This window comes from Phasianus colchicus, chromosome Z, assembly GCF_987193195.1.
Source record: "Phasianus colchicus chromosome Z, bPhaCol1.hap1.1, whole genome shotgun sequence".
Taxonomy (NCBI): domain Eukaryota; kingdom Metazoa; phylum Chordata; class Aves; order Galliformes; family Phasianidae; genus Phasianus; species Phasianus colchicus.
Window position 1 is genome coordinate 80,802,051 of NC_143476.1, and position 72,089 is coordinate 80,874,139.

Genomic DNA, 72,089 nt, shown 5'->3' on the forward strand with positions numbered 1-72,089 from the left:
ATGCAGGAATGGCATTGACACGCTGGGGCAAGTCCAGTAGAGAACGATGAAGATGGTCATGGTACAGCAGAGTGTGTTCTGTGAGGAGAAGAGAAGAAAAACTGGGAGGAACTTATTGCTGTCTTCAAATATCTAATGGGAAAGTGTGGAGAAAATGAATAGAGATTCTTCTCAGAGATGCACAGTGGAAGGAGAAGAGAGCAATTGGAATTAAGATTCATCTTATTACAATTTTATACATATATATATGTATATATATATATATAAAACAAAATACATATATATATATATTAATTTGAACTTGATCAGATTTTGACATAGAAGACCACAGAGGCTGTGGACTCTTTCTAAGTGGAGACATTCAGAACCCAAGTGGACAAGACCCTGAGTAGCAAGACCCTAATCATACAATTCTCTGTAATTTAGGCAGCGGTATAGTATAGTCAAAGATCATAAACCAGCTCAAAAGAGTCAGAGACCAAAATTTTCTTATGTTAATGATCTTACTTATATTTTTCAGGAGTAGATTGCAATAGTGTTTACACTTGACCTGAGATGTGCATCATGAAAAAATACAAACAATCTTCTTTGTGAATATAAATGATGCTTTAACAAGATATAATTATTGTTATGCTGAGTCAGTATGACAAAAATGCAGCCTTCAGTTGTTAGTAACACCATCCCAAAATTTAGATTTCTAAATATAATAATAGAAATCATATATTTATATCACAGTAGACTATACTCTGATAGTAGCTGCTAGTTTTAACTCTAGTCCAAGATCACAGACACCTAAATAAAACAGATTTCTCGGAACAGATGGGATCTTAAGCAAAATTCAGGAGCAAAGAAAAATTCTAGCAAAGAAAATTCTAGACATTTAAGAATGCATGAGAATAGAAATTGTTTTTTCTTTAGGCATGTCCATTTCTTACTGCTCATAGTTCTCTGTCACCCAAAAAGTCAAGAATTTTTTCCTCATTTTCATATGAATCTTCCTCATTCTTGGCACAATTGGAAAGAGCCTGGCCACATCCACTTGATTTCTGCCCTTTAGATATTTAGAAGAGTTGATCAGATTCCCTTTCAGTCTTCTCCAAGCTGAATAATCCCAGATCTCTCAGACTTTCTCAGATGCTCCAGGACCCTCATCAGTTTTGTGGGCCTCTGGTGGACTGTCTCAATCAGTTCCCTGTATGCCTTGAACTGAGGAGCCCAGAACCGGGCACAGTATTTCAGATGCAGCCCCACTAGGGTATAATAGAGGAGAAGGAGAACTTCTCTTGACCTACTGGTAGCGATCCTTTAAATGCACCCCAGGATAACATTGACCTTTTTGACTGCAAGGACACACTGCTGGCTCATGGCCAATCTGCTGTCCACCAGAACACCCTTCTGCACAGAGACCCTTCTTTAGCAAATCATCTCCTTACCTGTATTAATGCATGCAGTTATTCCTCCTCAGGTGTAGGACTCTATACTTGCCCTTGTTGAATCTCATAATATTCCTCTCCACCTAACTCTCCAGCCTGTCTATGTCTTGCTGGATGGTGGCACAGCCTTCTGGTGTGTCAGTCACTCCGGTCAGATTTGTATCACTAGCAAGCTTGCTGAGGGTGCATTCTATTCCTTCATCCAAGTCACTGATGAAGATGTTGAACGAGTGTGACCCTTGGGAGTACTGCTAGCTGCAGGCCTCCAACTAGACTCTATGCCACCATAGACTCAAGGACAACCCTCTGAGCTCTGCCAGTCAGCCAGTTCTCAATCCACCTATTTGTCCACTCATCCTCACTTCCCAAGCTTACCCACAAGTTTGTGGTAGAAGACAGTGTCAAAAACTTTGCTGAAGTCAAGGTACACAACATTCACTGATTTCCTCTCATTTAAGCATCCAGACATGACTTAATAGAAGGTTGCCAGATTTGTCAAATATGATTTCCCCTTGGTGAATTCATATTGACTGCTACTGATAACCTTTTTTTTCTTCCACTTGCATAGAGTTAACATCCAGAGTTAGTTGGTCCATCACCTACCAAGGAACAGAGGAGAAGATGAATAGCCTGTAGTTTCCCGTGTCTTCTTCCTTGCCATTTTTGAAGACTGGGGTGACACTGGTTTTCTTCAGCCTTTAGGAACCTCTCTCATTCTCTGGCACCTTTCAAAGATAATAGAGAATCATTCATCAATCACATTTGCCGCATGGATTTGTGTGCATCAGGTTTGCATAGATGATCTCTGACCAGATCCTCCTTGACCATGGAGAAATCTTCTTTTCCCCAGACTCTTTCTCTTTTCTGCAGAGTCCGGGATTCCCCAGGGGCAGTCTCAGCAATAATGACTGAAATAAAGAAGGTGCTCAGTAACTCTGCCTTCTCAGTGTCTTCTGTTACCAGGGCACCCACCTCATTCAACAGCAGGCCCACATTTTCTCTAGTCTTCCTCTTGCTATTGACATAGCAGACAGAAGCCTTTGTTGTAGTCCTTGATCTTTCTCACCAGAATTAATTCCAAGTGGGCCTTAGTCTTCCTTTTAGTTTATTATTTGGAGCTTTATACACTTGGAACAAGCACAAGGCAGTAACACCGGGTGAGTATAAGGGGAAGTAGCTGCATGCTTGCTTGGTTCTTAGATGTTTGTTTTGTTTCTTTACTAAGGATTGCCTAAGGATACTCTCTGTGACCACTGCTGGCAGTAAAATACTGGAACAGAGAGATCCTCAATCTGATGCAGTGCAACCACTGTCACACTCTAACAATGAATTAGAAGGCACTATTCTTTTTGTTGTTGAATTTTTGTGTTTTTGTTGTTGTTGTTGTTTTTTGTTGTTTTCTTTTCTTAGCTGTCTTGTTAAAGACAGAAAAAAATTGTAATAAATGAAACATCCATATACGATTCTGTGTCTCTGTTTCCATACCACTTTTGAGCAATTTGATAGCTTTGGGAAAATGTCCATTCAAGAAGACTTCACCCTGTGCTTCAGGTGTCTTATCATAACTATAAAATGCAAATGGCTTCTTTGGATTATTGGCAACTTCTTTCACTGTGTTAGGTGCATAGCTCCTTTCCAGCCATTTGTGCACGTGGGTTTGGAGTAATACATACAATGTATGACCATCTGAATGTAACCTGCATAATAAGTAATAAAATAAAAATAAAAATCAATGTTAAAAATCTATAGAGAGACAACTCAACAAAATTAATCTTCTGCACAAGTCAAGTTTCATCAGGACTGAATTAGAAAGCTTTTGCCACCATATTTTGCTAAAAGTTTTTGAAGAACACTGGTTTTCAGGAGATAGAAATAGAGAGTATTCTCTTTTGTCTTTTATCATGGTTCATATCAGGAAAAGTCTGAACTTGTGAGTGAAAGACTCAGGGAAACAAATCACATCAGTTAAAGGAACAGTTTAGTGCTCAGATACCCTAACTCACTGATATAGAAGAAACTCACATTACTGGGCCAAATTTAGAGAAGATAAGAAAGAGATAATTTATACCATCTTCTGTAGTGCATAAGCCTTCAGGATATATCCTTCCATTCACTCTGAGTTTCAAGCTTTTTCTTTCCACTGCATAGCACAACATCTTTTTCTAAGTATTGTCCCTAGTTTAACTGCCTCAGCATTCTCTTCCTGAAATTTTCTGCATAGTAACCACTGACTTACGATCATGTCCCATTGGGTTCACTGTCGAAACTGGTGCCAGGTCAGTTTCCAGTTTCTCCATTCTGCTTCCCCAAGTTCTCTACTCTCTGAATTTCTTACACGACTTGTCTTGTGCAGCCATTAGTAATAGAGCAAAATTCAATGAGTTGAACTCACAATTATCAAAAGTATGTTTGGAATTCTTTTTTTCTATTCTCATCCTTCTTTTTTTTTTTTTTTAAGGGCATGGGTACAGGGACATTTGCCTTTGGTTTCCAGTTGAATTCAGGTGTGAGTTGGAAAGTTGACAGTGCATCTGGAAGACAGAGTACGTCTAGTTTAGACAGGTAAAGAACTTTGGCTCAAAATGTTTGATGCTCAGATGTGCTTTTCACAGCCACAAGCTTTTAATTCTGCAGAAATTACAACTTCAGTAGATAATTTTTCCTTATGACCTTGCTGAAAATGAAGACTAAGAAGTGAAGAGGTTTCAATACGTTTGATTAGTCCTCACCAATATTAGTAAGACTGGAGGTTTTTTCCTATAACCACATTTAGAGTCACAAGAGAGGCAAAGAGGTATGCAAATATTTGATTAATATTTGAAACATTCCAAATCTGCTTTTTCTAAAGGGGGAAAATGAGGAACTATAGAAAATGTGACTTTGGTATCCATGTAACATGCTTAAAGAATTTGCAGTAACTACGTACTATAACTTTACTTACATATAAATTGTTTCAGCTGAGGGACGCATGTGAAAATGCAGGAAATACCATGACTAGAACTCAATTACCTGAAATCACGTTCTCAATGGAGTTTAGAAAATCTTGAACAAATATTTCTTTTTCTGCTTTTCCTTTGGTTTGAAGTTTTCCTTTGGCAACGTGAAAAACAGGTTATTTTATTTCGCATTTGTTAGCACTTGGATGTCTATAAAGACTTCTAACAATAAGAATGCAGTGGGCTGAATGCCATAAAACCTGGAGAAACGTTTTTAAGGGCTAACTAATGTTGCATATTAAGTTGCAAAACTGAGGGAAAGTGAAGAAAGGGACACTATTTTGTACTCACTATTCAGGGATTAGGGTATCCAAAATAAAGCAAGAGCCCAAAGAACAGGAAGATAAGGTCATAGCTGCACTGAATGAAGTGGATGGAATCCAACAAAAATCTGTTTAAATTTATCTGTTCTTCTATTGGGACAGAATGTACTTCTCGATAGAATAAACATTAAAACATAGAAAGTGCAACACAATGTGAATTTATTTTATAGAGAAGGATTTGATTTTTACAAGATTAACTGATACACATTTTAAAAAATCTTATTTCTGATTCTCACAGGATTCTGTAGTTGTCTCATTTACATTTACAACAGAACATTTTACACAAATATTTTTATTGACTCTAAAATGTACAAAAATAAATATTTCATGTTTCACATTTGTCTTTCAAATGTGAGATAAGACCAAAATAAAATTAAAAAGTGATCACTGAAAATCTCACAGAGGGTGATTCAACACAGCCTACTATGATCTCATGATTTGGAAAATGTTCCAAACACTGGAGTACCATGGCAAAAGTAAAACTGTAGGTCTCCAGTTACTCTTCTACGTTTGTAAGAGAAAACAGTGATCTGCATGCCAGTACTCAAATGCATGACTTTGCTTTCTGATGCTCAGAGATGCAAGTAATATCTGGAAGTAACATCTGGATCATATAGTTCCAGGCATTCCAGCAGTTAGTCTGGCCTTTTCTTCTCTTGCTTCCATATGTTCAACACTCATCTCTCAGTTGCCCATTGCACTCCTCAGTATTTTTCTCTCCATAATGCTAGTTTTAATCCAGACTTCCTTTCTGACTCAGATCACTGATGTGTCAAATCAGCCCCACTGTTAGAGCAAGGAAGGGGTAGGCACAGTCCAGCAGGGACCATGGGAAGTACACAGCTGCTAGATGCACTCAACCAGTACACTACATCCTTAAGCTGCAGTTTCTTGATTTCTCTGAGCCATTGCTCAAGCTGCTGCCAGAAATCTCAGTTGCCAGTATGAACTTCAGCCAAGCTAAACAGTTGGACAGTTTGAAGGACTGATCTGGCTTAGAAATTGACTTTGTGGCATCAACAAGAAAATTACAAGTTTTCAGCTCAGTCACTTCCCTGACTTGGAAGTGGTGTCTCGGGCAAATGTGTAAGTGCCAGAAGTAACGTGTGCCCAAGGACACCCAGCTCTTAACTCCAGTTGCACAAAGGTGACTGCTTGCAGCTTTCAGGCAAGCAAGGGAAGTGCTCCAGATCAATTTTTTCCTTTCATTTGATATCACCTGGATTAGATATTGTCTCCACCTCACACTGTGTGCTTCTCAAGAGGTAGCTCTCTCCTACTCACTATAAGGGGAACTTTCCTGCACCCTAGATTTTAATTTTTAGGCAGTGAAGCAATAAGCATCTCAATCTCAAATTCATTTTGTTTTTGGCTGTTGCCCAATGACTGAAAGAAGAAGACAAATCAGGAAAGATCACAGAATGTATTCCAGAGCTTTGTTAACTTGTTATAGTAAAGGGAATGGAATACCTCTGTGCTACTACTTCTCTCTGTACAGAATTTTAGGTAATTTGTGCCAAGCCAGTTCAGGCTTAATTATAATTTAAAGATATTTTCAGAGAATAATTCTTGAGGAAGGCCTACAGTTTGCAGCAGTGCTAATATCCTGTGGCAATATATAGAGATCAGATAATGTTTATGAATATTTTTACAAAATGCAGCATATACTATATGCTTTTAGAATAAGTGAATTATCTGCATTTTATAAATAAACACTGAATTCAGAGTTCAGCCTCCTATTTACAGAGATAAGAATACAGAACTTACCATCTTAATGACAATGCTTTAATTTTTTTTTGGCAAATTTTATACAACTGTCATGGTTTTGTTGTTAGACAACAACTAATTAATTTACACATGCGTTTCATTGAAATTAAATATGTTGAAAACCTAGATACAAAAAGCTGAGTTTTCCATCTCATATAAATACCTGGACTTCCCCCTTGGAAAGATCTCTTCCTGATGTACAGATAAAAGTTTGCTGATGTATTTGGCACTGATAGTCGCTGATACAGAATGATACAGGTTTAACAACCTTTCAGAGACAGACATTCTCAGTTTGCCTCACACACTCTCTGGGAATGAATTCTGCCAAACAAATACCTTACCACTTCCTGTAACTTCTTTACCCTCTGATGTACTTTCTTCCTATAGTTAAAGTATTACCTTAAAGCTTGCACTCCTGTTTTACCTCAAGCACCCTCAGTAAGATTGGAGACAACACCAACCTGAGTGGTGCAGTTGATATAATAGAAAGAAGGGAAGACATCCAGAGGGACTTAGATAGGTTTGAAAAGTGATTCCCAATAACACAATGAAATTCGACAAGGCCAAGTGCAAGGTCTGGGGCAATCCCAGACTGGAAGAGGAGCTCATTGAGAGCAACCCAGTGCAGAAGGACTTGGGATTCTGAGGGACAAAAAGCTGGACATGAGCCGACAGTGTGCTTGCAGCCTAGAAGGCTAACAGTGTCCTGAGCTGCATCAACAGAAGAGTGGAAGCAGGGAGAGGGAGGGGATTGTGAATGGCACAATGTCCAGGTGGAGGCTGGTGACAAGCAGTGTTCTCAGAGGTCTGTCTTGAGAATGGCTCTCTTCAGTATCCTCGTCAGTGACATCAATGTTGGGCTCAAGTGCATCCTCAACAAGTTTGCCAATGACATCAAGCTGAGTGGTTTGCTTGATGTTAGAAATAAGGGATGCTGTGCAGAGGGACGTTGACAAACATGAAAGGTGGGCCTGTGTGAACCTAATGAGATTCAACATAGGAAAGTGCAAGGTTTTGCACTTGTGTCATAGTAATTCCAGATATGTATACAGACTGGGAGAAGAACTTCTTGAGAGTAGCCCTGCAGGGAAGGACTTGGAGATCCTGGTGGATGTAAAACTGAACATAAGCCAGCAGTGTGCTCTTGTAGCTCTGAAGGCCAATGGTATACCAGGCTCAGTCAGAAGAGGGCGGTCAGCATGGACAAGGAGGTGATTGTTTCTCTTTTCTTTGCCCTCATGAGGTCTCATCTGGAGTACTGTGTCAAGGTATGGTGCCCCAGTAAAGGAGGGATGTGGAGCTGTTGAAGTGGGTCCAGAGGAGGGCCACAGAGAGGCTGAAGCACCTTCCCTATGAAGGCAGGCTGAGGGAGCTAGGCTTGTTCAGCTGGAGAAGAGAAGGCTACAAGGAGACCTCATTGCAGCCTTCCAGTATTTAAAATGGGATTGTAAACAAGAGGAGAATCAACTTTTTACAAGGGTAGACAGTAATAGAACAAGGGAAAATGGTTTTAAGCTCAAGGAGGGAGGGTTTAGATTGGATATCAGGGGGATGATCTTTAAAGAGAGAGTCATAAGGTGCTGGAACAGGCTGCCCAGAGAGGCTGTGGATGCTCTGTTCCTGGAGGCGTTCAAGGCCAGGCTGGATGGTGCCCTGGGCAACCTGGTCTAGTACCAGATCTGAAGGTTGGTGGCCCTGCCTGTGACATTGGGGGTTGGAATTTGATGATCCTTGGGTTCCTTCCAACCCAAGCCATTCTATGATTCTATGTCCTCCTCTGTTCTGCCTTTGTGAGGACCCACTTGGAGTACTGTGCTATCCGAGGATAGACAGAAGACTCAAAGCGGATAGGTGTCTCCCACTCCGCTTGAGGTCATTGGCAAACTTGCTGAGGATGCTCTTGAGCCCATCATTGAAGGTGTCTGTGCCCCAAACACCTTCATGCTGGTTCCATAAAAAATCCCCCACTTTTATGACTTTAGAAATTCTCTAGAAGATGGAAAGAGATTATGTAGATTTCATTTATTGCTCTCTTTAGCTTGATCTTTTACAGCAGCTTTCTTATATATACTGAGCAGGCAGGTGGAAGGATTTATCTCAACTTACTTCATATTTTGTTTCAGATATTTTTGAATGTTTTCTGCAAGAGACTGTAACTATAGCAAAATTACTCTCAGGAAGATTTTTCACTGTGTTATCCTTTTATCTCCACGAAATAATGTATCTCCTTCACAGTTCTGTGCCTTAGAACTATTCTATATCTGCCATTCAGCAATACTTAGCAATCTTACATTAGGGCATAGATTTCATCTCTGCTCCCACAATAACTTCTTAATTCTTCTGTTAATCTTGTCTAACAGGAGCTCACTAGCTTCTGAGCATTAAGTAGGTACTAGAGACAACAAAAGTGTTTCATGTTCACACAGGTTCTGATTTACATTATGTCTAATGATAAGCTACATTCATGAAGAGGTGATGGGGAATTCAGAGGGATCACTCAGACAATTCCGTGACCCCTTATTTTGTAATTCCTTTACTGACTGCTAGTTCCAGAAGTGAGTTGCAGAATTGCATTCCTTCTTTTGTCTCTAATTGTATCTTCTTTCCAAGACTGATGACTCAAACCCACCAAAAAATACTCTAACAAAGAAGGTATTATTAACAGATGCATAGAATGATTCTAGAAGTAGCTTTGTGTGATGCTCCTGTGTTGTTGTTTCTCCAAGCCAGTGGAAAGATATCTTGAAAATGTTTATGAGAAGAAAAGAAGTTGCCCAAGGAAGCTGTGGGTGTACCATCCCTGGAAGTGTTCAAGGCTGAGTTGCATGGGGCCCAGGGAGTTGGACCTGCATGATCTTTGTGGTTCCTTCAAACACAATCTATTCTATGATTCCATGATTTCTTGCTTTTCTATTGGGTAGATTAAAAAAAACCAACAAAGCAAAACAGTGTTTCTGCATACAAGAGAGATGGCAAATTGCACACTCTAAGGAACATTTGAAGTTTAAATGCTTTTTCCACTCCAGGCTGATGTCAAAGGACTATAATCTGCTCACCTAAAAATCTTTTTTTCACGTACCGTAGCCTTCATAACTGCCTATGCAAGCAGCTGAAGTTCATCCTGAGATTTTCACTGAGATGCTGAGTGCACTCAGAATGGCCCAGCCTTTCACTTTTCAAAGGCCATAGACTCTGGTACCCTGGCCTCACACTGCTTTCTTACCCAGATTTAATCATCATCTTCCTCTTCATCTATTAGGATTTCTGTGAACATAACAAGGATACTGAATTTTTTTTGGAGGGTTTATCACTTCTACCTAATTTCTTAAAACCTGTAACCATTCAAGATTATTTATGTCAAAGTCTTCTGTTCAAGCAACAGTCTGTCTGCTATCAATTTTTTAATTAGGAAAGCAGTCTTTTCTGCCTTATGTTTTGGAGTTGAATTGAACACTTAAAGTTTAAATTCCAACTTAGGAATTTGATAAATATAGTTAAACTTCTAAGTGACTATTAGATGATAAAAAATAATATACACAGCTTATTTTAAGGCTCCTGAGGATAAATATAGTAGTTACAAAGCTTCCCTGTAATAGATTTTAGTTCCATGATTTTTAATTTAGGCTTTAATTTAGACAGCATGATATCTCCTGTACATTTCAGAAGTATGAGGAAATGCATTTAATTCATGTCTGCCTTTCTAAGGGCGTGCATGAAGAGATACTGTGCTGCTTCTGTTAATTGCAGTTCATTACATTTCACAGTCAGCCACGAGTCTACTGTTTTACTTTTCTGCATCTGAATCTCTTCCAAAAAATGCTTGCTCCGCTCACTGAAGTGTTTCACAAGAAATCTTCTGAAACCAACACTCTAAAAATTGCCTGGTGCATATGTACTCCTATGACTCATGCAACTTATGAAACATTAATAGTGGCTGACTTTTAAATGAGGTCTAGTAAGAGAAGTTTAATTCAACTTAAGCTTGTGAGGTAATTTTTGATTCTCTTTGCTATTTTTTTCACCTTGATTTGCATCTCCACTTACTGTTTGAGTAACGGGCATGGAATCTGGCTCTACAAAGAGCGAGCTGGTGATTAAAATGTTTTATCTTTTTGCAGCTTGGTGCAAAATGTGTTTTCTTTGATTTCTTTCTCTTTTCTTTTCTTTTCTGAACTAGTGGCAGTTTATTAATAGTTACCATAGCAGTCATCGTTGCCATAGCAATTGTAAACAAATGAAGGATGTGACCAAAAGTTGGAATTGGTAGAGCACACAAACAGCAGCCCTGTGGGCAGTTCCTGTCCCCACAGGAGAGCAAAGGAAGCTTTTTTAAAATAAGTGACTACTCACCATCATTAAGTGGAACTTAAAAATGAATGGAGATCTCCTTGGGCATTACAAGTGATTACTTACAGGTGATGACTCTAACTTTAGTACAGTATACCTAAAACTGCCTAAATACCTAAAACCTAAAAAACGGTTATACACACACACAAAAACATAACAACACAATTTCTGCTGCTGTGTTTTCCTAAGGATTGTTTGCAGTATACCAATGCACAGTAAAATAATAGTGATGAGGATCTCCTCTGACATTTTGTTCTTCATCTTCTCTGAGTGACCAAGGAGCACAGACCTATGTATTTCCATGAATGATTCTTCCATTTTTTTGCTTGTCCTAGGGGTTCTCAAGTTTGCATTCAGAAGCTGTAGTTTTTATCAATATAAAAACCAACTAAAAAGGTATTCTAGAATTTTCTTGATAATGTAACTACATGTCATGCTCAAGTTTTTATTATAACGAAGATGTGTGGTATAATAGTATGAAATGATCAGTATTCAGTTGGATCTGAAACAAACAAAAGAATCATTTCCTAGGGATCACAGCTGCATCTGAAGAGATTCAGACACCTCAGCTTCCTCATTTGTTGGGGCAGGAAGTCAGTTGCATAGGTGGTTGGTTCGGATAGCCAACACAGAACTTATGATATTTGTAATCCAGGCACCTATGCACTTCGTATAACTTAGTGTTCCCTTCACCAGTAAAATGTAGACAACTGCTCTGCACAGAAGTGCATTTTAAATGGAAGAACAAGCAACTATATTATGTCAAGAACAAAAACTGCCACTCGCAGAATTAACTCCACCAAAAAAAGGGGACGCTTACCTCACATGTTCCACTAATCTAAATAACGATATGAATATCCCAGGATTTTTTCCTGCTTTTGAGATTAGAATCTTATGTAGAAAATTATTAAAGAAATCAATCACAAGACTGACACTGCATGGAGCTCTACAGAATACTGCAATGAAATTACAATTGAAGAAGTCAGAGCACAAACAGGGGATGTGCTCTAACTTGCCAGTAGTAATGGCTCTATAAAGAGAAATCTGGAAGATTCAAACAAGGCAAAAACTTTCCACAAGTCTTCTTTAATCTGAGAGGTTGTTGGAAACTTAAAGAATCTAATTTTGGAGCAAACACCTCAGAAAAAGATCAGTTATTTTAAAGGGAAACTGCAATGGAAGTACCATCAGATTTTTAAGGTGAAACAGATACAGTTCCATAAAAAATCATTCAGAATAAGTAACCACAAAGTAACAAAGACTGAAACTTGTCTGCTTTTTTCAATTTTATTTTTTGGTCTAATGACAACCATTTTCCTCTTCCTGGAAACCTTGCTTCTTCATTTCTGCTTCTACTTGTGTCCATACTTCCACGGTTTTTACAAGAATATTAAATTCTGTTAAGTTTTTCCATCAGAGAGGTGTTCAAACTCTATGTCTGACTTTTAATGAACATAATGATTAAAAATATAGTCTCTAACAATTTGAATAACTAATCAGTTATAATTAGTTATCTGTGCTGCTGGAGGATAAGAATTCTGCTGTAATTTCTGTCACTATCGCTCCTTTCCTAAAACACAAATGGAGCAAAGTTTATTGGAGGCCATCTCCACCCTTCTGTTGGTATGTATTGCACCTCAGCACAGAAAGAAGTTACATACCAGACTCATTTTCTTCTTTAATTATGCCCACGTTTTATGGGTTTTCAGTCATGTTTAGAAGCTGCAGGCAACCAAACGTCACTGGCTAAATTCCTACAGTAGCTTTGAGTAATGTGCTGGTCTGCCACAGGGAAACTCAGTGCGTTGCTGTGCTGTATTTAATAGGTTTGTTTCCATCCTTCAATAGAACAATATATTAGACAAATATACGGTAGGGAAGTGCTATCTTTCTAACATGCAAATATAATAAAACATGTAGTAGATGATATATTGATGGCAGTTTTTGGCAACTGTCTCAAACTATTTCTTACTTGAATGTATACATTAAATACATTTTTGCTTTGTTCATCAGAAAAATTCTGAAAAAAGACTGTAATAAGAATATTAATGCCAGTTTGGTTTTTCCCAGGTATATGTACCACAATTTCATGAATCATGCTAGAGTCAATTCTTCAGAACAAGCATTCATCCAGAAATGATGCATGATCCTGTGTACCAATCAGTAATAAAAATTGTTCGTAAAGAAATGAAAAAAATACACAGAAAATCACTGTTGAAATCTGTTTTTTTAAACACTTTGGGAATAATTGAGAAGTCAATGTCAGAAAAAAAACAAACAAACAGATCTGCTAAGATCGTCCACAGATAATTCTTAGTAGGAAATGCCTTAAATAACTTCCTGTGTTTTTTGCTGTAAGTTGTAGCTAGTCAGAAAGAAATACCCCCTTCTCAAATGAAATAATATATTTGTAATCTTTAAAAAGAACCATGCGTGAACTGTTATTTTAATCAATGATGAATTAAATCTAAATTGAATTACAATCCCAAGCTGTAATTAAGTTTGTATCTTGGAGGAGGTGTACCTTATAGGTCCTTACTGAATTTAGAGAGAAGAGTATATGTGTGTGTATTCAGGAAAGGTGTGTTCAGTGAAGTTGTAGAATGGTAGAAAAATGCTTAAGGCAAGGATAGTGGTTTGACATCTTAAAAGAAAATAGAGCTTAAAAGAAATAGAGCACACCTAGTAATCTAATTAAAATATTCTGATTTGTATTTTGTTTTTGAGTGCGATCTTGAAGCAGCATACCTGCATAGTAGCTTTTGACAATGTCACAGCTGAATCTTCACAAAATTTATAGCTTCCAAGAAAGGGTATGGATTGATTTCTATTTTATTCACTAACTCATTGATAGGCTGTGTTTATATGTGCCCTGTTTATGGTTCTGGTGGAGAGAACTGGGCAAGGGAATGGACTGTAAATTACTTACAACCAAATATGTAAAAACACTATATCAAAGAAAAAGAAAAAAAAAAAGAAAAAAAGAAAAAAAAAAAAAAAACCAACATCAAAAGTACTAAGAAAATATATTACACAAGACATTCTCAGCTTCAAGATCAAGTCCAACCATCAGCCTGACCTACTAAGTCCAACCAATACAACGTGCCTGCTAGGACCCTTTTTCTCTTAAATACCAGCTGGAGAGGGGACTCCACAATTTCCCTGGGAAGTCTGTTCCAATTCTGTACCACTCTTTCCATGAAGAAGTTGTTCCTGATATTCACTACAAACCTCCATGTCACAGCCTGAAGCCATTTCTTCACATCCTATTTGCACTGCAACCTCCATTGAGGTACTTATAGAGAGCTTTATACTTATAGTGAGGTCTCCCCTGACCTTCTTTTGCAGACTAAACAACCCCAGTTGCTTCAGTCATTCCTCATATACTTCGTTTTCCAGCCCCCTCCATCAGCTTCCTTCTTGTTCTCTGCAAAACCTCGAGTAACTCAATGTGTTTGTGGCGAGGCCCCAGACAGAGCACAGAGCAGGGTGTCTAACTTAGCAAAACTGCATGTAAGCTATTCTCCAGAATGTAAATTTTCCTCAATATTACTAGCATTAGCCATCATAAAAATGAATACCAGGTTTTCATTCAGTGTTTCCCATCTGCAGATTTGAAAATACGTATAGTATTCAGTGTATCTTACTCATTTTACAGATGGAAAAGTTGCCGTGAAGGGAAAAGAAAGGTCTTAGAGATGATTCTTGCACAGCATTTCTTCATGTTATTTAGCATTTGTGGCTTGACTTAGTTTATGTCACATGGATTGCTTTTGTTGCATAAGCTGAAGAACAAGTTTCAACTTAGCAAATTCTGTATCACACAATGTATTTACACTGAAGGAAGAATCAAAGAAATAAGGGATTCCCCTTTTAAAATGCTGACTTCAGTAAACAGAAAGTAACAGGGAATTCAAACTTACAATGCTGGTAAACTCACTTTGGTGCTAAATAAAGCAAAAAGTTGGACGTACAGATAAGTTTGAGAATGGACAAGACTGACATTCGAGATTTCCAGAGGGCTTATCTTTCTTTTTGCTTCCTTGTGAACTATGCACATAAAGAGATTCAACATGCCCAAGCGCTGCACTTAGATTGGGGCAATCCTAGATATGTGTACAAACTGGGAGGAGAACTCACTGAGGGCAGCCCTGCACAGAAGGACGTGGGGGTTCTGGTCCTCTAACTCTTTAATCTAAGCAGATCTCTCAAACTGTTAAGGCAAATTCAATATTTGTATGTAGTAGTTTGAAAAAAGTACTGGTGCTGTTGTTACCGGGTCTGCAACTACTCAGTGAGTGAGTTGGTTCAAAGAAATTACAGAGACCTTTGGTAGTATTTCAGTTTTGGAAGTTAAAAAACTGAGTATGCTTGAACTTACATATTCTTTTTATCACATATTAAAACACATCACAGATTTCAAGATGAGTTTAATGCTTTTATGAATTCCACGAAAACATTATTCTAAATATTTTGAAACAAATTTAGAACTTTACAAGTTACATTTGCAACAAAGATTTCATTTTCACAATGTGAGCCTGAGATACAATTTGGCATTAATTTTTTCCTTCTTTTTTTCTTTAATTTTATGTTTTCATGCTCTCTTTTTTTTTTTTTTTTTTCTTTTTCCTAATTTCATCTGCTTTAAACTGCCTCAGAGCATCAGAGGCCATTCCACATATGGCAGCATGAAGAAATCAGGACTATGGGACTACATTTCACTGGTTGGAAACACAACTCTTTGATGTTTGTCCTGAGAAGAAAAGTACTCAAGCCTCCTTAGCACTGCTGAATCCAGAGCACACCAGGTAACTACTCACACATGAACAAGAGTTGACTACATGTCTGCCATAGTTCATGAGAGTTTCTTTGACATTGTAGTCCTGTAATACAAGAAATTATACATTCATTATGGGCAATTCAATGAACCCAGAAAAACACAAAAACTCCATCTACTCAGCCTGGACAGTATTTTAAACAGGAAAAATGAAACAAGACCATGGAAGTTCAGGCACTTAGTCTATCAATCTGCAGAGTGTATCTTGTTTCTGCAATTTTGTGAAGATCAAGATCACCTGTGAAAATGATCTCTTTTACTGGAAAACAGTGGTCGAGTTTCTAGCTCAGGACAGTGATGAAGAGTTGAGAGTCTGTCTCCAGCTTTGCAAGAGGTTCCAAAGGTAACTCAGGATAAGTCATTTACAATCTTTAAACCTGAGGTTTATTTCTACTACTAAAACAGGCTTAAAAGAGATAACCCCTACTGGATTATTAGATCAGTTAAATCTTTTGAGCTCATTGGAGACAACCTATTTATTACATGACAGTCACATGGTGACTTTCAGCAAGGCAGATCCCTAAACATTTGTCAAGACCTGTATTTTAAATCCATGTCATCAAAGTAACAATTACTTTTTCATACAATCATAGAATGTCTTGTGCTGGAAAGAATGTTAAAGATCATCTACCTCTGACTCTCTGGCCTTGGGTTTGTTGCCCCCCACCAGACAAGGCTGCCCAGGACCCCATCCAAACCAGGCCTGAGTGCCTCCAGGGATGGGATGCCCACAGCTCTGTAGGCAGCCTGTGCCACTGCCTCATCATCCTCTGAAGAGTTTCTTCCTAACATTATCTAAATATACCCTCTTCTAGTTTAAAGACATTCCCTGTCTGGAAAGCCACAATAAGGTCTCTCTGTAGCTTTCTCTTCTCCAAACTAAACAAAGCAAGCTTCCTCCCTGTCTTTATAAGAGAGGTGCTTCAGTCCCTGATCATCTTTGTGCCCCTCCTCTGGACCCGGTCCAACAGCTCCACATCTTTCTTGTGTTTTGAGCTCCAGGTCTGGATGTGGTACTGCAGATGGTGCCTCACAGTGGCAGAGTAGAGGGAAACAATCATCTCCCTTAACCTGCTGGCTTCCAGGCAGCAAGCTCACTCATTTGGCTTGAAGAATCCCCAAGTCTTTCTCCACAGGTCTGCTATCAATGTACCACTCTGTACACACGCATGTGGTTGATCCAACCTAAGTGCAGCTCCTTTCTACTGGCCTTGTTGAATATCATTTGGTTAATGCGAGTCCATTTTCAAGCTTATATTTTCTTAAAAGACAAAGTCTGGGCTATACCAGTAGAACATCCAGATCCACAGTCACACATAGTGAACTTCTCATTGCAAGCCAACCCTCAGCTCTATTCCACAACTATCAGGACAAACGTTTTAAATTACGAACTGAAGCCATGCTGTGATTTTTGGGAGATAAAGCAGATTTTCAAAATAGAATTTGTCAGAATATTTCTGTCTGTTTTAACAAGAAAGAAGAGGGACAATCCTCAAAAGCACCAGGCTTCTTTTTTTAAAGATATAGGTATGCATTTGAGTCAATTATTTCAACTTTTGAAAGCACTCTCTTGTGCTGTCATCTTATTTCTAGCACATCTTTCAGAATGTACATAAAATAATAGTAAGCTTGTGTGATTAACATAACAAAAATACCAAAACATAATTTTCTGTGAGAAAACTTAAAGGCTCTGAGTATAAATATAATTTTTTGTTAGAATAAACAGCTGAGAACTAAAATATTTTTTAAAAATAATTGTACTTCATGAAAATGCATGTTTAGAGTCCCAATTGCTGTTTGATTTTGTACTAGCAATTTAAAGTACAATTAGCAGTAAAATAGCCAGTTGTTAAGGCCATCAATAAATTAAAGCTGGAAAACAATGGTGACTAGTGCTTAGTATGCAGATCATACAAACCTAAACTGAAAAGACAAGCATTAGGATTCTGGACACCTGGTCTACTCTGATGGTGAATAAAGAAGACGACTGAATGTTGGACTCCAGTCATACAATTCTAACAGTTAATCGTCTTTGTAACGGTTCATTTACATGTTAGAAGATCTAAAAGACAGGAAGTACAGTGTCTGGCTTTGAATCTTAGTCTTACAGCTTTCTGTTAACTTCCTAAGGCAGGAATTGCTATTTATTACCCACTATTTTGTAGCACTCTGAGTAAGGTTTTCATAAATTACACAGCAACATAGCAAGCTAAAAGCACAATTTGGACTCTGAATGTCATATTTTTTATAGCTAAAAATGAGACTCCATAATCTATATAAAATGCCAAATATTGGTTATTTCAAAGTGTAGCAGCATTATCATCTTAGGCCATTTCATCTATAATACCCTGCACACCTTAATATATTTATTCTATTATAAAAATTGTGATGAGCATCACTAAATGACTTAGAAAACTCTTCGAAGCTTTACCACCCATGCCCATGGTCTGACAAGATGCAGTAATTTGCTGAGGTAATATAAAAGCTCTCTGACACTGGGGGTCTTCAAACCTGAAACGAGCAAACATGTCCCCTCTGAGCAAACATGTCCCCCTAGCCAAAGGGGCAACATAAGCACTGATTCTGGTGTTCCTCTACAATACAGATGTCTGGCCTGTTATTTGCTTTCAGAGACATTATTCACAGGTCCACAAGCAGACAGATACGCCTTGACCGTAAAGCTCTGCCTTCCCTGCAAAGTATAATTGTACATTTGTTTTCTTTTCTTGCACCTGAAGGAACTATCTAATATGAAGAACAGTTCTACATTAAGCATGGAAAATCTAAACAGTCTCCCAACCCACATCATGCTTAATCTGAAGTTATCATAATTAGAGTTTAGTTGGCATTAATAGAATGCCAGGGAAATGATCAGAGTGGTGATGTTCTGTTAGTAATTTATCAAGATGCAAACTGTCTCTGTACAGAAGAGCTTGGAAGCAGAGTTGCTATTGGTGGTAGAAAAGATTCTTTGTGTTAAAAGATGGATAGACTATGTAGAGCTGCTTCTGAGGTACAGCCATGATCAGGTTGAAAGTTTGTGGTTAAAATTAGGGACCAGACCAATACAGGACATCTGGTGGACAGGGTCTACTGCAGGCCACCTGACCAAGAGGATCCCGTGGATGAGGTCTTGTCTCTGCTACAAGAGGCATCACACTCACAGAGTCTCATTCTGATGAGGGATTTCAACTACACACATCTGCTGGGAAAGCAGCACAGTGATCTGCAAGGTATCCAAAAAACTCCTGGAGTCACTTGAGAATAACTTCCTGGTCCATGTACTGAATAGACTAACCAGAGGTGAAGCTTTACTGGGCCTGAAGCTCACCAGTGCAGAAGAGCTTAATGAAGAGAATAAGACTGGAGGCAGTCTGGGCTGTAACAAGCATGCTCTGATTGAGTTTGTGATCTCAAGGAGCATAGTCTTGACAAAGAACAGAGTCAGAATGCTGAATTTCAAGGGACTGATCTTTAAATTCTCTTTCAACTGAAGCCATTCTATGATTTGTGTGGTTATTCCAACCCAGGTGTACGACTCTATGAATTCTTGTATATACTTGTTGAATTTCACAAGGTTCCCCTCCACCTAACTCTCCAGCCTGTCTAGGTCTCATTGAATGGAAGCACAGCCTTCTGTTGAGTCAGCCACTCCTATCAGATTTGTATCATCAGCAATCCTGCCAAGGGTGCATTCTATTTCTTTGTCCAAGTCACTGATAAAGACATTAAACAAGACAAGAACCAGTAGAGACCTCTGGGAACACTGCTAGCCTCCAACTCTACTCTGTGCCACTAATGACAATCCTCTGAGCTCTGCCAGTCAGCCAGTACTCAGTCCACCTTGCTGTCCACTCATCTGTGCCATGTTTCCTAAGCTTCCCTTACATGAGACGACTTCAAAAGCCTTGCTGAAGTCAATGTGGATTACATCCACTGCTCTTCTCTCACCTAACCAGCCATGATACCACAGAAGGCTACTAGACTGGTCAAGCAAAATTTTCCCTTGGTTAATCCATACCAATAATCTTTTCTTCCATTTGCATGGAAATGGCATCCAGAACAAGTTATTCTATTACCTTCTCAGGGTCACGGGGGAGGCCGGCTGGCCTGTAGTTTCTCAGGTCCTCATTCTTGCCTTTTTCAAATACTGGAGTGACAATGGCTTTCCTTCAGTCCTCAGGTACCTTTCCCATTCTCTAGGACTTTTCAAAAATGATAGAGGGGGGTTTGGCAATCAACTCTTTCAGCACCATTAGCTCTCGAGTGCACCATACTCGAGACAAGTTCATGGATCTTGGGTTGCATTAAGAGAAGAGTGAACAGCGGGTCAAGAGAGATGATTCTGCCCTTCTACTCTCATCTCATGAGACCCCACCTGGAGTTTTGTATCCAGTTCTGGGGCTCACAGTTGGTCCAGATGAAGGCCATGAAGATGATCAGAGGACCACAGCATCTCCCCTGTGAGGTCAGGCTGAGAAAGCTGGCATTGATCAGCATGGAGAAGGCTCTGGGGTGACCTTTTAGCAGCCTTCCAGTACCTGAAGTGGGCCTACAGGAAAGCTGTGGAGGGAAATTTATGCCCAGTGACATTGTGGATGTCCCCACCCGAAAGGATTCAAGGCCAGGATGGATGGGGCTTTGAGCAACCTGGTCTGGTGGGAAGTGTCCTTGACCATGGCTGAGGGCTTGGACCAAGATGATCTCTACAGTCCTTTGCAACCCAAACTGTTCTTGACTCTATGATTCCATGATTTGTGTGTGTTGAGTTTGCCTAGGTGATCTCTAACCAGATTCTCCTCAATCAAGTGGAATTGTTCCTCTCTCCAGACTTTCTTATCTCCTTAGTCTGGGATTCCTGAAATACACATTTCAAGAATGGCTGATTTGTGAAGATTTAAACAGATGCTTGCAAAATGATATAAATTGTTTAGCAATTCATGGGACAGACAAAGGAGAATGATTATATGTTCTGTTAGTGTCTTAGATTAAGTTACTTGTCCACTGTCTGAGATTTTGAACACTTCCTGTGTCTTTTAAAGTACATGAGAAAAAGAAGGTGAGGACAAAAGAGTATGTGTGTAGGTGTGTGTGTGTATTGAAAGCATCCGAGGAGAGAAACAGGATAATGGAAGCAGAAAGTCAGGAAGCATGCATCTGCTGTGATACAAACAAGTGGAGAGTGAAAGAGTTTGTTTTCTGCCTGCTGCCTGGAAAGAGACTTGTGAGCAAGTAATCACTTGATCTCATCTCAGTTAACTACAAGAGACTTATCAGAAATTCTGTTTTTAAAAAGCAACTAGTTGATACAAGAAGTGTCTCATTTTGTCACGGTTGTTTTTTTTTTTTTCCCCAAAAGGAATTCAAAAGACTATAGATAGTATGGTTTCTGGCCACACTGGATAATATCTTCTCTCTTAATAGAGGATATATATTGCATGTTATACTTCTGTCACTTTCACAAGAAAAAAACTGGTCAAGTTTACTTTGTTTACTTTTTGTTCATGTTCATGACCCCTAGCACTGCAAGGATACATCTTCTCTTTAGGAAAAAATCTATTTCAACCGCAAAGAGCTGGCTATTTTAAGAATCAACACTTGCTTTTACTGATCTTTTGTTATCTTTATTTAACAGATTTTTAGAATGATAAATTGGAAATGGCCATAAACTGGAGCAGTGAGGATGATAGAGCACTGGAAGAGGCTGCCCAGGGAGGTTGTGGGTGCTCCTTCTCCAGAGATATTCAAGACCCACCTGGACACCTACCTGTGCAACCTGCTGTAGGGACCCTGCTTTACTGGTGGTTAGGCTTGATGATCTCTATAAGTCCCTTCCAGCCCCTACAGTTCTGTGATTCCATGATTCTGTGATTCTGTGATTCCGTGACTCTGTGATTCTGTGATTCTGTGATGCAGAACCAAGGTAGTCAAAGTAAGAAAAGTTGTAATGTTATATCATGTATTTGGGAATTTTCTTGCATCGCTTTATGGTTTTAAAGCAAGGAATAGCACTGTATTTTTAGTCAATAAATTATTTTCATTTGTACAAAATGGTTTATTTTCTGTTTTCCACTGAATCAAAGGATCCATTACTCAGTCAGTTCCACAGTTTGGCTTTATGCCATGCAGGTGTGACGCTCTGCCAGATTAGTGAAGGAAAAAAATCTAATTTTGAAAACAGTTTGGCAGAGATTGTAAAAATCAGTCAATATTGGCCTTGTCTTATCTTGCTACCACAGATGTCATCCAAAGCTGATCTGTCAGTGGAATCCTCATTTCTTTTATGCATGTACAACAACTACTGTCAATGGTGTCTAGATTGCTTGCCACTGCTGGTTTCTGAAAACAAAATCTATAGGGATGAACAAACTTTATTAATGGAAAGGGGAAAAAAGAGGTAATCTCTTAAATAGTGATGCTGGTTTCACATATTATACTGAAGGTTGGCTAATAAAAATTGTAGGAAAGTCTGACTTAAAAGTCTAATTTTTTCTTGAAATATCATGGTAGGTTTTTTGTGCATGTAAAAACTTAGCCTAAACTAATTCATATGGAATTAGTTTATTCTATCAGATAATTTTCAAACCCATTTCTCTGAACTTGCAAGGCAAAAGGTATAACTTCTGTAAAGTTGTAGGAAAACACACAATCACAGAATCACACAGAATCACAGAATGGCCAGGGGTGGAAGGAACCTCAAGGATCATGAATCTCCAACCCCCCTGCCACACGCAGGGCCACCAACCTCTCCATTTAATGCTAGACCAGGCTGCCCAGGGCCCCATCCAATCTGGCCTTCAACACCTCCAGGGACGGGGCATCCACAACCTCTCTGGGCAGCCTGTTCCAGCACCTCACCACTCTCTCTGTAAAGAATTTCCCCCTGACATCCAACCTAAATCTTCCCTCCCTCCACTTCAAACCATTTCTTCTTGTCTTGCAGTATCTACTCTTTCAAAGAGTTGAATAGCTGTATTGTATATACAATCCTGTAGCTGTAACATACACAACAATAATGCAGGTAGAACTGTTTGCAATTTCTCCTATGAATATTAACTGACATTTTTATTAAGAATATATCTTCAATTACCTATAACTTTATCAAGCATTAGCTCACTTTTTCAGACTGAACGTCTGTCATAAATTGAATGCTTGGAGGAATTTTTTTTTTTTTTTGTATACATTGTTTCCATGCAGATGTAAGAAGGCTTTTCATTTTCAAATTAAAACAAGATATCTGTCAACCACCTCTCTGAAAACTCTAACAGCTCTTTACTATGGTATTCACAGTTTGGCAATGTGCTTATAACTATTTCTCTGGAGTTCCACCCTCACATAGGCAAGTTATGCTTTGAATCATCTTACTTGGAATGTGCTCCAAGACTTCTTAAGAGTTCAGCAACTAAATCTGAAGATTGATGGAGACAGCCTCTCACAGTTCTTGGCCAGCCTGAGCACGTCACTCTAAAAACACAGCTGTGTGTGCTACAGAGCCCAGGCATAAAACCTCACTCTGGTGTAGTTACTTCCAGCTGCTTGTGGGCTAGCTTAATTGTAGGCAAACAAATGCCAGGAGCAGCAGGGCCTCTCCTGCACTCAAATGTGCAGTGGAGATAAGAGTTGAATCAGGAACACTATGGGGAGCTGAGCTTTAGCTTGCCAAGGCCAGATGAGCAGGGGGAGTGAATCAGTGAATTTGATGTAGGGGAGCATTATGGTCTGGGAACTGATTAGAAATAAGACTGAAAAATTCTAAAGTAAACAGATACAAGCAAGACTTAGGCTGCAGCTCCTCAGGAAAGTGAGCCAAGTGAGATGAGATCATTTGTGCCATATCCTATAAATCTCCACCTTCTTCCTGATTGTCCACCTTCTCCTTCTTGCATAAGATATACTACCCTATCCCTTGCCTTGACACAGGTGATGCTTCCCTTAACTGTCTTAGTGCACTAAATTTCAGCAGAAACTAAAACATTAGTGAGTTATCAACACTATGAATGAATTAGTGGCTGTCCAAAAATAGCTAATCAAAGGTAACAGGTAGTGATGAGGTTGAGAGCTGCAAGTGAAAAGAGAGAAATCTGGCAAGGTTTAGAATGAAAACAGGATGGATTCAATGGAACAGAAAGACAAGTGATAAAGTCTGAAAAGAGGATGGGATTTTTCTGATACTTAGGAATTTTGTTGGTTATAATGAAGAGGATGTAAACAAGTCAATGAATTTCTTTTTATCAGATCATTCTTAGGGACCGTAAGTCCAAACATGGAAAAAAGGAAAAGGAGAACAGAAGATTACCCCACTCCTTTCATGCTTGCACGTTTTAGCATAACAAAGTATGGAGAGAACAGATGTGGAAAAGAATGCACTACAGAATATTCACAGCCAGATGTTGTGTGCTTGACCAGTCTTGTCTCAAAAACTCTTTGTGCACCTGGTCAAGCAGCAGCAGATCTTGGCTCCTTAAAGGTCTTATTAAATATGGCAGCTGATGATGATGAGAGTTACTCTTCTAGTGTAATTGCTGTGCCATAAGTCAAAAATCCTGTTCTCATGTTTAAAAAAAAAAAGAAGAAATGAAACCCTATGATGAAACTTAGGAGCTCTTTGTAGGTTTGTTATTTTTTCTCATTTGTTTTCATGAAAAGTCTAGAAAAAAATGCATGCCTCAGAGAAATTGCCAGAAATATAAATAATTATAAATAATCTTTCTGCTCAACAACTTTATTGTATCCATGAAGTAATACCTTCCTCGCTCATTTCACCAGTGTTTTAAAACTTTTATTAACATCCATGAACAACTCAAATACTATATTCAGTTGTCCAAAACAATCCCTACAGGCTTGTGGCACAGTTGCTGGAAGACTGCGTGGAAGAAATGGACCTGGGGATGCTGGTTGACTCTTGGCTGAGCATGGGCCAGCAGTGTGCCCAGATGGCCAAGAAGACTGATGGCTTCCTGGCTTGTATCAGCAATACTGCAGCCTGCAGGAGCAGGGAAGTGATTGTCCCCCTGTACTTAGATCTGGTGAGGCCATATCTTGAGTTCTGTGTTCAGTTTTGGGCCTCTCACTACAAGAAAGCACTGAGGCCCTGGAGGAGGGCAGGGAAGCTGATGAGGGGTCTAGTGCACAAGTCTTATGGGGAGCAGCTGACGGAACTGAGATTGTTTAGTCTAAAGAAGAGAAGATTCATGGGAGACCTTATAGCTAGCTCTCTACAGCTACCAGGAGGTTGTGACAAAGTGGGAGTTGACCTCTTCTCCCAAGAGAAGTAAGAAGCAAGAGAATGAGAGGGAAAGCCTCAAGTTGTGCCAGAGGAGATTCAGGTTGGATGTTTGGAAAAATTTGTTCTCCGAGAGTGTGGTCAGGTTCTGAAATGGGCTGCCCAGGGAGGCGGTTGAGTCGCTGTCCCTGAGGTGTTCAAGAAACATTTGGATGTGGTACTAAGGGACATGGTTTTGTGGGGTAATACTGTGGTAAGTGGATGGTTGGAGTGGATGATCTTGGAGGTATTTTCTAACCTTGGTGATTCTATAATTCTATGATTCTATAAATACCAGAAAAAAGGAAAACAGTAATTTTTCTTGTCAATCAGAATTTGATTAATATGTGGAAAATAATTATTATATTAAATATAATTAATATTATTAAATATAATTAATATTAATATGTGTTAAATAAGTCCTGTAACTTCACTAAATGAGCAACATTATCATTATTCAGTAAATGAGCAGAAAAAATATTCTGTAATACCTAAAGAATGAGAACATTTCTATGTTTGTTCTGGGTTATTGTATATTAAATACTTGTTACAAAGAAAATTGTGACCATTGATGTCATTAAGAGGTAGAAAAAAATAGCAAGATTGTCACACTGATAATGCTAGGAACTGGCTTGCTTAGCATTTCTCCCACTCACAAAGCACTCCCCTGCAATTTAGACATTGGCCTGAGATGCTGGTGATCTGAGATCATGTCTTGTCTTAATTACTGGCATAGTATATGTCACAAGTTAACTCATGTAGACTCTGTGGTCTTAGTTTTCATCTACTTTCATTTCAATTTTCATTTCATTTCATCAAAACTCATTTGATTTCAAATTTACATAATAGTTTAAGCTCATAAACTAAAGAAAAGAAGCTCTATAATGCTTGTATGCACTGCCTGAAACTAACAGGCATGTAAAGTTAATTAAAATCTTACAGAAAGGTTTGAGTGGCCTTGAGACTAAAGTAGTGGAAATCTAAGAGTATGAAATATAAGGTCACATATTTCTAGATCCTTGAAAATATTTATAGGAACTTAATAGTTGGAAAAAGTTGTTTCTAACAGGTGTTTTCTTGTAGCTACATCTCCTTTCACAGTCATAGCTTATTTCTTATCTGTTAGCAGATGTTTCTGTCTTGATACTTTTTCTCATTTCTCTCTTCCATAGGTATGTGCTGCTGTGCTTTGTGTGTGTATACAACTTTGTTTACATGTGTTATGATATGTTTGCATATGAGGTAATATATTAATATATTTGTGTGTTGCGCTCAGTCACTTCCACAGGACTAGCAACCTATTCTCCAAATAAATCTTGTTTAGTTAATTTCAGTTTATACTTCTGTCTTATTGGAGTCTACCGCTGTTTTTCCTTCCTGTCTTTGTATTTGCACTTTTCCCAGAGTATAGTCTCCCACTTGGTTCTCCTCCTTTGTCAATTAGTAGCATTTGGTAAGAGGCAATGTGCACTTCTCTTGACATGAGACTGGATGCGGCATTTGAGCTTCAAAATGTCTCTTTTGTAGTGCAGGGACCACTTTTTGTTGTATGCAAATATCCATGTTGCCACTGTTCAGTAAAAACTAATAAATATATATATTAGCAAGTAGTGTGATGAGTATTTTGTACTGGAAAATGTGGAAATTAGATAATTGTTTTTGGATCAGTCACTGATCCAAAACTTTGGCACAAATGAAACATGCACACTTCTGCTGCCCAGACACAAGCATTTTCTTTTCATTGCATTAGTTCAGTTTCATGTTATTAAACAGAAAGGGAATGAGCTGAAATATCAGTCAATGAATTAAGCAAAACTCCCTCACAAACAAACTTACTACTGTGCTGTTCAGTCTTCATGTTTTATACCTTGATTTTTCATTCTACAGTTTTGTAACAGGCGAGTACTTTCATTACTATAGCAACCACTGAGATGTGTGATACTGTATGTATGAGCATCTTTTAAGGAAGTGCAGAGCACCATGGGAACTGAGCTGTCAAGTGGAGGCAGTAAAAGTTTGCAATAGAAGAATTTCAAATACATCATTCGAAGATGTGATATAAGTTTCACACTCATGATGCTAGACAAAGAATGCAAGGGATCACTGTGATTGTAGAGCTCTTCAGATATTTCATCTCACTGCTTGTAGGCTAGAAGTCTTAGGCATTTTAATTAAGAAATGGATTATTATACTTCCTTTGCACTGGAAAATATTTTCCTAAATACAACATTCATCCAGGCAATGTGATGGTGTTCCTTTTGCAATAATTATCTTTCTAGTGCTTCCCATTGCCTCCTATTTCCAGTGCTGTATTTTTCTATTTACTACTGTTAAACATGTCTGATTCAGATAACGTATATTATTGCAGATAACTGCGTGTCTGAAGATGTATCTTGACTTTGTTCCATTGAGTATGCTTCTCTTTAGAAAAAGATGGTCATGTGAACTATGTATGTAGGAGTTTAATAGATCTTTTTAATTTGGAACTATTTTTAATTCTTTGTTTTTATTCAGCTGTTTGGCAAAAGTACATTGCAATAATTTACACAAAAGGAGCAAGTACAACCAGTCAACACCCCTCTATGCAGTGTAGCCTTCATTTCTTCTAAGGTGTGCTGACACATAGAAACTTTATTTCCCAAAGTGACTCAGAGTTGGCACCTGCAATTGCAGTAGAGGCCACCACTAGTGGGACTAATGATTGCTCTTACACAACAGATGGATTGATTCATGGATTGATGTAAGCCTCCCAGATATGTAACCTGCATTTTTACAGACCAGCAGTGGAGTGTATTGTAAATGACACAGCTAAGGCTACACCCGTTGTCTTATCAGAATCTAAGATCAGCATCCTGCAGTGCAGTTTTGTGCCTGGTCACATCAACCATTGTTTGTTCCTGAGTAACAGGCAGCACTTCAGAGCATGAGAGTGACCATCCCAGGACACAGCAAAGCTGTTCATCAAACACCAAACTCTTGTCTCCACAAGTGGTCATAAATGAAAGCTAGGAGGATGGAAAGAGCAGGCAAACATGCCCTCTCTGAACATTCTGTTCTTTTTGGCTCAGACTCATGCAGCTGTAGTGTTCTGAGTGCAGCTGAAGCAAAATGCTACCCTACAGTTCTGCTGATAAAAAGTTTAGTTCCCTTAAAAATGCACCTAGTAAGTAAAGTGATTAAAGACTTAGACTTGAGGTCTAAAGGAGTAGTCTGTGTATTCATTCACCTGAAGAAGAGGGGAAATTCTAAGTAATAGAATATGAACTGTAACTGTACTGATTCAGCCTGTGAGTGTGCATTAGATCTACCTTCACAAGCAAGCAAAGTTACCTTACCAGCATGAATAGCCTCACTAAAGCAATTGACTTGACAGGAACTGTGATTCATCCTAAAAGAACAACAACTGATTTCCTTCCTTTCCTGATAGATCTCTTAAATTACCTCCTTTTGTTGCCAGCTTTGTCGCCTGGTATTTCTAAGACCTTTTGAACTGTGTCGTACAGAAAGGTAACACTGCAGCATCACAGTTACCTGTAAATAAATCTTACGTCTATTATTTAATCCTCCTAGCCTCCTGAAGGTGGATTAGAGAACATCTGTCCTCAGGGACTGCCTGCATTGATGCTGAGATGGGGAACAGGACAGGGTCACACTATGGACAGGAACACTACCAGCACTCTGCAGCTAGTGCTGTTATGGTGATCCTCTTGAATTACGCTTCAAATGAGCCCTGCTATTCTCTTCAACTGTTGACTAGGAATGGCTGCAGCCTGTTCTCACATCTGAGGAACAAGGCCATACTTTTCTAGAACCTGATTAGTAGCAAATATATGATTTTAGCCTTTTCCTAGGGAAGCAGCAAATGAGGTCCTTTAAAAATCTATTTGAGCTTACACAGTAACTGCCATCGCTTTCACACCAGGTGCAAGTTAGAAAGCTCCCAAAACAAGGCAGAGAGCATAAGCCTCCATGTTATCAGCAAGATGCAGCATTTCTGGGGTACTTACAAGTGATCACCATGAAAGAGCAGCACTGAACAGAAATGGAGAGGTTAGCAGAGACCCTCACAAAAAAATAAAAAATGGAAATCTCAGCACCGCATTAAGCAGATCATATAAATGTACCACTGCCTTAAACTGGAAAGAATTATATCATCTTCAACCAAAATTGAAGTGTCATCATAAAAAATCAAATTGTCTGGATGTTGCAGAATATGTTAAAGACAATCTACAAATAATTTTTAAAATTGTATATATTGTATATTGTATATACCTCATACATCTTTTAAAACTATAAAAAAAATCTTCTTTTTCACTGCTCAGAATTTTTCCCAATTTTAGATGTTTTGGAATTTCTTGTGGGAGTTCTTAGCTGTTTCCAAAATGTCACCAGAAGTAAATACCTTTTCCTCACATCATATCAGAAAAACACAAAAATGTAGTCGTTCTTTGTCAGGAACATTCCATTTGTTGGAGAAGGGTATTTGCAAGGACATCCAGCATGGAAACAATGTGGACTAGAAAAAGCAGAGGTTACAGAGGAAATATCCTAATTCTTCAGTCCTTGATTTTGCAGTGTCAATCAGACTTTCATGGCTGTTTCCCAAATAGAGCATTACAGCGTGTATCATATTTCTTGGTCATTTAGGCATTGTCTGCAAGCCTTATCATTAGTGATAACATAAGAATACACACTCCTCATGTTCTTTTACCTGCATGTGTGCTCTTGCACTCATACACATTAAGGGAGACTTAATTTTTCTGCTCATTGGTGATGCCAGAAAAAGTAGTAGTTAATGTAGAATTTAAAATCTCAAATTTTTCTATAGCATCTGGTTGGTTATCTGTTAAATAATGCTGGATTCAATAGGATTTGCACACCGAGATAGAGAAGGGGATTTGGCCTTCAGCCTTAAGATGTGTTTTGTTTTACACAGATCGCACACTTTACCAGGCGTTTTGTTGGAGTAATTTTAATACCTTGTAAAACACTGTGAAACACTTTAAAGAAAAGTGTTATAAAAGCAGATCATCTGGTACCATGAAGTACTGTATATTTGTATGAAACCTGAGTATTCAGTGTTTTTGGCTAGTGGATAAACTAGACTTGAAAAAGCTGTACAGTGAGATCGCCACCAAGGTTCCATTATCACAGTTCATTATGATCCAAGGTGAAATTTGAGCCGGGGAATTTTCATAGTTCATCAGCTGTGAATTTTTTTGCTGTATTTCAGTTCTGTTTCAGTTGTACAAGTTAAATTGTGCAAATCAATCTCCTAGAGTATACAGAAACCAGACCAAGAAAGATCGTTTCCTTTCAAGATATTGCGAGAGAGCTTACTGAATACATGGGAAATGTGAAGATGTTATTGAAGGTGCCTATCTGGCACCGAAGCACCTAGCTGGTAGCTGCAGTGAGGGGGAGTGAATCATGAAAGAAAGATAGGATGAAAAACATTGCTAAGCTTTGTGTGTTACACTGTCTTGGTTGTCAAGAAGCATTAGATAAATTTGAAAACATTTTGATTAATACTTTATATGTTGCACACTTTACTTGAGCTTTGTATTATGACAGTTTTGAGCTGCAGCTGAGTATGAAGAATTATGGAATGTCTTGGGGTAGAGTAGACTTTAAAGATCATTGAATTCCAGCTACCCTGCTGTGGGCAGGATTTCCACTCACTAAATCAAGTTACACATATAAATCATACATAGCATAAACACAACATCAGTTTGTTTACTACAACACTTGTTCTTGCTTTTTATTAATGACAAGAACCACAAGAATGTACCCAAGAGTTGGGATTTATTGTGCGTATGTACGTAGGAAAATGAGTCTGTCCAGTGTCAGATGCTACTGCTCAAACCAACAGCAGCAGCACAAATGTATGGAGAAGAAACTTTGCCCTTTTTATGTTTGCATATTTTAGAATATATTTGCCTCTAGCAGTCCAACCTAATTTCCACTATCTCTGTTGCCTCTTTCCGTGCTTGATAAGCTCATGACTTAGCCAGTGTGTTCTCTTTATATCATTCTTCTTCATTGGACTAGATTAGTCTATCTATCACTAGATTGATAGTATTTGTGCCTTAATACCATTTCCTTGAGGAACTGCCGGGTCTTTTTAACTCCTTTTCTTCATGAACCTGTCTTCTGTAAATTCTTAAGTGACATTTCCCTGGGTTTACTGGAACCTACTGAAATTTACTGCTTATATTTTGTTTTCCTCTCTTTGACTTCGCTACTTTTTACTGATACTCTATTAGCACCTTTGTGTGTGTGTGTGCTTAAAAGTTCCAATATTTCAGAGAAGCAGAGATATGCTTCTCAGCTTCTAGAAGTGCAAATATGACATGCACCATCCAAGCTTTCTCAAGGAACACTCTCAGTTCTCTTACAGCACTGCATGTCCACTTCTCTTTTATTTGCTGAGACTATGTCATGGAAAAGTATTTAATTAATACATCTTTCTAGTGTCTTTATTTCTGCTTACAAGGTTATAGCCAGCACCATGTGACAAGCCAGCTCTTCATGGATGACTGAAAACAATACTTTGAGAACCATTGCCCTATTGGAGTAGGTCCTTGATCTATTCTAAACAAGATGGAAAAAAGACCTTTAATGACTTAGAATGTTGTACACATACCTGAAGATTACTTGTGACAAAATTCAAGAAAGAACAACAGTGAGAGTGTAATTGCAGAAAACATTCTGAAGACTGATTCAGTCTTTAAAACTAAACAAATTCCACTTCCAGTATAACACAAATTTTACAGACAAAAGTAAAATTAACATTTCCACGGACAGCGCTTAGGTGACTAAAGCAGGCAAATTTCCTTTTCTCAGTTTTCGAACTTTTCTTAGAGTTAGCTTTGTTTCATTTTCTCCCCAAGCACATGACTTCTGAAAATATTTTTCTCCTCAGAGAATCTTTCCACATCAAAACTTGTTTGTTTTTAAAAGATTAATCCATATTATTCAAGTTAGAATCACAGAACAATATGTATCTTTGCCTGTCATGATCAACCAGTCTTCTCCCATTTTAGATGACATGATAACCCTATTTACCCATGAAGAAATATCTTACATTTTAGGTAAGAGAATGAAGCTGTAACACAGAGAGCTCCATACACACATGAGGAAGAACTTCATTACAGTAAGGGTGACAGACTGCTGGAACAAGCCGCTCAGGAAGGTTGTGGAATCTCCTTTTCCTATTCAAGACCGACTTGGATGCTTTCCTGTGCAATGTACTGTAGGGAACTTGCTTTAGCAGGAGGTGGACTAGATGATCTCCAGAGGTCTCTTCCAACCCCTGGTGTTCTGTGATTCTGTGAAGCTGTTTCTTCAATAAGCAGTGCTGTTCAATACTGTTGTACAAAAACTGATGCACATACAACACTGATGATTTAAAAGAAATCCTTGAAAATACATATGCATTTGAACGTAAGTGACATTTCAGTAATATTTAGAATCATATAATTGGATAATGGTTTGGGCTGGAAGGGACCTTTAAGATCATCTAGTTCCAACTCCCTGCTATAGGCAGGGACGCCTCCCTCTAAACCAGGTTGTTCACAGCCCCATCCAGCCTGGTCTTGAATGCTTCCAGAGTAGAGGCATCCACAACCTTGCTGGGCAACCTGTTCCAGTGTCTCACCAATCTCACAGTAAATAATTTATTCCTAATCTCTAGTCCAAATCTACCCTCCTCCAGTTCAAAATCATTTCCCCTCATACTGTAGCTATCTGCCCTTATAAAAAGTCCCTCCCCAGTTTTTCTGTAGGCCCTCTTCAGGTACCGGTCCTTGGAACTTTCTTTCACCTGGGCTGAAGAGCCCAGCCTGTTCCCCTGTGGCAGGTGCTCCAGACCTTTCATCATCTTTGTGGTCCTCCATTGGACCGGCTCCAACAACTCCATGTCCTTCTTGTGCTGGGAGCTCTACAACTGGAATCAGTACTCCACGTGGGGGTCTCACAAAGGTAGAGAAGAGGGGCCTTCATCTTCCTCCACATGTTGGTCATGCTTCTCATGATGCAATCCAGGATACGGTTGGCCTTCTGGGCTGCAAGCGCACACTGTCAACTTGAATCTTTCATCTGTAAACACTCCTAAATCCTTGTTTACAGACCTCCTCTCAAGCCATTCTCTGCCCAACCCGTATCGGTGCTTGAAATTGTCATGACTCAGGTGCAGGATCTTGCACTTGGCCTTGTTGAACTTCATGAGGTTGGCATGGGCCCACCTCTCAAGCCTGTCCAGGTCCCTCTGGATAGCATCCCTTTCCTCTAGTGTGTCAGCTGCACCACTCAGCTTGGTGTCATCTGCAAGCTTGTTGACAGTGCACTCAATCCCACTGTCCATGTTGCCAACAAGGATGTTAAATAGCACTGGTCCCAGCTCCAATTCCTGAGGCACGCCACTGGTCATGACCAATCTCCACTTGGACATTGAGCCATCCACTGCAACCCTCTGAGTGCCACCACCACTTCCCTCTAGTGTGTTAGCCACACCACTCAGCTTTGCATTGTTTGCAAACTTGCTGAGGGTGCACTTGATCACACTGTCCTTGTCACCTACAAAGATGTTAAATAACACCAATCCCAACACTGATCCCTGAGGAACACCACTCATCACTGGACTCCACTTGGACACTGTGTTGTTACCCACAACTCTCTGAGTGTGACCATTCAGCCAATTCCTTATCCAGCGAGTGTTCCATCCACTAAATCCATTTTTCTCCAATTTGGCAACCAAGATGTCATGTGGGACAGTGTCAAACCCTTTGCACAAACCCAAGTAGATTACATCAGTTACTCTACCCTTATCCACTGACTACCAGCTGCCTGCTCCATGACCTTGCCAGGCACAGAAGTGAGATTGACTGACTGGTTCCTTGTTCTTTTTTTTCCCTTCTTGAAAATGAGGCTTATGTTTCCCCCTCTCCAATCAGTGGGAACTTCACCAGACTGCCATGACCTTTCAAATATGATGAATAGCAGCTTGGCAACTTCCAGTTCCCTTACAGCCCATGGATGGATCTCAGTGGATCCCATGGATTTGTGTACCTTCAGGTTCTTTAGATAGTTTCAAATCTGATTTTTTCTCACGGTAGGCAGATCTTCCTTCTCCAAGTTCTCGCCTTTGCTTTCTGCAACTTGGGTGGTGTGGCTAAAGTCCTTGCTGGTGAAGACTGAGGCAAAGAAGTCATTGAGCACCTCAGCTTTCTCCATATCCCTCTCCAGGTTCCCAGCACAGGAGACCAGGTCTCCAGTTTCTTTCTGGAGAGGGCCTACATCCTCCCAAGGTTGCCTTCAGAAGGAGGAAATTTGACATTTTCTTAGTGATTGATTTTTAAATTTGTAACTGCTTTGCAGTGATAACCTTTTCTCAAAAGCTTCCATTAGATGTACAGTAGGAAAATCTTATCAAATTTCTTTGCTTTGTGTTCCTTTCTTTACCACTACTTTTATGCAAATCCCTGATATTTTCACGGCAGAATCAAATGCTTTACACACATGCTGGTGAGGTTCATGCTGATTTCTGCTGGAGTAAATGCAGCAGCATTCACCCTTCAGATTCATTCTTCACACATTGGGAGGTGGACAGAACAGAAATAACATGAAGTACTGGAAGTGATATAAGAAGACAACAGGGATGCCGTTCACCATTGTAGGGAGAAAATTTGTGTGGCCAAAGTTCAATTGGAGTTGAAGCTAGCCAGCGCTGCAGGAGACAACAAAAAGGCCGTTTTGAAATATGTGAACAGTAAATGAAGGACCAGAGATAACATTGGTTCAATACTTGATGAGGATGATCACCTCACAAACAGGGATGAAGACAAAGCAGAAATGTTTAATGCTTTCTTCACCTCTGTCTTCAGAACCAGTGATTGACCATAGGATCCCCAGAGCTGAAAGACCATGTCTGCAAGAATAATAAGCTCCAGTAAGACCCAAAATTATGTCGGATTTGCTGTTGCCACTGGATGCATGTAAGTCTATGGCACTCAATGGGATTCATCCCAGAGTACTAGAAGATCTACATGATGTCACTGGGAGACCTCTCTCAATTATTTTCCATGAGTGTTGGGGACCTGGAGAGGTCTCTGGTGACTGGAAGCTGGCAAATGACCTCGTTTTCAAGAAGGGCAAGAAAGAAGATCCTGGTAATCAGACACCCTACAGTATTGCCTCAATGGCTGGTAAAATTTTGGAGATTTTTATTCTGGCAAGTATGGAAGAACACCTGAAACACAATGTAGTCATTGGTTACAACCAATAGCGTTCATGATCAGAAATACCTGTTTAATGAACTTTATCTCCTTCTATGACAAGAGTACACACTTAGTTGACCAAAGGAAGGGTGGTCCTTTTGGATTTCAGCAAAGCTTTCAACACTGCTTCTTGCCAGTCCAGAATTGCCCAGAATACAGTTATACAAAAACATAGTAAAGTAATCACAGTCCCAGGCTGCCAGAGTTCAAGGAGCGTTTGGACAATGTCCTCAGACAAAGGTTTGGATTTGGATGGTCTTATGTGGACTGAGGAGATCACAGAATCACAGAATCACAGAATGGCCAGGGGTGGAAGGGACCTCAAGGATCATGAATCTCCAACCGCCCTGCCACGTGCAGGGCCACCAACCTCCACATTTAATACTAGACCAGGCTGCCCAGGGCCCCATCCAATCTGGCCTTGAACACTTCCAGGGACGGGGCATCCACAACCTCTCTGGGCAGCCTGTTCCAGCACCTCACCACTCTCTCTGTAAAGAATTTCCCCCTGATGTCCAACCTAAACCTCCTCTCCCTCAACTTAAAACCATTTCCCCTCGTCCTGCAGTTATCTATCTTTTCAAAGAGTTGATTCCCCTCCTGTTTGTAGGCTCCTTTTAGGTATTGAAATGCTGCAATGAGGTCACCCCGCAGCCTTCTTTTCTCCAGACTGAACAAGCCCAGCTCCCTCAGCCTGTCCTCATAGGGGAGTGGGCTCAGTGATCCTTGTGAGATCTTTCCAACTTAGGATATTCTATGTTTCTATGACATTACGATTCAACTTAAGTGATTAATTAAGAGGAATAAGGGGATTATGTTAGTTAATATATTCAGAGAGCTTGAAAATAAAAAAGAACCATGAAAGAGCTAGGCAAATGTAGCGTTACCAAAAGTTAAAAGTCAGTTAAAAAGATGTAAACATATGAAGTAAGGGCCTGGAAAATGTGGATTCTGAACTATACAACACAGGGTGGCCTTCTAAACTTCAGCTGGAAGAGCCCAGCCAAAGATTTACAGTTAAACAGGGCAAATGTGTTTGTCTTTCTAGGATATCTTCAGATGGAAAAGCCCTTACTTTGTAAAATAGTACATTTTGTTTTCAGGATGCACATGTGGTTTTGGTTTGAACAGCATTTTGTGTGCACAATCACAAAATCAGCATCTGTGGTTCAAATCTTTTCTTAGAGGGGACCCCAACATTCTTCCATATTTAAGGCAGCAAGTCCTTAGCTTCTTGTGGGCTGAATAACTTCACATCAGCATAGACATACCTTTGCTCTTGTTGCTTTCAAGAGTTCTGCAATCATAGTCTCACAATGCCAGCAGCACTTTGGTGCAGAATTCAAGCTCTGCTGGCTGAGCTGTGGCTGACAAGAAGTTCCTCTTGGAAGCCTTGAATAAACAGGGAATTTCTGCCAGCCCAAGTGCTTAAAGAGGAGCAAGTGCTGCTAACCTGCTACCTTGTTAGATCAAGAAGTTGTGAAGAAAGGACACATAGGTCACAATTCCTGGGAAACAGAGGGAAAGAAATACCTACTGTTCATTTTAGAATGACTTTTGGGCACAGAGTCAAAGGATGGCATGAGAGGCAGTACTGGAGATACTGAAATGATTCTGTGCAACAGGAAGTATTTCAGTGAGTGATGCAAGTGGTGAAGCCTGGTTTCCTGTAAGTGCCTACAGACGTCTAAATGAATCATTCTGAGGCTTTGCTTTTATCTCTGCCCTTATCAGACATCAGAAAATGAAAGAAAAGTACTAGGAATATCTGCAACGTGGGGAAAAGGTGTAATTGAAATTTGTATTGTGTGAGATACTGGGTAGTTTAAAAACAGGAGAATTCTTGGCACACAAATAGACCTGTGTAAAGACAGTGTGGTCTCTTGTAAGCTTTGTTTCCTCAAGAAATCAGACTAAAAGTCTGGAGCAGCTGTTTCTGTAGGAAGCCTCAGACTGTCCTTTGAAGGCAGGCAAGCACTCAGAAAAAGATACCATATTTCTGAGCTCTTTAGAGAAGAGATGAAAGAGAAGAAAAAAGCCCTCCTAAGGAGGAAGGGGTCAAGGTCCATGTAGCTTTCATTCAGCTAAGTTATTTGAGCTTTTAAAAATAGAGTTCAAAAAGGTAGAACTAGTTCCGGGAAACAAACAAAAGTGAGGAACTTGAAGACAAAACTGGTAAATGTACTTTCTCTTTAAATGTATTCATTTTGTCCTTTATCCTCCTACCAGACCAGGTTTGAAAATTACTCCCTTTATTACTTACACATATAAACAAACACAGGGCTGGAAGTGCTGTTTATTTTGCAATCACCCACTCCTTTTGCAACTCAGACATCAAAGTCCTCTGCCACATCATGCTCAATTCCAGCTTTTTTTTTTTTTTTTTTGATGCTTTAGGTTAATGCATGTTCACAAAATAACAGCTGTACCATGGAGCAAAAGATAGAGACTACCAAGGCTGGAGAAGTGTCTGTCTGATTCATCACTGAGCAGTAATCCAATCTATAAGTGCTCCTGAATGCACTTACCCAGTAGAGAACAAGAGCACGACATAGCAGTCTGCAGTGAGGGCCACAGGCTTACAGTGCAAGAAGTCAGGCATGTGGCTGGGAAAAACTGGGGTGACCATAGCATTGCTATGTATCCTGCTGTCTTAGATACCAGAGTATTTTTGAGCTTGCTGTATTCTATGATAGGAGTAAGTGTGTGGAGAAAAGACATGAAAGGAGATCAATGTCTGCTCCCTTGTGCCTTCAGTTTTGTGTTTGAAATCAGTGAATGAGACCATTCATTTCAGGCAGAATAAGCAAACATCTTCAGACCAAGATACAGTTTTCAAGAATCTACAACCATCTGATAAATAAGGATACAATCTTCACCCCTCCAAAGCAGCTTTGTAAATAGAATTTCTGAAACTTTAAATATTAGATACAAAGCATCTAAAATAATGTGTTCCTGTCAGATGAAAGATACTGCTTACATGAAAATATTGCTGTTTAAAAGAAATTGGTTTATTTACAGAAGCATGTTAGGTCCGTATACTTCTTTGTTTAATTTCAAATAGTACCTTCAAGTAAATTTTTGAGAATACATTTTTATCTTCATTTCTTGGAATAAAAATAAGTAACTAAATAAAACGAACCCCAAATAGTAAAAATCAGTCATCAAATCTGAGGCTCCTAGAAAAGTACTAGAAATGCAAACTCAACAAATATGTAGTATACCTCTTATAAGTTCTCTTCTAGAAAAAAAAAAAAAATTGTAAATTACTTCTCATTCCTTTGCTAGAAGACTAGCATTCATTAGGATTGACAGCACTTCAAACTGTCAATCCTAATGCAAAATGAGAGGAAAGCCCAGTTTTAAAAATTTGAAAAAATCAACTCCTGTGGATGAAAGATATTGCTTCCTTATGTTCACAGTTCACTCCATCTTTTCAAAAAGAAGGGTAGGAATTATAAATAATTGTTTTGCTTTCTGTACTATTACGTGGGAACTTTGATGGGACGGTGTCATTCTTATTTAATGGCACATATGCTCCATCTTCTGGTAAAACCTGGTATTTCTCAGGGGTCGTAGAATATTGGAATAATAGAATAAGAGAATAAGAGAATAAGAGTATAAGAGAATCATAGATTCATAGAATCATAGAATCATAGAATCATAGATTCATAGAATCATAGAACCATAGAGTGGCCTGGATTGAAAAGGACCACAATGTTTCAACCCCCTGCTATGTGCAACCACCAGACCAGGCTGCCCAGAGCCACATCCAGCCTGGCCTTGAATGCCTCCAGGGATGGGGCATCCACAGCCTCCTTGGGCAACCTGTTCCAGTGCCTCACCACCCTCTGTGTGAAAAACTTCCTCCTAATATCTAACCTAAATTTCCCCTCTCCCAGTTTAAAACCATTCCCCCTTGTCCTATCACCATCCATCCTTGTAAACAGTCATTCCTCCTCCTGTGTATACACTCCCTTCAACTATTGGAAGGCCACAATGAGATCTGCCCAGAGCATTCTCTTCTCCAAGCTGAACAAGCCCAGAGAAAATCATAGAATCACATAATTGCCTAGGTTTAAAAGGAACTCAAAATCAGACCACGCTGAGATCTCCTGTTTATTAGTGAAATACTGTGTTTGAACGTATTATTTTGTGATATTATCTGCTTTAGTACTGTAGCAAGATGAAAACCTTCAATGTATTTAGTGACATTAATAATAATAATATCTATAATAATTGTTTTTACTTACTTTGTAAGATGACAAGAGTAATTAATAGCAGTGTTACCTTAATGTTTTAACGCTTACTCTTGTGCCAGGAGTCCATTGTGCATTTCAGAAATTCAAACCCTAAAAGATGGTGTCTAATATAAAACAAGTGGCTGAAGGTATTTTCCATTAGTCAAGTACAAGGAACCATTGAGATACTATTGGAAAGAATGATAAACAAAACACAATTATCATATTTTTGTAGGTAGTCTAATGAAGACTGTTGCGGGCAACTTACCATCATCAGGAATATTTCAAGAGAAAGTAGTTGATGGAATACTGAAGTCCTGCTGAGAAGGACGTAGGGGTGCTTGTTGATAAAAGCTTAACATGAGCAAGCACCTTGTGCTTGCAGCCTGGAAGGCCAGTGGTACCCAGGATTACATAAGGAATTTTCTTACGGAGAGAGTGGTGAGATGCTGGAACAGGTTGCCCAGAGAAACTGTAAAAGGTGCAGTGCCTAGGTGGGATGGGGCCCTGGGCAATCTATTCTGGTACTTGATCTAGTGGCTGGCAGCCCTGTCTGTGGCAAGGGGGGTTGAAACTTGCTGACCCTTGGGGTCCCTTCCAACCCCAGCCATTCTATGGTTCTATGAAGTCAATATCTCAGCAAAAAGGGGAAATAGTAGATATAGAAAAGAGGAGGCAGTAGGCGGGAAAAGAAGACAACAACTTACACATTCTAGAGAAGAAAAAAACATGTTTAATGAAAAATTGCCCAGAAGACAGGTTGAAATAACAAACTGAAAAATTATTTCTTCATTATACATTAAGATCAGGACAAAATATCGTCAAAGGCAAAAGTAGTCCTAGTGAAATTATAAGAACTCTTGGAAGAGTTTTGCTATGCAAGTCTAAAAGATAGCAATCTAGTAATCTGGTAAAAGACTGGAACCTCCTTGAACAAGGCAATGTCCAAATCATACAGATTTTCTGCACAAGCACTGTAGAGATAGAGTAATGAATGGATATTTCTACTTCTTCTCTTGTTGTATTTCAGCAAAGGGACATAACAACTGCTCAACATACTGCTCTGCTGTGCTTGAAGATATCGGTCCTAAGTTTTCTACATGATGAGTGAAGAAATTTCATGAACCCAAGAATGTGCTGTGGGGTTCAATCAATCAAATATCCTTTACAGCAAAAAGAAAATGTGCCATGTTAGGCATGAAGACCATCAGTGAGACAATGGCAGGCCCATGTGTTTCTATGACACATTTTCTAGAAGTATCTGGCACACATAGTGCAAGATAAAATAATAAACAATGATCACCATTAATGTCATAAAAATGCTGTGCTCTGCATGGCATGTCTTTGAATTGTGAGCAAGGAGAGTAACGCTGGCAAGACAAAACAGACAGCAAACAGCTGCACAACAGGGAGTTGCTTTAAAAAGCTTTAAAAGGCACCAACCATGAAAGAATTGGGCAACATATCTGACTCCTTCAAGACTACGCTGATAGACAGCATTTTTATTAGAAAGCTTTCAGGGTTGTTTTTTCTTCAGATTTGCTCACAAAAAGCAGATGTTTCATATTATTGGGTGTTGTTTATGCAGTGAATGTTTTGCAGGTGGTAATAACTCCTCAGATTTTGAAAAAAGCATATCAGAGAAAGCAGAAGATTCTCCTTTTCCAACTGTCCCACTAGGAAACATGACAGAAAACTTCGGTTCAGAGAGTAATTGAATCAATCACTAGAATGTGTAGTTTAACACACACTGTGTTTTATTAGTACTGCAAGACAGGAGGTGCCTGTTGAGAGGCACTGATGATCTGAATAAATGACAGAGCTATTGAAGAGCTGAAGTTGGAAAGGACCCATAGATATTGTCCAGTGCAACCTCCATGCTCGGAGCAAGGTCAGATAACGCAGGCTGCAAGTTTTGAATCTCACCAAGGATGGAGACTCTGCATCCTGTCTGGACAACTTATTTTGGTATTCGTTCACATTTACTGAAAAAAAAAAAAATAAATAATAATCTTTTTTTCTTCAATTTAAACAATATTTTCTCAGTTTCAGTTCATGCTTATTACCTGTTGCCAATCAGACTCCATCTTTGTTCCTATCTCCCTCAGGTATTTATATATATTAGCCAGATCCCCCCAGGCTAACTCTTCCTTGGGCAGAACAGTCCTTCATCTCTTCATCTCTGCTTGTATTCAGACACTCCCATCCCTTTATCAGCTTTCCAGCACTTTGTTGGACTTGCTCCAGTACTGGTTCCAGTACAGACCCCTACAGTGAAGTGACTGGTTTCCAGCTGGACTTTGTGCCACTGATGACATCCCATCAATTCAGACAGTTTTCAGTCGGTATCTCTGTCTTATCTAGCCTGCACGCCATTGATTTGTCTTTATGGATGTTTAGAAGAGAGACAGTGTTAAAAGCTTTAGTGAAAAGGAGATGCACAACATCCACTGCTCTCCTTCATCCTGCAACCCCACCAGCTGTGAGCTAAGCAATAAAGCACACAAAGTAAATAACGCATAAGATGACTGTGGTTGTGACATGCTCTGAGTTATCAAGAAGACAATACTATGTGACTATCTGCCTGGTACAGAAAGCATTATAACACATTTGATTTGAGAGTTGTGTGATCAGCTGAGAAATGAATGTCAATGATACTGATATAAAGATCAACTATTAATACAGTGAAGACAGGCACAGATTCTAACATCTTTAGTCAACTTTTATAACTATTTCTTGAAAATCAGTTACTTGTGTTCTTTTAAAAGAAATGAGGGTCAGGCATTATTTTTTCTTCATGTTTTTTAAAATTTTATTTCCTCTATTCTCTAAAAGATTCAAAAAATCTAACCTAAGTAGACATAACTGCCATCTCTGAGTTTTCCAAGTAAAAATAACCTTTTTTTCATTACAACAAGCAGCCTAGTGCTTTCACTCTGCCCTAACTTTGTGTCTCCTGACTACCTCTGATCTTTTGATAAAAAAGGTGGCCTTAACCAGAACCTGTCACTGCACACCGTTTAAGACCTGAATTTTTTGAATGCACTAAAAAAATTCCTCACTTAGAGGAATTTGTTTCTAATTGCTAATTGTATCTTTCCTTTAAAATATCTGTGATAACTGTACTTACAGTTGTATAGTAGGAGCTTCTTTTAAAAAATCATGCCAGTTTAGAAGATGATACTGTGAAGAACCAAAGACTTTGTGTTCAACGTGAAATGTGCCTCAAGCTCCCAAGTTTCAGCAACTCATCTCAAATTCTGTTTCTTGTCGCAGCCTCCTAAACATTAAAGCATCAATTTTAAGTAAATTACTTTTCAGAATAAATTCAGTCTCTTCACCTGACCTCAGAAATATGATTTGAGCAAAACAATGAGCAGGTGTTACACCTGTAATCCTGGCTACCTATAATTAGTGAAAACATTTCCTAAAAATGGTAACCATTTATATAAAAGAATCTACTTGTTTTCTTTAAAATGTGTATATTACTAAAGCTTCAGAAAATGCCTGATCAGAAATTATTGTTCAGTAAGAGAGTACTTCTGATTTGTCTCTGTCTAGAAGGAAAAAACATGGCAATGCTTTGTTTACCAGTGCTTAAGTTATGTAAATACGTGTAATTTCCCCAATGTTGTTTCTTCTGCCAAAACTCTTGATATTGACGTGGATAAATAATCCATAAAATCTTCTGTTTATTCATCAGTGACAACTTCATGTTCCCATATTTTGCTGGGATTTTCTATCCTTTTCCTTCTGAACCCTACTTTGATCGTAGTAGGTTTTCTCTTTCTTAGTTTTTATTTAAACACAGCAGGATTAATTTGTGCTATTTTTAATTTAACAATGCTGAGGATGAATAAGAATCAAATACTTCATCATTAGTGAGAAGTTTATTATTTCTATGTTTTTTTTTGTTTGTTTTTGTTTTGCCGGTAGCATCAGTAGTTTCAGTACATACGTCTGTGTAAATTGCACTGAACATCATTTGGATTGTAATTACAAGTTGTTTAAATGGCATGTTCAGGAGCTTTACGTTAGATGCAAGTATAGGCTTGTATCAGAAAAAAACAACTTTCCTGCTTTGCTACTGTAACTTCTTGTTCTGAAAGTTTGTTTAAAATGTATGGATGGTCTTTTGAAGAGCCTTTCAATCTCTACCTTCCTTGCTCCAAGGAGACAATTCTTCCTTCAACACTGGTCTGGGCATTTCTGCTCGGCTTGGTTTGTAATTTTGTCATGTTCAGCAAGACTTCATAAGTCATTGCTGCTGACACAAAACTAAGGCATTTTACCTGAATTTTTAAATCTCAAAACAAATAGGATTTATAAACTCTTCTAAGATACTAGAAATCATTGCTTAACATAGAGAATCTCTGATGCCTATAAACATAATTCCATAGAGGAATGAAATATTCCTCTCAATGCATACTTGGAGTCTTACCCACTTGATGCTATTTCACATCCTTAGCTATTGCTTTAGCTACTACAGTTCATGTTGCTTTGATGACCAAAAGGGATTTTAATCAAAAGGATGCCATCTAGCTGTAGATGTAGCTAGATCTAGCCATCTAGCTAGATGTAGACTTTGCCTCTCTACATTAGATACTAGTTTTTCAATGGTAGTAATGATTAGGTCTGTGCTTCACACCTACCCACAGCCCAGGTGAAAGAGGTGAGCTGCAGGATGAAATCCCTTTGGCAAAGATATGAAAGCTGTGAATATTGTACTGCCAGTATTCTAAGTATACCAGCTATTATGAAGCATGTTTATAGCTGTAGTTCCTTTTTTCAACTGGAAAGGAGTTTCAAATGCATGGAATTCCTGGGCTGCCTTCTAGCAACTTGCAGAATTAATTTGACAGTAATTGTGTCAGTTTATTTCAGCTGTGTTTAAAGTTACAAGAATATTTTTTCCTTTTTAAATCTGTGTTCATATTTATAAACTAACTCTTTTTTTACATAGACATGGGTTATAAACAAAGACGTATGTCTACAGTTGTTTACTTAGACATAAAATGACTGACAATTCATCTGGATAGACATATCATCTGGATATGTCCTTTTTTTTTTTTTTTTTTAAGTTCAAATTCAGAATTTATTGTGAAATGGAATGTCTCTGAGGTCTGTCTAGCCTCAGTTGGATGACCTCTATGTTTTGTAAAGATGAGGATTTCACCAAGAACAAAACAAATTAAAGTAGAAACAGGCTGAAACAGATGGTAAGCAAATATTATTCTTTATATTATTATCTGAAAATAACTGATTCATAGAAAGAAATGAATCCATCGTACACTCAACTGCAAAATATACAGAGGTAACAGCTCCATACCACAATTCCATGGAGTTGCAAGTTAATGTAAATACTCTCAGTAGATACACTTGAATTGAAACAATACATATTCACCATCATTTTCCTTTCCAAAAGACAGCTGTGACAGAAAAGCTTTGTAAAGCAATGATAGAAAATGGATTTATAAATTATAATATGTGATAATATGGACTGACAGTCATTCCTTACAAAAGGTGCAACTATCTTGAGAACTTCTGATTAACTCACAGCAGGGTTACTACAGAATTTCAGTAACACATCTAAATGCCCTCTTTAATTCTAGAATGTTTTGTATTCAAAATATATCACAAGACATAAGAAATCAGAAGAGTTGTAGTTGTTAAATTAGACATTCATTTTCTTTCCTGAGTTACGAAAAGTGCAATAAAATCTGAATATGAAGAAGAAATCACAAGTAAACATTGTATGATTACTGCATTCTCCTTGATTTTGTCTCCTTAGAGAAGCAAAAATATAGTTTTCATTGGCATACATTTTCTGACTTTTAAACAATACTGAGTAACCTCATAAGAAAAATAACCCTACATATTTGCGTTAAGGCAAACCATTGCACCCTCCCATATTTTGTAATTTCTTTTGCCTAAAATTCTTCAGTATTAGTGCATATTCTGTCAGCTGCACATATAGTTACCTGTTTTTCTTTGTCTTCTTTATTCTTCAAATAAATATGAGCTTAGTCCTGTTGAGTTGATCTTTATTATATAAATTGCATGGCCTATAATTTGCATTTGTTCTATGAAATGCTGAGAACAATTCATAAATCAAAATCTTCATATTATTCTAGGAGACCATAAGTCCATCTAGCCCAGAACGCTGACCGTGTCTGTGGCCAGAACAGCATCTTGGGAGAAGACTACACAAGTGAAAAAGGAATACAGTGGTATTTCCTTTGATAAACACTTCTGGGTTCAGGCAACATATAGCTTGTGAAAGGAGGTTAAAAATATATATTTGTGTTTAGAGGCTTTTATTTTTTGTTGTTGTTGTTGTTGTTCCATTATTTACTCTAATTGTTTTTTAATTTTAATTGATAGTGTTTCTGTCTAAGGAGTCCTGTGACATTCAGTCCCACCATTCATTGTATGATGAAATATTTTGTCTCTTTAAAGACTTCTGTGTGGTAATTTGAGACACCTTGATTGTACTTCCTTTCATAAGAGAAGGTGTTTTGAACATCCATTCCATGTTCACCATCTACAAAGCGCTCGTGACTTCATAGCCCTTAATCATAATTCTTGTACTAGTTGTCTCTTTTCCATGTTTCTTTGCAAATATAATCTCTTAATTCTGTGGAGGTTGTCTGATCATCTCTGATGGATGTGCCAAAAACTTCTGTCATTTTGAAAGAACCTCAAAAACGTCAGTTTGCCTAATGATTACTATATTCATAAATTCATAAAACTGTTTTGTTTTGTTCTGTAGGTGCAAAAAGTTGATTTTCAAAGATCAGCAACTGGAGACAATGCGGTTTGCTTTTTCAGTCCCGTGCTCTGGTTGTGAATCTACCACAGCGCTTTTTTTTTTTTTTTTTCATTCTCAATCTTGTAGATTATTTTATTAGTCAAAGTCCATGAAAAATATGTGATATCAAATTGCACAAAAAGAAGAAAAATGAAATTCCAAAAATCCAACTGTATTACATTTAACTTGCATTAAGTCTGAGCCTAAGCACATTATCATTTACACTCCTTGATCTGTAATTTTACTTTCATTTGTGTTTTCCTTCTGAGTACAATAAAGGAGCTCTTGGTATACCCCTGTATATCTGGTTAGAGATAGAAACTGGCAAAGATAACAATTAACCATCACTAACCATGAAGTGATACAGACAGCTTAAATGGGAGTTTTAAAATTTCAGCATTCACAATACTCTTAACTGAAGCCTTGAGTAAAATCATTTTGTTGCAAGATGAGTAGAGCTAGATTAGTAAATAAAAAATATCCTCTCCTCTTGCATGCTTTACACAAAATTTCTTTATGAATTCTTAGTATGCTGTAAATGTCTTGACTTCACAGGTCTTACCTGCTAATCATTAAGACAGGTTAATGCTTAGTGTTAGAAACATTAATATTTTGTGCTAGGGGATCCCAGAAGTTTGTCACATCTTAGAATCTGCCTCGTCCAGTGACTTACAGCACCTGCCTGGGAAGACTCAGTGAGACGGGGCATGCCTCCTCTGACATCTGCCTGCTTCCTGAGACAGAAGCTGCAGTGCTTCACTGCTGCCAAAGGCACAGGCTTTCACTGAATTCTGTCACTCTCCTAAATCCCTTACATTCTGCCTGCCACAACGCTTTGCATCAACAAATAAGTCAGTGAGCTAGATGTCCCACTGAAGCAGTTTTCTCCTGAGAGTACAAAACCTGCTGATTGGTGATTCCAATGCTGCCCTCTAGTGTTTAAATTCCAGTATTTATTTCGTATTTTTTACATACTCTCATTCAAATCCTGGTATCTTGACATCTCTGAGCTGTTTCTTTTTTTAGGATGAAAATTCCTGCTCTGCTCAGTCTCTTTGTGGAAACTGCATCTCCCATCATCCTTGTCACTCATTTCTTCATACTTCTGTTTCCAGCACATTCTGTCCAGTAGAGAGACAGGGGCTGTGAGCTGCATCCAAGATTCATTCACAGAATGAGCCTATAAAAAGGCATAATCACCCATGGATTCTTTATTCTTTTCCTCATATTTCAGAGCATTGTTTCATATTCTGATTTCCACTGAATTAATAGTTTCAGAAAATTGTCCATATTTACTAAGAGTTTTTTTTCCCTGAGTGCCAAAAGCCCATTTAAAACAAAATTATACGTATCCATAGGGATCTTTTTCATTAACCTTTTCCTATCTTAGTTTTCTTACTTTCATCACCCAGCCACGTATTTCTATAGTTCCTTTGCAGCCAGCTTTACTCTTGCATGTTGTGAATAATAATACTACCCACTTTGCTACTTCACTGTGCAATGCCTTTTCTAAAATATCAACAAAGAAATCTGAGGTTCCAATTCTGAGCTCTGTGGGACTTCCTAACCAAGTATTCACCAAGTATCTCTAACATTTTTCATGTGTCTTTTAACCAATTACTAGCACAGAAACATAGAAACAGCTGTTTTATGGACAAAAGTACAATACTTGTTCCCAGAAACCTCACAGTTTCTCCCATATCTGTAATTAATTGTTGGCTCCAAAGCACTTTAAAAAAGGACAGTTACAATAAGTAACAAAAAGGATGAATGATTGAATAGATGACAGGAGAATAACACAGGCAGTAAAATGTGTCAGAACAGTAGGGCAGGCTAAAATATGTCTCTATTTTATTCTTAGGCAAATGTCATACAGATTTTAGTGGATTTCTGTGTACTGTGACCCCACACAACTCAGGAAGACCAAAACAAGAACTGGTCAGAAGGCTGGAAGGAAAAATAATGTGACACAGCATTCCAGTGTGTTTATGAAGAGACCACATGCACACACCCCTTACTACACATACCCCTTACTACGGGTATGGCTCATTCTTCTGCCAATAAAGCGTGCAGTGGAAATTTCCACTGCAAGTTACAGCACATTTCCACCCTTTAGCCATACACATACTGAAGTTTTGCAATTCTTTATGGTGGTTGAAAGGTATAACCTTTACTTTAGGAAAGATAACTAATCTTTTTAAATCTAACTTAATCTAATCTTTCTTTATTCTCCCCAGAATGATTTTTTTACAGTTCTAGTGGGAAATACATGGAGATAGTAATTTAAATGATGAGGAGTGTTCAGATTAAACCACAACTGTGTGTTTCATTTTATGTAGTTGAGCGTTTATACAGATAAAAGAAACATAACAGAAAGGCAAAGAATAAGTTAAGAGAAATAGTCATGAAGAGGAAACAACAGAAAGAATTGCTACGAAGTTATTTCTTAAGGCAAGATTTTGCAAAAGAAGAGAGCAGAAGAAATGGAAATGACACCAGTTAGGAAAATCAGTGCATCCTGAAGCTGCAGAGGAAGGGAAAAGAAAAAAGAAAAGAAAAAAAAAGAAAAAAAAGAAAAGAAAAAGTATGATTTGGATGTATGAAAAAGAGAAAAGGAAGGAAAGTGTATTTTGAAGATATAAGGGGGCAGATGACCAAATCTCCCACTCCTCCTTCACCTTTCTTTGTCATTTTTCTCAACTGTTTTGCTAAGAGAACTGTGGGCTGGCTAGGTTCACCTCCCAGAACTCCCAGAATTCTGACAAACTTTCCTTTTGTGATTCTGACAGCACTATGACTTCTTTTGCTTCCTTCGTTTACTGGGATGCATGAACACAAGGCATAGCAAGGGAAAAAAAAAGGACGCAAGGGTGGTAATGGAGTGCCTTGCTGTTCTCAGACAAGAGTATTTCTTCCCTGGGAGTCTTTGATAGCAGCAGTTACTTAGTTCAGATCTGACATAAGAAAGGGTAACAAAGACTTGGAAGCTGCTGCCTCCTCAGCCATAACCAATTTGCCTTCCTTTCATCTGAATATCAGTGACAGTATTATGTATCAGCCCCCTGTAATGCATTCAGTGCTTAGTTTTTGAGAACATCTGTAGCTTTGCAGGAAATATGATATTAATTTTAATTGAACTTTCTAATCCTTCTTTCTTGAGGCTTCAGTTTTTAAATTTTGTGCAAACTGGGAAATTTATGTTCCTCTTTCTTTGTCCCACATTTAAGTCACTCACTGAGGCTTTTACTCCTTTAGTATCTCTTCTTATTACAATTTTCAGTAGTGTATCTTTAGAGCAAGCCTCAGTAACACTCTGCATTACCTATTTGATCTTTCTATTGAACTGCTCTGATAAAAATGTTTCACTGAAAGCAGTGTTCCAGTCCATCTATTTGGTCATGTACTCCCATCTTCTCAAACTTTCTTCCATCTACTATGTCATATATTCAAGCTTCTTGGCCTCAAAACTTCTTTCAGTTCAACATTTTTTTCTAGCATGAAGAGATATCTCTGTTTTCCTGTCTGGACCAACCTTCAGAGTCAAGGAACAATAAGACCCATGGATGTATTTGTGAAGCTTACTTCACAAAGCCACACAGTTAAAGCAGATTGAGGATAAGTGGGCTGTCTATGTACTTTAATTACTACTAAGCTGCAGTAGAGTTGAAAGTCTTGGTTATTTTTTGCAACTTTTTAAACTAAATGTCAGATGACAGTTTTGGTATTATACCAAAATTGGAAACTAACACCGTGGCTGGAGTCTGACTCCTGCTCTTTAGATTTCCCATTCTCAGAAACTGAAACAATGGTTTTCACTAGATGGTTTGATTTGTAGGTTGTAACATGAGAAAGAGCCTATTGTGGTAATGTAGTTTGATCTCCATGTCTTAAATAGTATATTGTTTGAGTAGATCCACTTTATAAAGCGATACCATTCTGCAGCAGTGACCCATTTTTTTCATTGCTCATCAGTCTTACAGACTGTCATCTCCAAGTTTTGTCAGTGACGATTTTTCTATTTTCTCCCAGATAAATATAAAAACAATAAATCATTAGGAAAAGAAATGATCTTTCGTGTATATGTTGTGTATATACTCAATCATTTGTGAATATCCTGAATATCATGCGTTCGTCAAAACATTGTGCAGTGCAGAGTCAGTTGTCTTACTGAAGTGTCAGAAGAAATACTCCAGTCTCAGAGTCTTAGAAAAAAAAATATTTGGTTGCATTGTAAGTAACTGTTTTCATTAAGTTTCTATTAACTGGTTATATTGTAGAATTTTTTTGGTAAAATCAGTCTCAAGTCAATAAATTTGTCTGCTCACCTTCTCAATACATGTGCAGCATCAGCTTCTTTCTGTTTTTCAGAAATTTTTCCAGTTACCATCAGTTACTGAAAATCATCAGTCGTGGTTCAGATAACTCTGAACTCTTTAGCACTCTTTAGCTTAGTTTTTTTGTTTTTTGTTTTTTTCACCATTTTCCTAACATTTTCATTCTTTTATTTATTTTTCTTGCTCACAGTTTCCTTTTTTTGAAACATATTTGTGAATGTATTTTTGTATATAGATACTGACAGGTGTACAGATCCTTGCTGCGGTCACAGTTTTTCAAAAATTTGTCTTTCAAAATTTTCTTAGTTTCTTCTTCCACTTCCAGTAATATTAGAATAATAGAAATATTTTCTATTACATTTACACGTCTCTCCCAGATACATTTTGATTCAGTGATTTTTAGCAATATAAGATTCACCTTTTAAAAAGTCCTCATAAAAATATAAATATATGAATGTGTATCAGTAGCTGAAGTTTTCTCCTGTCAACATATAAAAATGTACTCAAATTAGAGATTTTACCACTTCACTGTTGACTTTTCTATGTCCATGTTTTCATGTATTCAGTGTCTTTAAAGTTACAAAACTGAGTTTGTAATTTTTGTTATAGATAATTATTCTTATCATCACTATTTTATTAGTGATTCTTGGAAAAAGAGGAGTTGGAAAAATAAATGTGGATAACTTCAGTTCACATGCGGAGTGGGTGTACTACATTATCTGCATTTAGAACTAAAGACACTCACAGAATCACAAAATCTCAGAATGTCCAGGGTTGGAAGGGACCTCAAGGATCATGAATCTCCAACCCCCCTGCCATATGCAGGGCCACCAACCTCCACATTTAATACTAGACCAGGCTGCCCTAATACTAGACCAACCTGGCCTTGAACACCTCTAGGGACAGGGCATCCGCAGCCTCTCTGCACAGCCTGTTCCAGCACCTCACCACTCTCTCTGTAAAGAACTTCCCCTGACATTCAACCTAAATCTTTCCTCCCTCAACTCAAAACCATTTCCCCTCATCCTGCCATTATCTACCCTTTCAAAGAGTTGACACCCCTCCTGTTTGTAGGCTCCCTTTAGGTACTGCAATGCTGCAATGAGGTCACCCCGCAGCCTTCTTTTCTCCAGGCTGAACAAGCCCAGCTCCCTCAGCCTGTCTTCGTGGGGGAGGTGCTCCAGCCCCCTGATCATCCTTCTGGCTCTCCTCTGGACCCTCTCCAACAGCTCTCTGTTGGACCTCACTCGCTGTCCTTCTCCTTCTCAGATGTAACTTTTCTGTGATAAAACCAATTCCTAGCCTACCTGTTATGGACTGGTTCTAGCAGTGATTATCATTATGGTCAGTTGTGTGCTATGTATCAAGACCCTCGTCGTTCTGTCCTTTAGTATGTTGATTTTTAAGTCTTCATGAACCTTTTTATAACATTGGTGTGACTTGGAAACTTGGAAACCACTTCTGACACATACCAAGACTCTTTTTCTGTTTCTTGCTCACTTGATTCTTCCTAAATAGTTGAGACTGAGCGTGAAGTGGAAAGTTACAGGTATGCCTGGGAGTAAACCTTCCAAATTACAGGCTGAGGTCAGGCAAACTGTGAGCAGTATCCTAACAGTTCTCTCAAATGAGAGCAAACAAAGCTTCAGACCTTGTAAAATATTTAAAGCTGTGTGAAAGTCAGCAGTTTTTGTTGGCTACAGGCCTAACTTTGTTCTGGCTGCAGTTTGCATAAGGTTTGCATCCACAGAAAGCTCAAACAAAAATGTAAGAGGAAACTCAGCAAAATGATTATATTTTTGACAGAAGCCTCAAAACAAATATTCTTGATGACTTTCACTAAAAATCCAATTTTTGCATAAAAATTATTCACACCTTGGTTCAGTTTTGTCAGAAGGTTTAGGGTTGCGTTTTCGCTTTCACAGATTTATGGCCAAAATTTGAGTTGTCAGGAGAAGAGATGAATCCTGAATACCGAATTTTATTAATTCAGAAAAATCTGGCAGCTCTGAAAACAATGTTACCCTCAGCTTGAAAGCTGAGACTCTGCAGTCACCTCCATGGTACCATCGTGGGGATTTCGCAGTCCCATATCAACTCTCAGTTTTATCTGAAGAAACTGAATCATGCCATTAAGTTGTTCTGAGAGTGAATTCATCTGCTCGTGCAAAAGACTAGAGAAAGGAATAGCAGCCTCTTTTAGCTCCTCCTTACTACTGCTTTGAAATGGAGAAGTTCAGTTAAAGTGTACCTTTAGGTTTCAGACCAAAAGAGTTTAATTTACTATAATAAATACAATAAATAAAGGATCCCTGAATTTTCATTTTTCTGATGGCGGAAACAATTATTTTAAGGTGATTCATGTACAAAGGAGGGAATGTAAAGAAATAAATTGTAAGTGGGATAAAAAAATAAAACAAAACAAAAGAGAAATAAAATTAACTGAAGCATTTTGAACAGTGGTTGGACCAGTACAATAATCTTTGTCATGATCTTTCTTGCATTCTCAAATACAAATTCATGTGTGTGGAGGATGAAATTGGAAACTTGGAGATCTGTATATTGCATGCAGTGTCTTTCTACGTATACTATAACCCATTATTGTGAGCCAGATTTCTTTGTCTAAAAAGGCTACATGTTTCAGAATGTCAAGATAATCAGCATCACCTTCATAATGACACATGTATGAGCAACACAGTATATGTACCATGTACTTCCCTGCTTCAGCTGATGTCACTGTCAAAATTGCTGCTGACTTCAGTGGGAGCATAATGAGTATCTTTAAACTAAAACAAAAAACAAAACAAAACAAAAAAAACCACCCAAACAATTCACAGTCAGATACAAATTTTTCTGCTTACAGATCTGGGTGTTTTCTTCTCTTTTAACGAGCAGGAAACTATTAAAGAATTCGCAGTTACAGAGCAGTTGTGATGTTTGTGATGATTTTTTTCAGTTTAGAGTTCTCTAGGTGCTAGAGGGGATATCAATCTCTCTTGGGTTTTGCAGTGAATAATTATTAGAATAGTGTATACAACGAATTATTATCAGTGTACTTTTTTATATGGCATAAATCCTTTATGAAGGAAGTGCTTTGTATCTGGTCTCCCCCAGACTTCTTCATTTTCACATCTTCAAGTCTTTTTTATTAAAAAACAAAGCTTTGTAATAAGGGATGAAGTACACATACTAAAGTAGTATATAATTCATTACATTATATTGGCATGTGTCTACTGAGATTCAGTCTCCTAGTAAAGAGGCAAAAAGAACAAAAGTGACAGAAGCTTGAGAATAATTAATAAATTTATATTATGATGTGCAATTGAATACAACTTGATTTTAAAATGCTTATCTATTCAACACGTCTATTAAAACAAAATACAATTACTAATCAAATGTCATTTTAGAAAGTTAGCTAACCAAAAGCAATTTAAAAAGTTTTAACTTCTGAAAAAAAAAAACTTCAAAAACAGACACACCTTAAAATTCTTGCACTATTCACAGCATTATCAGATGAGAAGTGTGTAAAGTAGCACAATATTAAGTGCACCAAATATCAGGAAGTATGGCTCAGTGAGGAGTTACGTACTAAAAAGTCATGGTTCTGATGTAAAGTTTTCTTTATTCTTGATGCCCCCTAGATTTATTAGAAACTGTATTTCTACTCTCTATGTCTGTAATAATTACTGCAGGAAAGCTCTCCCCATCTTTATTCATCTACAGCTCCAGATTGGGGTCTGGAGCACAGGCCTTATGAGGAGCAGCTGAAGGAGCTGGGATTGTTCAGTCTGGAGAAGAGGAGGCTCAGGGGAGACCTTACTGCTCTCCATAACTACCTGCAGGGAGGTTGTAGTGAGCTGGGGGTCGGCCTCTTCTCTCGTGTGACTGGTGATAGGACTAGAGGGAATGGCTTCAAGCTGCGCCAGGGGACATTCAGGCTGAATGTTAGGAAATACTGCTTGTCTGAAAGAGTGGTCAGGCACTGGAATGGGCTGCCCAGGGAGGTGGTGGAGCATTGACCCTGGAGGTGTTCAAGGAATGTCTGGATTTTGTGTTGAGGGACATGGTTTAGTGAGTATGTGTGGACGGTTGGACTGGGTGATCTTGAAGGTCTTTTCCAACCTTGGTGATTCTGTGATTCTGTGATTTTTGCTGTGTTCTTGATCTTCCTGCCTCTGTCAGCTTCTCTCACATAGATTTGTTCTTTCCTTCTGCTGTGTGCTGAGTTGCACCTTCTCACAACGTCTGCCAATGGTTCAGCAGTTATTCAGCAGACCATATTTGCCCTGAATTGCTTTGTTCTGCTGTTTTCTGCTCAGTGACCTTTGACTTGCTGTAGCCAGAGGCTCTGTTTCACACTGCCTTTGTCCTCTCTGTTTCATTCTGTGCTGTAATGGCAATCCAAATGTTCTCCTGCCTATCTGAAATCCCTGTCCTTCATCTGTTTACGTCCCTTCTCTTCCCTTTAGCTGACTTCACTGAGTCATTTAATAAATCCTTGCTGCTGATTTCAGCTGTTAAGCTGAGGATTAAACAATTCATTACTACATAATAAACAATTAATTACCTATATAAACATTCATTACCAAATAAAACCTACATAGTGAAGCTTTTTATCATAGGTACTAAAGCTCATGAATATATAGTAGTATTTCAATAACTGAATTTCATTTGGGGTAATAGATGAAGTTCAGAGTCAAACAAACTAAAGTAAATTGATTAAATCGCACATGAAACAGCAAAGTGTTAAACTGAATCTCTGAAACTGTTGAGATTCTGAAGCCAATAAGTCCTGTAGAAGCATCACGTGTGTGTGCTTTAGCTGCTTTATGTGCAAAAGAAGCCAAGAGTCATACTGTCTCCAGAATAACATCTAGTTCAGAAGAAAGCCCTTATGGTGGGAATCCAGCTGGGTCTAACACTCCCAGGCAATTTCTAACACAGAACTTCTAAGAGATGGTTCTGCCAAACTGGATGGACCAACACAAAGCATTGTTCAGGTACAAACATGCACTTCAAGAGTGAATACTTTATTGTAGAGAACAAATACAAATTCAGCTTTGAAGTATCAAGTACAACAAATTGTAGAAAATCAAATAAACAACTTCATCACATCATGGCATAAGACTTCTAGTAATTACATTTTCAGAAATTCGTTCTTTAAATTTCTTCTGTTAATCTGATGATGTAATATTTCTTTTCTATCAGATTTTCCCCAGTAACCATTCTTGCTTCTTTGCATCCTTTATTTTCAGATCTCCTCATGACAGAACTGGGGTGAATTAAAGTAGAACAAAAAGCCTTTACAAAGTGTGGAAGGAAAGCAAATGCATATATCAGAACTGCAAGTAAGAAAATATTTAGAAAATAAATATACAGCTGTGTTATTACCTTTCCTACATATGTGAATTTAATTGGGTATTATAATAAACCAAAAGCTCAGTTTCTTGCTGGATAATAGCTGTGACTTCACTAGTATCCAGAATTCTCCTAGCAAGACACAGAACATGTATGGTATGAAAACTCAGCTGGATAAAATATGATAGTTGTATTTCTTGCACATTATAGCAGAAAATAAGGACTGGTCCAACCCTGATTAAAAATTCTCAAGTAAAACTGGATATCTGAGTAACTCAGAATCTCATGACATGTTATTTTACAAAGCTTTTTAATCAATTAGTGATGTTAATTTTTTCTTCTGTTGTTATTCTTTATATTGCTAAAAGCAACAAACCCTCACACAGTTTAGTCACAAATGTCCACAGAAAGTGAGATTCCTGAGCCAGCTTTCAAGAAGTATGGAATTTTGAAGTTTGCAAGCTCAAATTACTGAAGAAAGCTGATGTTACAATGCCTTCAAATCATCTGAGATTTTAACTTTACAAATCAGCTATATTAGGGCTGATTTTCAGCTATGAACTTAAGCATCTATTTATCTCTTCTTGAAGTACATCAGATTTAAGCACAATCTTATGCTATATGTATAAATATATTTTAACGTCTTATAACATAGGAGTAATTTGTTGAAGAAGAACTAAGTAAGCATTATTTCCAAATAATTGCAAAACATTTTTCCAAGTTTTCATTTTCCAGCTTCCATTTTACATATTTTATGATGGGTTAGTTTTTACAGCAGTGTGCTAGCAATAGAAGTGAGACTCTAATGCCTTTACTTGCACTGAATAGTATCTTTGCTATGTCATTTAATTTTTATATTTCAAATTTAAAACAAAAGGTCCATCTACAAATATTTTGTGTGCATTAAGACTGCTGTATATTTATCCAAATGCATTCTATGTATTTCAAAAAAACTGCACTACGTAGGCAAAACTACTTGTACAAACCTGTTACATAGAGTGAGAATAACCAGTTTTTGCTTTAATACAAATAAAATGAGTATGTCTATAAAAATATAAAGTACATGGCATCTAACTGCGATAATTTAATAATATAGATTGCTTTGGTCTTTTATTTTGTGATCTCTGCTTAGAAGGCTTTTCATGAGTACATCAACAACTCTTGTACAGAGCTATGACTTTATAACATTAGTAGATCATGTGAAGTCATGTATTTGAGGATGAGAATAGAAAGGGAGCAAGCCTCAAATATTTCCCCATGTAAGGTGTCCTGTGCTGGTGTTCTAATGCATGAAAGGCTTCTGATACAAACAAACAAACTAACTAACTAACTAACATTCTCAGTAAGAGAAAAATCTGTTCATTCTCTGTTGAGGTTATATCTTTAATTAGTAGCATTAGCACTGACTTTTACAACACATCAAACTACAATTTAGCATAAAATTGTACAAATAAATAAAATGCATCAAGTTTAAATTTCTCTACATAGCAGATGTGCAGATAATTCTGCACCTGCCTGGAAAAAAACTTCAGAAAGTTGATATGGAGCCAAAATATGCATGGAGACAAGTAAATTGGCAATTGTAACATTTTTTTGCCAGCAGCTTCCTTAGTCAAGCAAATCAAGTGCCATTCTATCAGCACTAAAATCAGACAGCTTGAGACTCTGCTGCCATTTTAAAATTTTCCCTAAGCAAAGATACTGTAGTGGAAAATCCCCAGCTCAGAGGTGGGGATAGAGAAAAGTAATCATTTACCTGTCACCATGTGCCTGTAGCCTGCACTTGCCTTCTGCACACACTAGCTGTGTGCAGAACTCAAAAGGAAAAGGATCAGAAATACATGAAAAAGCACATAAAAAGTGAGTCTGTTTTTTCATAAAATATAGTACTGCAGTACAGACGTGTAATAGCCATGAACAAACAAACAAGCTTTTGTTAATTTTTCTGCAGGGAGGACGATGGTGAAGCTATTGTTCGTCTTTCACTCTGCCCTGTGATGTTCTCTCTAAAGACACTTGGAAGAAAGAAAAGCATTTTGGCCAAACATCAGTGGATAAGATCAGGATACGGCTGGCCTCTTCTTACACTGATGTGACTTCATAGTCTAAATAATTAAAGACCCATCCTGTTAACACACTGACCCATTCAGATGAGGATATATGCTTCTCTCCCTTCAGAAGACCACTTGCTATGCTCAGGTGCTAACCTTGCTTTGTGGTTCACAGGAGCAGAGAGAAAGAGAAATAACACAACGCTACTTTGAGCCCCTGGGCTGGGCTGCCTTTCACCATTTCACCCCAGCATTCCAGTTCCTTCCTTGCTATGTTAGTCCACAAATCACCTACAGGTACTTGCCCTGTGTTTTCAAATGCACAGTATAACTCAGTTCTATTAGTCTCTATGTTTTGCATAAGTTGTGAAAATATTGAACAAGGGAAAATTTTCTGTATCATCATAGTCTCCATTATTTCCAGATTTAAATTAAAAAAACTGGGTTTTTCTTTTTTTTTTTTTTTATCATATCTTACTTCATGGGGTTTATTTTCACCGCAGAGCTTACTAGAATCATAATGAAAGCATTATTCACCCAGACATCTTAACTCTTCTGTCAGCTCAAATTGTCAACTGTAGTGTGAACTGGCTGGGAGCTCACATCAGCAAAACTTATTAGCAGCTAATACATTCATTCAATGGGAGAGGTACTGATTTCTTGTACTGGTTTTTGCTAGGCCTTCATCATATAAAGGGAGTTAACAGTCTCTAGAATCACAGAATAACAGATGCTGGAAGGAATGTTAAGGCATGACCAAATCTAACCCTGTTGCCAAAGCAGGCTCCCTACAGGTAGGTGTGACAGGTTGGTGTCCAGGAGTGTCTTGAACATCTCCTGAGAAGAAACACCCACAACCCCCTTGGGCAGCCTGTTCCTGTGCTCCATCACTCTCACTGTGAAGAAGTTCGTGTGCTCTTTTGTGCAGAACTTCCTATGCTTCTGTCTGTAGCCATTTCAGCTCTGCTAAAAATCAGCTTTCTCCCTTTGCTTCCTGCACCTTAGGTATTTATAGACACTGAGCAGATCCCCTCTCAGTTTTCTTTTCTCAAGGCTGAACAGACCCAGGTTGCTCAGCTTTTCCTCATAAGAGAGGTACTCCAGGTCCTTTATCATCTTTGTGGCCCTCCATTGGACTCCTAGGAGATCCCTGTGTTTTTTTTTGAACTGGGGAGCCTAGAACTGTAGTTTCAATGTGACCTCATCAGGGCAGAGTAGAGGGGTAGGATAACCTTCCTCGACCTACTGGTCATGCTCTTATTAATGCACCCCAGGATACAGGTCACACTGCTGGCTCATGACCAGCCTGTAGTCCACCAGGGCCCCAGGTCCTTTTCTGCAGAGCTTGTCTCCAGCAGGTCATACCCTAACATGTACTGATGCATACCGGGCCATCAGCACATACCAGTAACAGCAGGACTGCGACATGCTGTAAAAATACTGTATTGATTCTTAGCTGCATTGTCCCATATGACACAGTTTTGCATTAATACATGAGTTTTAAACACTGCTTGTTATGTTCAGGTACCAATTGGTGGCCTCTGGCACAAGATGGTGTTAACCACTGCAGTTAAATTCATTAGCAGTTATCTGCAGCTCTTCTAAGGTAAAGCCATAACTAGTTATAGTTTGTTGGAGAGTACTGTACTGATATTTAAGTGGAATAAAAGCTGCTCTATAAGGAGTCCAGCCACCATGACACTAGGAATGGGCCAAATCAAAGATGGAGATAACTTTGTCAGCTGCAATGAACTCTTATTCATTGATTAGAGCCCCAAGATTCATGAGTTAACATGAGAATGCAATCTCATTTTTTTTTTAATCACCAATGCCAATTTCCTTTTTCAAAAGCCGGCCACAGTAAGTTGCATAAATTTGTAAGCTTTACTGCTGAACTTCTGAAGACATTTTAAGAGGTAAATCACTGCAAGGATTCATCTACGGTTGCCATTTTGGGTTACAGTTAAAGGATATGCTTTAGAGTTCATTTGTGGTGGGAGCCTGCTTTGGCCCCTGGGGCTGGTGGGTGTTTCTTTTCAGTTCTAACAGGAAACTCACACAACATTTTTTCTTTGTTTCTGCTGTCCCAGCACTTTGATTCCTTGCTGCTAGGATGGGGTGTTTGAAAAATGATGCATGTGTCATGCTCAAATCTCTCTTGTAGGAATAAAATGTTGAGCAAAAAAATGTTTGGGCCCAGAGATCTCAGGAGTCTGGCTGTTTTGGATGGTGGCAGTTGATGGAAACAGGTGTTCTTGGGACTGCTGAGCTTTCAACATAAGTCATGTGTACTGTAGCAAAAACCATTTGGTTCTAAAACACCTTTAAACATTCACACTACATATTTCTGTCCTGCCATGCCATCTTTGTTTCTTTTTGTTGCAGGAATTTTTACTAGCATTTGTTGGGCTTGGTTGGACATTACATTCTCAGAGAATTTCTGTTATGAATTAGTTATCATTTTAATCCTAAATATCAGAAGGAGTGTGGCAAGACAGGGCACTGCCAATGCCAGTAAGTTCCTTCTCAGCTCTGCATGATGGACCCCACCGTGGAGGAAAGTGTAAATGATGGCAAAATCCTCTCTTGCCAGCTTCAGTGCTGGATTTTGATCTTATGAAGCATGCTCCGTCTTTCTAAGATGTTCCTTTTTCTTTCTAAAGAGAAGGGCTGCAGGGTGGTTTTTCTCTTGTGGCTTGCTGATATGCTCTTTGGCACAGACCTCTCTTGGTTTTGAACACTGTTTCCACGTGGCAGACTATTTTGCATACTGTGGGTGTCCCAAATTCAGCCTCTTATTCCTCTACTCTGAGAAACTTTTTTTTTTTGGATGAGGAAAGAATGAATGTTGTTTAATCAGAATGACATTAACACAGTGAAGTGAATGAGATCCCCAGAAGAAAACTTGCAGCTGTTGAAGCACTGTCTGATGACAAAGTCAAAGGTAACACCTGCTGGCAGATATGGACAGTATTTTTAGATTGAGGTGAGGAGGGAATGAAACATGAAAAAGAGATTCTGGGAGCAGCTTCTAATTTGATCATATAAACTTATTGTGTTCTGTCTTCCTTCCTGCAGCCTCTGCTTGCTGCTCTGCAGAGCCTGCCTGCCTGCCACCTTTGCTTGCTGCACCAGAGACCAGTGGGCTTGGAACAGGCTGCCCAGGCACAATCTGATAGAGACTGATAGTGTATGGGGGAGTTTGTGTAAATTATTAGAATCTCACCAAAACCAACCAACCAAAACCAAAACCAAAACCAAAACAAAAAAAAATGATTATAGCAAAGCCAGCAGAAAATATTGTTTGTGGAGTCTATCCTTTGTCCCTATTTTGTTCAGCATTGATTGGATGGAGTTGACATGCTGACTGCTAGTGAAAGTGTTCTGCTACCTGTCCCAGCAGTGCTCTGGTCTTTGTTGCTGCAGTATGAATGGACTGCTCCTACTGATGCATTTCCCTACACCCTCGGTTGTTATCTGAGCAGTGTTAGCCCTCACAACCTATACAGTCAGTGCATGCTTGCTCCAGGTGCTACACAGTACAACACAGCAGAAGGATGCCAAGGGGACTGCAGAAAATGTAACTGCATGCTGTTGCTCTTTCACAGAAGTCACTATTTTGGCTAACTGTAGAAAAAAACATCTTTGCCCTTCTCAAGATTCTTGAAAACACAGTCAAAATGTAAGGAAGTTTGTGTCTAAATGTCTTTTTGCAGTAGGTGCAATGAGGTTATCTATTTTTCAGGAAGTTAACTGCCTCCAGAGAGTAAGGAAAACTGCTGGCTCAGGCTTCACCTCCACTAACACAAGTTCAGCCCCTTTCCTCAGAAAAATCTGCATCAAGTCATGGCTTTAGCTTGCAGACCGAGTACTTCAGGTGCCTGAAGTACTGCAGCTCTGTGACCTCAAAACGCATTCTTAACTCTTGTGGGTGTGGCTGGCTGCACTGCCTGCCTGCGTTGGCTGGCTGACTGGCTGGTGTCACAGTCCCTGCCTACCTACCTTGGCTGGCTGGCTGGCTGGCTGGTTGATGTCCAGGTGGCCCCTGCCTGTCTCAGCTGGGTGGCTGGCTGGTGTCACGACTTCTGCCTGCCTGCCTTGGCTGGCTGGCTAGTGTCATGGCCTCTGCCTCCTTAACTTGGCTGGCTCATTGGCTACTGTTGCAGCCCCTGCCTATCTGCCTTGGCTGGCTGGCTGGTGGGTGTCGCAGCTCCTGCCTGTCCGCCTTGGCTGGCTCGCTGGCTGGTCTTGTGTTGTGGCCCTGGCCTATCTGCCTTGGCTGGTTGGCTGACTTGTATTGCAGCCCCTGCCTCCCTGCCTTGGCTGGCTGGCTGGCATCGCAGGCCCTACCTGCCACTTGGCTGGCTGGCTGGTGCTGTCATAGTCCCTGCCTGCCTGCCTTGGCTGGCTGGCTGGTGTTCTGGCCCCTGCCTCCATTATCTGTCTGGCTGGCTGGCACAGCCTCAGCCTGTCTGCCTTGGCTGGCTAGCTGGCTGGGTTTGTGGCCCCTGCCTGCCTGTCTTGTCTGGCTGGCTGGTGTTCTGGCCCCTGCGTACCTGCCTGAAGACAGGTACAAGCTGGGCTTGTTCAGCCTGGAGAAAAGAAGGCTGTGGGGTGACCTCATTGCAGCCCTTCAGTACCTAAAGGGAGCCTACAAACAGGAGGGGAATCAACTCTTTGAGAGGGTAGGTAATGGCAGGATGAGGGGAAATGGTTTTGAGTTGAGGGAGGAAAGATTTAGGTTGAATGTCAGGGGAAGTTCTTTACAGAGAGAGTGGTGAGGTGCTGGAACAGGCTGCGCAGAGAGGTTGTGGATGCCCTGTCCCTGGAAGTGTTCAAGGCCAGGTTGGTCTAGAATTAGGGCAGCCTGGTCTAGTATTAAATGTGGAGGTTGGTGGCCCTGCATATGGCAGGGGGGTTGGAGATTCATGATCCTTGAGGTCCCTTTCAACCCTGGCCATTCTGTGATACCTTGGATGGGTGGTATCACGGCCCATGCCTGTCTGCCTTCACTGGTTGGCTAGCTGGAGTCACGGCCCTGCTTGCTTTCCTTGGCTGGCTGGCTGGTGTCCTGGCCTCTTCCTGCCTACCTTGGCTGTCTGGCATTGCAGCCCCTTCCCAACTACGTTGACTTGGCTGGCTGGCTGGCTGGTGTTGCATCCCCATGCTGCCTGCCTGCCTTGGTTGGCTGGCTTACTGATGTCGTGGCTCCTGCCTTCCTGCGTTGGCTGCCTTGCAGGCTGGTGTCATGGCCCATGCCTGCATACCTTGGTAGTCTGGCTGGCTGGTGTTAAGGCCCCTTGCTGCCTGTCTTGGCTGGCTGGCTGGCTGTCTCTGTTGTGTCCCCTGCCTGCCTTTTTTAGTTGGCTGGCTGGCTCATGTCATGGCCACTGTCTTCCAGCCTTGGCTGACTCGATGGCTCGTGTTTTGTTCCCTGCCTGCCTCCCATTGCTGGCTGGCAGAGGTCATGGCCCCTGCCTGCCTGCCTGCCTTGTCTGGCTGGCTGATGTTGCAGCCTGTGCCTGCCTTTGTTAGCTGGCTGGCTGGTGTTTTGGCCCTTGCCTGCCTGCTTGGCTGTTTGGCTGGCTGGTGTTGCAGCCCCTGCCTCCCTGTCTTGGCTGGCTGGCTGGCTGGTGTCATGACCTCTGCCTGCCTGCTGTTCTGTTGTATGGGTTCCAGTATTTATAGTGGTTGGTAGGTTGGTAGCTCCTGACATCATAAGGCCATGACAGTGTGACCATAAAAATGTCTCATGGATGAAACATGGATGTGTTGAGCAGGAAACATGAAACATGGATATGTTGAGCAGGGGGATGCTATGACCCAACAGTTGCCCTACTTGTTAGTACTGGGATTCTAAGGGGTCCATTTTTTGGCCTTTTCTCTTTAATTTCTTCACTGTTGTTTCCAGTCAAGATCTAGCAGTTGTATTAAATAAATTTTTGGATGATGAGAAGCTGGGAGTAGTGTCAATTCCCTTGAGGGCTGAGAGGCCTTGCACTGAGGTCTGGACAAATTTGAGGGTGGTCATTATCTGCATGAATTAGAGCAAGTGCTGAGTTCTGCACCTGGGATAGACTGGCCCTGGTTCTGTGTACAGTTTGGTGGGTGAGGGAGTGCACAGCAACCTTGCAGAAAGGGATCCTGGCATTCTGCTTGGTGACAACTTGAATCTAAACCAGCAGTGCACCCTGGCTGCCTGAAGGGCCAAGCGTGCCATGGGGTGTGTTGGGTCCAGCACTGCCAGGTCAGGGAAACTGTTATTCCGCTGTGCTCCATGCTGTGTGGCCTCACCTCAGGCACTATGTGCAGGTTTGGGTGCCACTGCATAAGAAGGACATAAAGCTATTAGAGAGCATCCAAAGGAGGGATGCAGAGGTAGGGAAGGGTCTGAGGGCACAGCGTGTGAGGAGCAGCTGAGGTCCCTGGGTTTGCTCAGAGCCAAGCTAGGAGCTGATGGGAGACCTGATGGCAACTGCAGCTCCTCACAGGGTGCAGAGGGCAGCACTGAGCTGTGACAGCAACAGGGCCTGAGGGAATGGCATGGAGCTGTGGCAGGGGAGGGCCAGGGATTGGGAAAAAACTCTGCCCCAGAGGGCCCAAGGCAATTGGGATGGCCTTGAGCTGCTGCAGCTCAAGGAGTTTTGGAACACAGCTCTTAGACACAGAGTTTGAGTTCCAGTACTTCTTTGTGGAGCCATTTGTTGGACCTGATGATCCTTGTGCATCCCTTCCAACTTGGGATATTCTGTGATTCTATACTGAGCACTGGAAAAGGTTGCCCAGAGATGTGGTGGATGCCCTGCCCTTGGAGACATTCAAGGTGGACCAGGCTCTGAGCACCTGATCTAGCTGCGGATGTCCCTGTTCTTTGCAGGGTGTTGGACTAAATGACCTTTAAGGGTTTCTTCCAACTCAAAGAATTCTATGATTCCATGATTCTGTGATTTTATTTCAAGTTAACTCCTTCATCCCATTGAGGAGGAATGAGTGACAACTGTGTGGTGCTGAGCTGCTGTCAGATTAAACCACAACATGCTGGTTGGGAAATGTAATAAGGCTGCATAAGGAGTATTAGAATTATTGCACATGAAAATCTCGATTGAAAAATAACAAAATTGTAACAGAATTAATAACAGATTCTTTAAGATTTTATCATTTAATCAGAGCTGGTCACATGTGGGAGATGGAGAGGTTGGCTTGACCTTCTTGAATGTCTTGCTGATAATATGGTGCTGAGAAAGAGAAATGGATAGAACAAACAGGGATGTTTTGTAGCTAGGCATAAGATAGGCTCTCTGCTGTTTATGAAGACTTGTTATGGAACTTGCTTGCTTTCTAGCCAATGGATTGTTAGTGGAAATGTACTGAATACACGTGTTAAAATATAAAAGGCTTGCTTGTAAAAGTAGAGAGAGAGATGCAGACACAGCAATAAAGAAATCTTCCTTGCACGAGAACTCTGTGTCATGTTGCAATATCTCGCAATAATTGGCGCCTGAACAGGGACACGAGCAGGGACATATGCAAGCACTTGGCCTGACTTGAAGGCTGACTGGTTCAGAGCATGTTTAGAAAAACATGGAGTGTGTTGAGATAAACATGGAGCACACTGAGTGCACTGAGAAAAATGTGGCGGGTGTTGAGAAAACTGTGGAGAGCCTGTACAGGGGAGCGTAGAGATAAATGCAACAGACTGAGGATTCATCGTCCCTAACCGCTTCGATTGCCTCTCGCTGGATGAAGGAAAGCGTGCGCACTATGGGCTACAAAATGACCTCGGAACAGAAAAACATCCTTGTTACCCCTTTCAGTCTAGCCTTAAACGACAGGGGGCATCACTATCCTCTCCCAGTCTACAGAAAATGCTTGCATGGGCCACTAGGAAGGATCCTTCCATCATCAGTCAGACAGTTTACGATCCAGAGACTTGGGAATGGATTGGACTGAAATAGTGGGACGCTTCCACTAAAGGTGATAAGGTGGTGTCTGGGTTGCATGAAACCTGGAGAAAAATTTGTGAAGCTTTAAGAAGTCACGCAGGCCCATCTCAGTTACCCTCAGTCTGCCCAAGAATGAAGGAGCTGGAAATTCCTCCTCAGATTCACCTGCTGTGTGAGCAACACCCTCGTTACCACCGCTGCAGGGAGGGTTCACCACCTCCACTCCTAATGGCCGCATGATCCCTTTGATCCTGGCCTGACAGACTGATAAAGAGCTGGGTCTGCCTCTGCCTGATCCACATAATGTGTGGACACTCGTTCAGAGGGAGGCTAGGAAGGCTGGAGATACGGATATGTTAAGGACATTCCCTGTAATCATGGCTCCAGAAGAAGAGCCGCGGTGGGAGGCTATATTGTATAGTATCCTGTGAGATGTACGGTGTACAGTCACAGCCCACAGCATCAGCACCCTACATACTGTCAATTTGATTCAGTCCATATGTGATAGCATGATTTTAAAATGATGTGTCATCTTATCATGACTTGCATGGCAGTGCTCTTAATCAGACGGTCTTCTGCTACTTGGATGGGTCTTATTGTTTTGCCTGGTGTTATTGACTCAGATTACACTGGGGAAATTAAGATTCCTCACCAACCCTCTCTTGCACTGTACCTGCAAGAAGTCACATAGCACAACTGATTTACTTTCAGCCTAATCCGCCCCAACAAATCAACATCTCACAGGGTGATAGCTGTTTCAGATCAACCAGTGAACCCCAGGTTTGCTTGGACTCAGAAGGTCTCACAGGGGAGACCAAATCTGACTTCTGTGCTGCAACAAGGAGAACAAGAGCTCAAAGTAACAGGTATGCTTTACAGTGGTTATAGTCATCCCTGTGACACTCTGGCCGCTGCAGTGGCTGCTTACAAATCCCCATGCAGCACTAACAGGCACAGGGGGGCACACTGTGCCAAAACAAAGCACGACAGTCACATTGCCAATGTTCTCTATTCTTGGAGATGTCAGAAGGGTGATTAGCAAAACTGCTGTCTTGAACTTCAAGAGGGCGGACTTTGGCCTGTTCAGGATTCTTGTAGCACGTGTCCCTTGGGAGTCGCTCCTGAAGGGTAAAGAGGTCCAGAAAGCCTGGATGCTCCTCAAGATGGAAATCTTGAAGTTGCAAGAACAGGCTGTCCCTGAATGCCGTAAGGCAAGCTGTAGGTGAAGAAGACTGGTGTGGATGAGCTGAGAGTTATTTTTGATACTCCAGAAGAAAAAGAGAGTCTGTGTACTCTGGAAGAAGGGACGGGCTACTTGGGGAGATTACAAGGAAGTTGCTAAGGTATGCAGGGAGGAAGTTAGGAGGGCAAAAGCCCAACTTGAACTCAGACTGGCCACTGCAGTAAAAGAGAATAAGAAATCCTTTTACAAATATATATCAACAGTAAGAGAAGAACCAGGGAGAATTTCTATCCTCTATTTGATGCAGTGGGGAATGTGACACTGAGGATAAGGAGAAGGCTGAGGTCCTCAGTGCCTTCTTCATATCTGCCTTTAATAGGCAGATTAGTTATCCTCAGGACACTTTACGCCCTGATCTGGATGCCTAGAATGCTATGCAAAATACACCCCCAGTGAGGTAGAGATAGTTAGAGAACTCCTCCTTCATCTGGACTGTTACAAGTCCATGGGACCAGACAGGCTCCATCCTAGGGAGCTGAGGGAGTTGGTGGGGGTGTTTGCTGAGCCATTAGAGGCCATCTACCAGCACTCCTGGTTATCTGGAGAAGTCCCAGAGGACTGGAGCCTTGCCAATGGGATTCCCATTTACAAGAAGGGTCATAAGGAGGATCTGGGGAACTACAGGCCTGTCAGCCTGACCTCGGTACCAGGGAAAGTTATGGAGCAAATCATCTTGGGGGAGATCATACTTCTATGACTGGGCGACCAGCCTGAAAGATGAGGGTAAGGCTGTTGATGTAGTCTATCTAGACTTCAGCAAAGCCTTTGACACAGTCTTTCACAGTATTCTTCTGGGGAAACTGGCTGCCTGTGCCTGGACAGGTATACTCTTATTTGGGTAAGGAACTGGCTAGAGGGCTGTGCCCAGCAGGTGGTGGTTAATGGAGCTTAGTCCAGCTGGCAGTCCATTACAAGTGGTGTCCCCCAGGGGACCCATCCTGTTTAATATCTTCATTGATGACCTAGACGAAGGGATTAAGTAAGTTTACAGATGACACCAAGTTGGGAGGTGGTGTTGATTTGCCTGAGGGTAGGGCGGCCCTTCAGAGGGATCTAGACAAGATGGATTGCTGGGCTGAGGTGAATGGGATGAGCTGCAACAAGGCCAAGTACCAGGTCTTGCACTTTGGCCACAATAACCCAATGCAGCACTACTCGCTTGGGACTGAGTGGCTGAATGACTGTGAAGAGGAAAGGGACCTTGGGGTGTTGGTTGATGCTTGGCTGAACATGAGCTGACAGTGTGCTCAGGTGGCTAAGAGGGCCAACGGCATCCTGGCCTGCTTTGGAAATAGTGTAGCCAGCATAAACAGGGAGGTAATCATCCCTCTGTACTCAGCACTGGTGAGGCCGCACCTTGAATACTGTGTTCAGTATTGGGCCCTTCACTACAAAAAAAACATTGAGGCCCTGGAACATGTCCAGAGAAGGGCAACAAAACTGGTGAAGGTCTGGAGCACAAGTCTTACAAGGAGTGATTGAGGGAGCTGGGATTGTTTAGTTTGGAGAAGAGGAGGCTCAGAGGAGACCTTATTGTACTCTACAACTTCCTGAAGGGAGGTTGTGATGAAAAGGGGTTTGGCCTCTTCTCCCAGGCAACAAACAGGACCTGAGGCAATAGCCACAAGTTGTGTCAGAGCGGGTTTAGGTTACACATAAGGAAGAACTTTTTCTCTCAGAAGTGGTCAGGCACTTGAATGGCTGCCCAGGGAGGTGGTGGAGTCGCCATCCCTGGCAGTGTTCAAGAGGCTTCTGGATGGGGAGCTATGAGATATGGCTTAGTGCTTGTGGTAGCAATGGTAATGGGAGGACGGTTGGACTAGATGATCTTGCAGATTGTTTCCAACTTTGAGATTCTATGATTCTATGATTTGCTTTTGTGTCTTTCATTTGAAAACACAAAGAACTTACTAAATGAAAACATGGTGTTAGAATTACCTGGGCCCCCTCCCTATGCAGTCAAGGGCTATAAAATTAATCCAGTAGCATCTAGAAAGTGAACTGACTCTACAAATTCCTGGTTCTTAGCAACAGAAAAGTAGTAAAAAGAATTTTATTTTAAAAGATTGTTTTTCAGTTAAATATGTAGAATGATCGTGTACCCAAAGTTATGCAATAATCATCTGCTTATTGTGAAACAGCAAATCATCCTGAATTCAAAGAATACTTAAAAGAAGCAGAAGAAAGTAAGCCTGGTATCAATTACCCTCTGTCAGTCAGCCATTTATATTTAAAAAATGAGCAGTGGCACAAAAGGACACAGAGAAGTATTGAAGAACATGTTGTGGTTCTCTGTATGACTGGAATTTTTCAAAAAGAATGAAAAAACTGATTTAATTAGTTCATATGTATATTTCACATTTATAAAGATGGTATAAAGAAACAAATTCTATTTCACTGGAAAAGCATGAGAAATTTCTGATAAATCCATGATTGACATAGAGGGTGTACATTCAGCCTTCTCGATAAGTTTGGGCAATACTCACAGGTAACAGTAACTTCCATAAGAAAGGAAGAGAGAAAGAGTGAAAGAGGGAAAGAGAGAAAGAGAAAGGAAAGAAGAAGGAAGGAAGGGGAGAAGGGAGGAAGGGAGGAAGGGAGAAAGGGAAAGGGAAAGGGAAAGGGAAAGGGAAAGGGAAAGGGAAAGGGAAAGGGAAAGGGAAAGGAAAAGGGAAAGGGAAAGGGAAAGGGAAAGGGAAAGGGAAAGGGAAAGGGAAAGGGAAAGAAGGGAAAGGGAAAGAAGGGAAAGGGAAAGAAGGGAAAGGAAAGGGAGGGGAGGATGAGGGGAGGGGAGGGGGAAGCGGAAGGGAAGGAAGGGGAAGGGAAGGGAAAGGGAAAGGGAAAGGGGAAGGGGAATTTTACCTTGTCAACTTTTGTCTAGGTAAAATAACTGTTAGGTTAAATGAAAACACAGACTACGCAAAGGCTTGGTGCAGAGGGGAAGATGTGATCCTACAACACATAGTAGGTACCAATAAGGGTATACCTCACTTGTTCTGCAGTTTCCATTCAGCTTTAGTAATCATCCTTTGCAAGAAAATGAAAGAAAATATTTTCATTACCCTGAAAAGTCCTTTTTTGGCAATGGAAAGCTGTACGAAGAGAAACATTGCCTAAAACTGCTCATATTATTATGTAGAAAGAAGGTTATGATTTCATTCCTTATTCTTGAAGGCAACAAAGCAATAATCTGGGTAGAGTGAGTTTGAAGCAGTACTTGGAAAAGCTATGAAGAAGAAAAAGAGATTAACTAACTGGCAAGCAAAAATAGTATAAATGACCAAAAGTATGATTCTACAGTTTCTGACCATCATTTAAAAGTCACATACTGGCAAGTACTCAATCCACAATTCTTGAAACTCTTCTCTCCTATTGTAAAAGAACTGGGATATCTTTGGCTACATTTAAACTGGTTTTCAGACCACTTCCAAGGACTGTCCCAGGGGATGAATCCTCTTCCAATTGCCTTAGTCACACTAACAAAACACACTACCTTTAATGTTTTTGTGGGCCCTTATTTCACCCAAAAATTATTGCACCATCTCAGAAAGGCTCCTGCAGTGCTTATCTTGATCCTACTTCATGTGTACCATTTGAAAGGCAATCCACCTTGTCATTATATCTAGAGCATGGTGCCTCACTCTATGACATTGATAGAGCACTAAAGCAGAAGATATGGCTCATCTAAGAAAAAAATGTGTGTCTCTTAAGAATGCAGATTTTGTTAGTAAGACCCAAGAAGTGACATTGTCATTAAAGGAGAAAGAAAGCTAGCAATGGTTACTGTGAGAGCAGGACAGAGCCAGGCCAAGTCAGAGCCCAAAGACTTGTAAAACATTATTATGAGTGTGCATAGTTCTTTTATACTCCATTTATTCCACCAATATTTATATTCCATTTGTATATGTAAATAGAAGAGAGTCTGAAAAGCTTTTTCAGGTTTAGAGAATATATAACACATGCACTCTGGATCACTGAGATCTTTTTTTTTTTTTTAACTGTATTCTACACACATATTACCTGGATTTTTTTGTTTGTTTGTTTCATGCACTTATCAGTCTGTTGTACAAATATACAAATCCTTCACAAATTTCTGAAGCCCCCATCTAATTTAACTTATCTTTTATAATTTTTTGAGGTAAACTCCCAGTAAAAATCTGCTTAATGTGCAGCAGAAGCTCATGTTGTTTTTTTACGTAATTGATTTAGATTTAGGCTTGAGGCTTCAAGAAGTGTCTTCTAGATTTGATTCTATGAAGCTTAAATGGAAATAAACAACTCTCTGTAGAGTTTAAGAAGGTAGAAGACTAACAATGGCTCTAAAAACTCAAGAGATCTTTCCTCTTATACATGAGTGGGACGAGCATAATCTCACTTCCCCTTCCTGAAAGTGAAGTACAAGCCAAATATAAAGCAAGTTATTTTAAGATCAAGTAAGTGTGTCTGAATTCAATACTGAGGAACTCCTGAGAAGAATAAAACTCATGAGTACACCATTTCAATTACTAAGAAAGATGTGTGACTAATATACTGCAGTTCTTAAAAGCCTGTTGAGAAAATTGTACAGTATTACAAATAAAAATAAATCCAAAGTTTCATAACATGTTTACATAAGTTGAAGTACAGAACTTTAAGGAAAACAAATCTTAATTGAAGGCTGCTATTTTTAAACAAATATGAGATTAATGCTTTGTTACTCTTATCCATGGAATTAGCTTGAGTGAATTTCAGAGGAAGATGTAGTCCCACAACATTGCAATGCAAGTTTCTTCCCATCTCTCTATGGACAATATATGCATTGGGTCTGGAGAATTTATCCCTTACTCTTTCATCAACCTATATAGTGTGTCACTCCTATATTTCTTT

General features: G+C 39.6%; 1 long non-coding RNA gene across 1 annotated transcript; it reads left to right on the plus strand.

The window, feature by feature from the left end:
* Nucleotides 1-10,773: 10,773 nt before the first annotated feature.
* On the plus strand, nt 10,774-58,412 carry LOC149913126 (uncharacterized). Its single transcript, XR_016462186.1, has 4 exons — nt 10,774-10,934; nt 15,525-15,674; nt 55,884-55,976; nt 57,938-58,412. It is a non-coding gene; the product is annotated as an uncharacterized LOC149913126 (long non-coding RNA).
* Nucleotides 58,413-72,089: the final 13,677 nt, after the last annotated feature.